The 61,887-nt window shown below is 38.8% G+C and overlaps 1 protein-coding gene and 1 long non-coding RNA gene across 8 annotated transcripts; one reads left to right on the top strand and one right to left on the bottom strand.

Moving 5' to 3' along the window:
• Nucleotides 1-3,879: 3,879 nt before the first annotated feature.
• LOC135249171 (uncharacterized) lies at nt 3,880-20,452 on the top strand. The gene is made up of 4 exons (XR_010328604.1): nt 3,880-4,015; nt 4,401-4,478; nt 8,182-8,286; nt 19,695-20,452. It is a non-coding gene; the product is annotated as an uncharacterized LOC135249171 (long non-coding RNA).
• A 675-nt stretch (nt 20,453-21,127) lies between these two features.
• cd37 (CD37 molecule) lies at nt 21,128-61,282 on the bottom strand. Of its 7 annotated transcripts, XM_064324507.1 has the most exons (11): nt 60,845-61,043; nt 54,348-54,415; nt 54,019-54,082; nt 52,512-52,642; nt 50,310-50,384; nt 49,365-49,472; nt 37,909-38,094; nt 37,715-37,798; nt 34,858-34,961; nt 27,734-27,759; nt 26,879-27,268 (listed from the first exon to the last, which is right to left on the bottom strand). In XM_064324507.1, exons 2-11 carry the CDS (start codon nt 54,411-54,413, stop codon nt 27,234-27,236), a joined length of 879 nt encoding a protein of 292 aa, XP_064180577.1. In that variant the 5' UTR covers nt 54,414-54,415; nt 60,845-61,043; the 3' UTR covers nt 26,879-27,233. The 7 variants fall into 7 exon arrangements, with proteins under 7 accessions (XP_064180576.1, XP_064180575.1, XP_064180571.1 ...); XM_064324504.1 differs by having other exon boundaries at nt 26,879-27,759; XM_064324505.1 differs by lacking the exons at nt 26,879-27,268; nt 27,734-27,759; nt 34,858-34,961; nt 60,845-61,043 and adding exons at nt 21,137-21,940; nt 53,772-53,854 and having other exon boundaries at nt 54,348-54,363.
• Between the last annotated feature and the right edge of the window lie 605 nt (nt 61,283-61,887).

Genomic DNA, 61,887 nt, shown 5'->3' with positions numbered 1-61,887 from the left:
GTACAAACAACATCTAACTCTGGAAATCAGATTTTTCAAAAATAATTTTAATTCACTTATCTGTACAATCAAATGCAAGGAATGAAGGCCATCATCTCTGGTGTTAACCCTCCTACAAAAGGGGAAATCACAAGTTCAGTCACCTTCTGTCTCTGTGCTATAATAACTGACTTAGAGATATGTGCAAAGCAATGGACATCAGTTTTATTGACAACTTTATCAACTTCTGGCAGCGCCCAGGATGGCACAAAAGGGATGGTCTTCACCCAAGCAAAAGAGGATCCTGCATATTGGGTGCAGCACGGCTAGTTTGCTAATGAAGCACAGCGAGGTGCGATAAAAGTTCTGGTGCTAACTTTTGAAATTTAGCCAACATATCGAATGTGCTCCTAGCCAGCTCAGGTTTGCATTAAAGGGATGGTGCCGAATACAAATACCCTATTCAGCAACACTTGAATAATGTTGCCAAATCTGAATTCGGCAAGGTAGCTAGCATCCTGTAATGTATCTGGTCTAATTTTGCCCAAATGGGGACAGGTCAAATTATTGATACTCCTAATTCATCGAGGAAAGTTGCCATGACCTCTTTTAGACTATTAGACACTGAGTCCTTGAGTAATGTTGTCTCACTGAAACCCTCTACATGCTCTCTTGACCATATCTCCACTAGCTTTTTAGAGATGTGTTCCATCGTCTTTCAGAAAGTGTCCTAAATATTAGCAACTGCTCTTTGTCAAATGGATACTTCCCTACCGCTCTTAAGTCTGCCGTAGTGAAACTGCTAAAAAAAAAATGGATTGTTCAAACTAATTTTAGATCTCTAATCTCCCCTTCTGAAGCAAATACTAGAGAAGGTAGCTTTTAAGCAATTAAATTATTTTTTAAATTACAACTCCATATTTGAGAAGTTTCAGTCAGGCTCCCATGCTGACCATAGCACAGAAACAGCTTTGGTCAAAGTAGTGAATGACCTTTGATTTAGCATAGACGCTCACAGTGTGGCCATTCTTTACTGGGTCTTAAAGCTGCATACACCACACATTACTAACTAACTGGCTAGAAGAATGGACTGGTCTTTCCAGCACTGTCCTTAGTTGGTTTCATACCTATTTAACAAGGTGACTGTTTTTTGTCTGTCTAGGTAGTCATTTTTCTGGAGGAAAAATACACTACATGGCCAAAAGTATGTGGACACCTGACATCCAACATCTTATCTAAAAAATGGAGTTGGTCCACCCTTTGCTGCTATAACAACCTCCATTCTTCTGGGAAGGCTTTATACCAGATGTTTGAGCATTGCTGCAGGGATTTGCTTCCATTCAGACAGAAGATAAGTGAGGCCATGCACTGATTGGGTGATTAGGCCTGGCAGTCAGTTGGCTTTCCAATTGTTCCCAAAGGTGTTGGATGGGGTTGAGGTCTGGGCTCTGTGCAGGCCAGTCAAGTTCTTCCATACAATTCTTGACAAAAGCATTTCTATATGGACCTCGCTGTGTGCCCAGGGGAATTTTCATGCTGAAAAGTAAAGGGCCTTCCCCAATCTGTTGGGAAAGCACAGAATCATCTGGAATGTCATTGTATGCGGTGGCATTAAGATTTGCCTTCACTGGAAATAAGGCGCCTTGCCCAAACCATAAAAAACAGCCCCAGACCAAGGCATATTTTCAGTCATATGGTATATTTCCCAGAGAGTTTCACAAGGATTGATTCTTGGTACACTTCTATTCGCATTATATATGCTCCCACTATGTAAAATATGTGATCATGGTGTAAACTTTCTTAGTTATGCAGATTATATACAGTTATATATCTCTGTAGAGCCTGATAATACTTATTCTCTCAATTTACTGGTTAGCTGCCTCTTTAGCATCACGACCTGGATAACCAACAAATGTTTTTAAAACACAAGGAAAAAACAGACGTCCTACTAATTGTTGCAAACTCATTTTTTGCAATAGAATTTCTTTTTTAGCTCATCTACAGGAGTGAGGCCATTCCCCAAATTGCATGATGCAAAATTTGTAATTCATGGATTTGTTTATAGCTGCTTAAATTATTGTAATGCACTTTTCACTGGGCTGCCTAAAAAGACAACTGACTGACTTCAACAGGTTCAAAATGCTGCTGCCAGAATTTTGACCAAAACAAGTGAGAGAGAGAGAGCACATTTCACCTATTCTGGACACATTATACTGGCTCCCTGTTTCTTTTATAATTGATTTTAAGATTCTATAACTGGTTTTTAAAGCTCTTAATAAATCAGCACCTGCATATATCAGAGATTGCTTATCTGAATATGTTCCTAGCCAAGCTCTCCAATCCGCGAAGGCCTGCTTACTCAGTATACTCAAGTAAAACACAAAAAGTGGAAAAGCATCGTCTTATGTTTATGCTAAAATCTTTATGACATATTCTTAATGTTCTTTTAAAATTGTTTTTCTGTAGCTGTTGCTTTACTTCACACATGCCGTTACTTATTATCTGGTGTTATTTTATACCAATTTTTCTAATTTTATTTATTTATTTTAACTATGTCTATTGTGTTTTTAATATAATTTTAAACTGTTTTATCATTCTCTATGTTTTCTTCTTTCTAGCCATTTAGAGTTATCATAGTGTCATTTTACGTATGATTTGTTTGTCTACTGTAAACCACTGCTGCAATCCCTGGATTAAAATGTGCTATACAAATACATTTATTATTATTATTATTATTATTATTATTATTATTACTATTATTATAATAACATTAATACCCTAAAATGGAGGTGGGTGGGGGGGTCTGTGTATAAAATGTCCTGTAATTTCCACATGGAGAAAGTGAACAAAAAATACCCTTTAAGAAAATCTGAGAATTTAACTGCAAATTGTGACCCAAACATTATAAAGCTCACTATACACCGATCAGCTACATTAAAACCACCTACCTAATATTGTGTAGGTCCCCCTCGTGCCGCCAAAACAGCTTTGACCTGTCGAGGCATGGACTCCACCTCTGATGGGGTCCTCTGGTATATTTGGATTTCTGTTTATATTTGTATCTACTGTATATTTGTATCTACTGTAAATGTGTTACTTTGTTGTCTTTGATGCTGCAACAGTACAAAGTCCCCCCAGGGATCAATAAAGTTCACTACTACTACTACTACTACTTATTACATTATTGGTTTTTATTACATAAAATTATTTAAATGGATTACATTATTGGGAGTTATTACACTATTGGTAGTTTATTGCATTATTAGTTGCTACAGGGCTATAAAAAGCTAAGATATTGTTAGAGGGTGAATTATTTCCACATGATTTTAAAAACTCTTGATGGGTCAGAGCTGTTTTGGCGGCAGGAGGGGGACCTACACAATATTAGGCAGGTGGTTTTAATGTTGTGGCTGATCAGTGTATATACACACACTTCACAAGAACTTTTTTTTTTACATGCAATCCATTTACACAATCCTGTATATAACTGGGTATTTACTGAAACAGCTCAACACACATTTCAATGGCAGTTGAAACCAGACTTGAACCTATAACCTCAAAGCTACAAGTCTAGCTCATTAAACATTATGCAACACAACCATCCATGTCTCGGTAATATTCTGGCAATGTGACATATTTTCAGTGACGTAAAATAAAAGTAATATATTTTAAGCTCCCATGGTTAAGTATTGTGGCCACATCTGGTTTTCATACTGAAATATCTGTTAAGTAAGGATAATGTATTTCAGAAGAAAATACAACATAATAAAGACATGAAAGATTAAGATAAAGTAGGTTTTTAAAGATTGAAAGAGGCAAAATATCTTTGCATCTTAAATTCCTACACTGACCCAGGACTAGAGGCTGTTCCCTTTTCATGGTATTGCATGAGGTTGCTGAAGGAGGCCAATGGTGCCATGTGATACTCGTGAGTAAGCTGTTGTTATAATGAACCACTGGGTATAAGATTTCCTATATAAAAGACTCTGATCCTTACTGTCAAGTAATACTCAACATAAACACACCTGCTAGAAAGGTAAGAGTTACAAATCATAATATTTGTGACTTTTCTAAACAAGGACAAAATGGCCTAAATGTATTTGTAGCCAACATTTCACTTTTAGCCTGTAGCTTGCATTAATATTTTTTGGAACTGTATGTATTTTAAATGAGATGATGACATGTAAGGAAATACAGTGGCACTGCAGCCATAACTCGTTTCATTTTGGTCTGAAAACCTGCAAACTGAACTATAATGTATGCAATTTTAGAACAATGAAAGTGCTAACTAATACAATGATATTATTATTTTAACGGTTGATGTAGCCCAGGATATATTAGTTCGAGGTGCATTCAAGGACTGAACCAAACCACATCGGTAACAATGTTTTCCATGCTTTTCATGTTTTTCACTTGTTTAGTTGAGCTCTCTGTAAGCAAGGACTGAACCATGGGATCCCTTAAGCTTACCCTCTCTGTGCTTGTGCTTGCCTGCTACGGTGAGTAGACAGAAAAATTTTGTTGCTGTTATTTACCAGTTTACCGATGTAAATGCACAAAGAAATACGTATATATGGATATTATCTGTTACTAATGGAATCATCAAAAGTGTATTCGTGTAGTTATACTTGATCAGGTTCTGAGCACAATTACCCCGCCCGTCGCAAACACAAACGCACGCACACGAAAAATATCCAGGCTCCCGTCAGTATTCCGTTAAATTAAACGGGTGAATTTCTACTACAGGTCCCTGTTTCACGTAAATTGCAGTTAACCAGATTAGTTTGTTGACTTTTTGAAAGCGAAGCAGGTACACAATTTAGACAGACATGTTACCGGGGGATCCGATCCGTATGAATATAAAATAATACATAAGCCTAATTTATAACGATTTAACATCATTTTTGCGTTTTACCCATTTATTTAGTATTTCTTGCTACCTGATAGTTCAGTGCGCTCAGTAAGCTCGAAAATTTGCCTGTGTGCTGTAGGGGCGTTTCTAGGATTCAAAGACATCAGGGACTTAATTAGCCCCAAGGGGAGTTTTAGTTTGGCACGCGCGCAAAAAGGTTTTTGGGTCCCGCAGATTTTTGGGGGCCACATTTATATTATTACACATACAGACCTTACTGTACATTACAAATAGGCTAATAGTGACAGTGCTATAGAATATGGCTCGTATAGGGATATAATGTTGAATTAATGTAATATGTATGTATGTGGCTATATTGCAAAGCAGAATGCAGACAGCTAGATGTAGTTACATAGTTAATGTAACTGGTTATGTTACAGTAGAGAAACAGACTAACTACCTAGCTGCTTATCCTATGCAGCTGTGAGTGATGATATGTAGGCCTAATGGCTTCTTTTTTTTTTTTTAAACTCTTTCAAACTAGCATGTAAACTGGCAAGGCACTGGGCAGACATGCTAAAAAGAATACATAGCTAACAACATTAGCTGGCTTACTACCCATTTCTTCTACTTGTAGCGGCCTATAAGCGGCTTCCGTCAAAAATAGATTAGGCGCATATTTTTAGCGGAGCGGAGAGCCGCTTCTGAAACGCGCTGCGGCGCATCTGGTGGAATCACAAGCATTGTCTGGAGTTGCCGCGATCAGCTCCGGCGGCCACGCATCGCAGCCGGAACGCGACGCAGCCGCACCCGGTGGGAATCGGGGGTTAGGATCAGCCCAGGTGCTTAAAGGTGTGCTGCTCTCCACAGTTCTTTCACAGTGACCTCTCCGAGACCGGGAGCTCACACCGAGAGAGAGTTTATTTATTTGAGTTTTTTTTTTTTTTTAATAAGACGGGGAACAATGAACCCCTACTTAAAAGTCAGAGGTGGTCTCCTGGAAAGCAGTCCAGCGGCAGAGCGGGGAACTAAAATAGTTGTTGCTCTGTTTTACTTTCTTTTGTCTTTGTTACTTTATTTTGTTGTTTTAGTTCATTACTTTTGCCTGGAACCCGTGAGGGGAAAGGGTGAAGGTGTCCGTTTATTTTGTTTCATGTTTGTGGGTTCGCTCACTCTCTCTCCCTGCGGCAACCTACGGTGTTCCCCGGCACTGCCGCATCTCCCTCCCAGGGGTGTCACGCTGGCGTGTGACAATAGGCATGCAATGTATTGATATCAGTTGATTGGGATGTCCTAGGACTTGGATCAAATATTAGACCATATCACACATCTCATCAGAATTTTGTTGCCCATACCAAAATGATAGTCTTACTCTACAAATATGTTTCATCTTCATTAATAGAACTTCTACAGAGATTCTCATTTATAGTCACCCCCTATCCACATTTTTGAGAAATCAGACAGTAGATTCCCTAACTAATATTGACAACAGAGTTAAAACAATGTTTGGCTGCCAATATGAATATAAGCTATTTATGAAAAGATAAGTAGAAATGTCTGAAAAAGCAGTCTGTTGTGAGGAGGAATCCAGTACACAGCCAGACATACCTCTGGCTCCCCTGCAATAATAAAAACATAGTTCCACACCATGGTTCCACAGACAATAAAGGCAAAAGGAGGAATGTGCACAAACATATATAAAGCTGGCCCACCGAAACATGTCCTCCTATAAGTTAACAGTAAAGATATTAATTTTTTTGACCAAGTTTTTTGGACATACATACTGACATATCAATGATGCTGAATATTAACTAAGGGACCAATTTTAAATGAATTAAATTAATACTGGTAAGAGTGGGAAAACAAAAGTGATAATGATAATTTGGAACCAAAGATAATACTAACTATAATAATGAAGGTGATGATAATAATTCAAACAAAAAGGTAATACAGTAACTTAGTCAGTTTGGGTAATCAGTTGTACACCCTGTATATACTTATTATGTAATAATTTGTTCTTAATCTTTCTTCACCCGATGAAGACATAAGTAGTGGTCATCAGTATTATCATTGCAGAGGTATCATAGGTATTATCATTACTATGGTACAACAAGGGCGGCATGGTGGTGCAGCGCAGTATCGGCTCACAGGTCCTGGGTTCGAATCTGGCCTGGGCCTTTCTGTGCAGAGTTTTCACAGTCCAAAGACATGCAGGTAGGCTAATTGGAGACTCTAAATTGCCCATAGGTATGAGTGAGTGAATGGTGTGTGCTCTGTGATGTATTGGCGGCCTGTCCAGGGTGCCCAATGCACGCTGGGATAGGCTCCCCGCGATCCTGCCCAGGGTAAGCAGGTATAGATGATGGATGAATGGTACAACAAATCAATTTAAAAAAACTGTAATGGTGCACTGTGCAAAGATAATACTATATTCTTATATTAATATATGTCACAATTTCTATTTTGTGGCAACAATGTCTGTCAAAAACTCAGATACAATACAAATTCAAGTGGATTTGATAACTGAATATAGTTCTGGACCTGGACAGGAAATAAAAAAGGGAGAGCAGATCTGCCCTTCTTTCATATATATATACACTCACCGGCCACTTCATTAGGTACACCTGTTCAACTGCTCGTTAACGCAAATATCTAATCAGCCAATCATGTGGCAGCAACTCAATGCATTTAGGCATGTAGACATGGTCAAGACAATTTGCTGAAGTTCAAACCTAGCAGCAGAATGGGGAAGGAAGGTGATTTAAGTGACTTTGAACGTGGTTGGTTGTTGGTGCCAGACTGGCTAGTTTGAGTATTTCAGAAACTGCTGGGATTTTCATGCACAACCATCTCTAGGGTTTACAGAGAATGGTCAGAAAAAGAGAAAATATCCAGTGAGCAGCAGTTCTCTGGCCAAAAACGCCTTGTTGATGGCAGAGGTCAGAGAAGAATGGGCAGACTGGTTTGAGCTGATAGAAAGGCAACAGTAACTCAAATAAACACTCGTTACAATGAGGTATGCAGAAGGGCATCTCTGAATGCACAACACATTGAACCTTGAAGCAGATGGGCTACAGCAGCAGAAGACCACACCCGGTACTAGCAAGTACCTAATGAAGTGGCCTGTGAGTGTATTTTATTTTATTTTATTTTATTTATTCAGACGGGGAAACAGAGAGCAAAATATAAAAAGAATCACATTACAGAATGTCCCACTGCAGGGATTCAAACCCCCAAGCGCATTGAAAATCGGCCATTCAATGGACCGTGCCACATGTCTCACCCAAGGAAAAGAAAATGGTAGTCATGGTGATGTTAATAGTAAAATTATGATTACTGTTCTGTCTCAGTTGCACAGGCATTGAAGTGTAACATCTGCCTATACAACTCTGCCTGTGGGGATCCTAGAGAGTGCACCTCTGTGGAAGACAAGTGTATAAAGATTGTCATGAATGGTGAGTGGACAACCATCTCCTGCACAACCCCAGCAATACATCCCATTTCCATTCATCATCTCATAATGTTCTCATCGTCCATAATTTCCCTCTCCTATACTGCATATTTCTTCTACCATTCAAAAATACATATCTAGTTCTGTTTTAGCTGTACCGCTCTACACTTCTTCATTTTGCACTCACATTCCCTGCTCTTTTCTGGATTGGGGTGGCAGTGTAGTATAATGGGTTGCGGAGCTGGTCTTGTAACCTAAAGGTCACAGGCTCAAATCCCGGGTAGGACCCTGCCATTGTACCCTTGAGCAAGGTATTGTATAAATTGATGCAATGTAAAATGCTATGTAAAAAGTTGTGTAAGTCACTTTGAATAAGAGCGTCTGTTAAGTGCTTGCAATGTATTGTGCTGGCATAGCGATAGGCCTAGGGATTATTGCTGTATAAATTCAAATAATGATTCCTTGTTTGTTTTTTGTTCACTTACTAGTCATTGAGTGGACCAATGACAAACAAGGGATCACAATTTAAGTGTATATAGCAAGTCATCAGTGTTGTGACTAATGTGGTGCCAGGAAGGGAGTTGGGGTGCTCTCCGCCAGGGGGCAGCACCGGCCCTAAATACGGAAATAGCCACAGCTGTGAAGCATTGCAGTCATCACAGCTCTGGCCCATCACCTAATTGTTGGGCATAATAAAAGGCCTGTTTGGCAGGCCTAAGGGAGATGGGTTTTGGGGGCATTGTTTGATGTAAAACTGGTAGTCTTTTGGTCTTGGACAGCTAGGTTTTATGTTTTTATGTTCAGAACTTTTGACCCCAGGTAGTTCCAGAATTAAAACCCACTTATGTCTGCAACAGGGTTAATGTTATGTTATCCAAAGATCCAGAGACAGATCCACACTTTTTTTTTAAAATTGGCTGTAAATTTACAGTAAATTACTGACAGCTAGTTGAAGTACTTTTACAATTGGCTTCACAGTAATTTACTGTTAACCTGTCCACAGTAATTTACTGTAATGTAAGACAGTACATTACAATTAAATGGTGCTATATACTGTGATTTAAATACACAGTAAACAAGACCATGCTACTGTAGAATTACAATAATCAGCTGTTTTAAATTAGCGTAATCACCTGTATTTTCACATATCAACTGTAAAAGTAATACAACTCAGTAGTCAGTTATTTACTTTTAAATTACAGTTGATATTGTTAAATACTGTATATTTGACAAGTTAACATTATTATTATTATTATTATTATTATTATTATTAATAATAATAATAATAATAATAATAATAATAATAAATCATTGCATTTATATAGCCCTTTTCTCACACTCAAAGTGCTTTACAGTGATGAGGGAGAAACTCACCTCCACCACCACCAATGTGTTGCACCCACCTGATGCATGGAAGCCATTTTTGCACACACCAAACATCAGCTAAGGTGGAGAGGGAGAGAACAATTTAGCCAATTAAATAAGGGGATGATTAGGTATCAGGTTGAAAGACCCAGGTTGGGAATTTATCTATGACTCCGGGGAACCCCCTAGTCTTTGTGATGAATGCCATGGGGTCTTTAATGGCCACAGTGAGTCAGGACCTCAGTTTAATGTTTCATCTGAATGACTGTGTCACTCATCCAAAGACAATATTCATTTTACATATTATGTAGTTTTTTAAGTTACCAAAATGCATTCGCATAAGACTTGGAACACCATGAAGAATTTATCAGAAAGCTTATACAATGAAAAGTGCACACATAAAAATTAGTTTCCTTTTGTTATATTTTCATTTTGCAAAATGATGTAAACACCTGTTTTAAATGTAAATGTATGAGTGCAATAGCACTAAAACCTTCGTGTAGGACTTTCAACAACAATTTAAAAACAATGGAAAAACATCATTTTAAAACTTCTGATGAATGAATGAATGAGTCATTGCATTTATATAGCTCTTTTCCAGATGGTCAAAGTGTTATACAGTGAAGGGGGAACTCACATCGACCACCACCAATGTGTAGCACCTACCTGGGTGATGCACGGCAACCATTTTGTGCCAGAACACTCACCACACATCAGCTTAGGTGGAGGTGGCTATACAACTTCCAGTGTAAACACAGTATACAGTCCAGTCAGAAAATTATGTCTACACTGACATCCACTCAAAATCAGCTAGTTTTCACTTTCAAAAAAGGCTAAGAAAGGCCTGAGGTACATGCAATAATGCCTCTTTCAAACACTGAATGCAACAGCAAAAATTACTGAAAGCCAGTGAGATAGATTCCATTTTGTCATTTATTTAATCACACCAAAACACAACCTGATAAACATGGCTCATCAGAAGCATTGCTGTTGTAAAATGCTCAATTAAACTGAAACTGATGAATACATTCAGTATAAAATAACACAGACATGTCCCACTTTACCAATTAGGTTAGTGCCTTAATATCAGATATCAGTTGCGTACAAAGAAAAGGATAAATTAGACCCAAAAGATCATTAATTTGCTCATCTATTCATTGATTTATAATTGTAGATAGCTAGGCTAACGTGAAGTTAACAGTTACCTGCACAATCTGACACAACATACTTCACCTACAAAGCCTACGAATGAACGTAAAACCGTCATAGTTACAAGATTTTAAAATATAGCTACTGTATATACAATGAGCACCATGCAGTATGTTTGGGACAACTATATACAATGGTGGGTTGTGGAGAGTCTCAATAGTTCCAAACATTGCAGCAGCACTGTAGAGTAGCAGTGTTTTTGACTGTCTGTGATGCTGTTTTCAAAGGTAAAGAAGGTGAAATCAACAGCATTTGTGGTAGTTAGAGCACATTCAAATCAATTAACAATGAGTTAAAGCACGTTAGCTCAATATTTTCCTCCAACTTAGTAGATTTAGCTAATGTAAACAAATAATGTTAGCTAGAATAACATAATAACAATTAATAGGCCTATTGGTTGTAACTTGTTACGTTCTCTTAATGTCATTTCATATTGTTACTAAATAAGAGACAAAGGCTTACAAACATGTGTTTAGGGGGAAAAGGTATTAATAAAATTAATTTGTAGTCTGGTGGGTGGTGTTAACTTATCCATTTCCTCAAATGGGAGAGTTCATACGTTAATTTTATGTTATCATTTTAGTTGTCGTCCATCATTGGCCCGACGGCAGTTTGTCAGGCCAACGGGCCAATCAGCCTAACATTGGTTAAATGTCAGCAAATTGACCTCTGGCATAGGTTGGTTTTAAGTTGAGCTGTTTGAACTCTTTGCCAATGGTCCAATGTCGTTTTATAACCAATACCAACATTTTCCATTTAGTTGACATATCTATTAATAAGCTATAACCCAACGTTTCTGTTTGCTGTGCACAATGCATAGCCTAACTAAACAACATGTTACCAATGTAAAAGAAGCAGATGTGTGGTTCATTTAAGAAGTTTATGTGAGGCTTGCAGGATGATGGCGCTTCTGGAAAGCAATTTCCAGGGGGAATTCATCTGCCACCATTTCCGACTGGTTGAGCACCTCAAGAGCAAGATTTTTGATCTTGAGGGCCAGCTTGCTGGGGGGGAACCTGAGAAGGCAGAGAGTGATAGTTGGGTGACAGTAGGGTGCAAACACAGAAAAGGGTGTGCACCCCACACAGGTGGTGTCCAACGGGTTCCAGCCCTTGCAGGAATTTGATCCGGCTCTTGACTCTGAGAGTGGGAGGACTGATGAGCCACTGTGCATCCAGATGACATAACATTACATTTATTTGGCAGATGCTTTTATCCAAAGCAATGTACAATAAGAGCATATGGACACATCCTCCTCGAAAAAGGGAGTTGGCGATAGTGGGGGACTAGACAGCATAGTCTGTTTGCACAAAAAGGAATTCCATACAGTGTTCTGCCTGCCTGGTGGCCACGTAAGAGATCTCCTGGAGTGCACGGACAAGCTCCTGGCAAGAGCAGGGAGGGATCCAGTAGTCATGGTTCACATAGGAACGAATGACATAGGTAATGGTAGGTTTGAGGTTCTGGAGGACAAATTTGTGAAGCTAGCAGTAAAGATTGAGAGCACAACTTCCATGCTATAGCCTTTTCTGTAGTACTACCCTTACCACATGCAAGCAGAGGGAAGCAAAGTTTTATTTGGAGGTTTAACATGTGGCCACAAACCTGGTGTAGGAAAGGGGTACAGGGTTATGGGGCACTGGACCTCCTTTTGGGACAGGGGTGGCCAATACAAGAATGATGGGATGCACCTGACCTGGAGGGGTACTGATGCACTGGGCCAGTGTATGCTTAGGGTAACACAGGATTATTTAAACTAGGGTCTTGGTGGGCAGGGAGGTCAGAGTGAAAATGTTGGGAGGTGTAGACTGCCTGCATAGAAGCTGTCAAGGCTTCCTATAATAGTGTGAACACCAACAAAATCTTTCTAAAGCAAAACTGTAGTTAGGGTGACTTTGAACTACAGGGGGTGAGGGAATGGGAGAGGGTGTGTAGAAGTAATAATCTGAAATGTCTTAGTTTAAATGCTAGAAGTATAAAAATGCATTTTTGTTACTTGAGGCTGCTATGAATAGTGGGGGTGATGACATAGTTTGGATTACAGAGACATGGCTTGGGGAGGAGGACGGGGATGAATATAATACAGAGGGGTACAAACTCATGAGGAAGGGTAGATCCATTAAGAGAGATGGGGGTGTAGCCCTCTATGTAAAAGAAAGTTTTAATGTGGACAAAATTCCAGAAATTGACCAGCTCATGCCTAGTGAGGATATTTGGATTAAGCTCATATGGGAACATGAAAAGGGCCTTACAGTATGCATGTGATACCGACCGCCAGCTTCAGACAGTAGTGTGAATTCAATGCTCTTTGGAAACATAAAATAAGCTTGTCAGGAATGTGAGACTATTATTATGAGTGACTTCAATTACCCTGATATTATTTGGGAATTGATGACAGGACAAGGAAAAAGTGAGGAAGAATTTTTTAGATGTTATACATGACCTTTTTTGGCACAGTACGTCAGTCAGCTTACAAGAGGGAAATCAATTGTGGATCTGGTGCTGTGTAATGATCCATACAGAATGTGTAGCATAGATGTAATCAAGCCACTTGGGACTAGCAATCATTCTGCAGTTAGTTTTGATGTATTTTGGCATCAAACCTAACTGCAGAATGAATGCAGAAGGCCTCCTCTATGGCCAGAATTTAACATTTTAAACAAGCCAATTTTAACAAGATGCAAGCAAATTTAAATAATACTGACTGGGTGCAACTTTGTGACTGCAAGACTGTGAATGAACAGAGGGGTAGGTTAAAAAGCTTTATTCTTGAGAAACAATGTACATTTAGTTCAAAGGTAAGGAAAAGTAAGTTGAAGAAGCAGTCTTCCTAATGGTTGAACAAAGCTATACAGGAGAGTTTGAGAAAAATTGTGTAAGATGTATAAAAATGACAGCAATGAAAGTAATAAGGCTGAATATTGTTAAAAAAGAACTATGGGAAGCCAAGGTTCTTTGAAAGGGAAATTGCCCAAGATGCAAAAAGTAATCCTAAATTTTTCTTTCAATACTGTGGTAGGACAAGGAAAGTGAAGGAGGATATCAGGTGCAGTAGGAATGACGGAGCATTACTTTATAAGAATAAATATATTGCTGCTGCCTTAGATAGTTATTTTGTTGAGAGTTTTACTAGAGAAGAGGTTACTAATAGACTGGAAGGCATATTAAGTACTCAGAATGTCTTATCAGATATTGAGATAAGAAATAATGGATTAATTACTTAAAGTAAAGACAAATAAGGCAGCCGGCCCTGACGGCATATACCCCAGGGTACTCAAAGAGTTAGATACAGTATGATCATCTTTAAACCACTGGCATGTATTTTTAGCCAGTCTTTAGAAACTGGAGAAATACCTGAGAACTGGAAGCAAGGTAATATAATACCAATATATAAGAAATGGGACTGTACTGATCCAGGAAACTACAGGCCTGTGAGTTTAACTTGCATAATATGTAAAATACTGGAATCTATCATTAGAGACAAGTTGGAAGTATTTCTTGAAAAAAGCATTAAGGGACAGCCAGCATGGTTTTCATAAGGGAAGGTCATGGCTGACAAACCTTCTGTTATTCTTTGAGGAAGCTACCAAGTGTTTTGATTACAGCAAGGCATATGGTATTATCTACTTAGATTTTCTAAAGGCATTTGATAAGGTACCACATGAGAGACTTGTTAGTAAAATGAAGACAGTAGGAATCAGAGGATGTATTTCAGACTGGATTCGGAACTGGCTACAGGGTGGAACACAAAGGGTAGCCTAGTAGTAGGAGGGAAATTATCTGAGCAGAGAGCTGTTAGAAGTGGAGTTCCACAAGGATCAGTGCTGGGACCACTGCTCTTTCTTATTTATATCAATGACTTCGACAGGGACATAGAAAGTACACTAGTCAAATATGCAGATGATACAAAACTGGGAGGCCCAGCTAATAGTCTGGAAGCTACTAAAGTAATCCAAGAAGATTTAAATAAAATCCAGAAGTGGGCGGAAAACTGGCAAATAAAATTTAATATAGCCAAATGTAAAGTTCTGCATGTGGGAAATAAAAATATTAGGGAGGATTACTTTATGGGAGGAACAAAATTGGAATGTGCTCTGTTTGAAAAAGACTTGGGAGTAACGGTTGATCAAAGCTTTTCTGGTACTAGGCACTGCGCTGTCCCAGTAAAAAAGAGGCCAACAGGATGCTGGGATATATAGCCAAAAGGCTATGTAAGTCCAAGGACCTTATCTTATACAATACATTGGTTAGACCACACTTGGAGTACTGTGTGCAGTTCTGGGGACCATACTACAAGAAAGATATAGAGAGTCTGGAAAAGGTTAAAATAATTTTACAGCTCACTCTAGCTGCTGACAGCTGTTATTAGCTGATGTTCGCATGTTTTATAGCAGCTAATCACAACCTTGTGGCTAACGTCAAGTGAAACAATGACGAAAATGAATACTGTTTCAAAATACTTTTCGCTATCCTTATGACCACTTTACCTTTAACTTTATATTGAATTTAAATATCTTCACCTCAAAAAACTAACTTAGCAAACTGGGTTAGCTGTTACTTAGCTGACATTGATTTACCTCTGAACCAAGTTACAGTCAAGTTCTGATGAGCGATAACGTTAACATTTTCTTGAATTTGGTGAACATGAACAGACAATGTAGAAAATCAATGTGTTTACCTATATCCATACCAAATTAACTCTCTGTGTAAATTGAACATTATTCAGAGTGTTACGTCCTGTAACTCACCTGCATTTAATAACCAGGTGTACGCTACCAGACATACAGTAACACTAAGCCACCTCAATATTAACCACAACCCGAAAGAAGACCCAGTTAAGCATGAAGTGATATGGAAATATGCAAGGAGTTTATTTACAGCAAAGCATAGAGTTAAGAGCTGTTTGTCCTAAAGGAGTTATAAGCAGGTATATACTGTACATGTACATCACAGGTAGCAGGATCTCACCGAGCAGGTACATGTAACTCAGCAAGATGGTCCTCTGGCTTAAAGGTCCATCCTCCAGTTCCTTACAGATGTTTCGAGTTAGAAACTGGGGTATCATTGACTATCACTACAATATGCACTTTCTATAACTAAGAAGTTACACAAAGGCTACTATTAGCAATTTAACACGTTATAGAATATGTCTTTAACAAGTTGTAGAGAACAGACAATATGGACTGTAGGCAGTAGGCTAACTAAGACTAAGACCAAGGGCCTCATTTATAAAAATGTTCTTAGATTTATACTTAAACTTAGTCTTAAGATAATTTCCAACAGTGTGCTTACGTTCGATTCATAACAGATACTGAGCATAAAAAACCTTGCTTGCAGGTTCTAAGAAGCCCATTTGTAACTTATGCACCTGTGATCTATAAATCTCAAATTAACTTAAAATTGACGGCACCTGAATGAGCCTTACAATCAGCGATTTCCCCTTATATAATGCTAGCACAAATGAGGGTTTAGTCAGGAATAATCATGGACCAAAAGAGAAAAGCAAACTTTTTGGAAGATCATCATGCGCAAAAAAGTCATTCCGGTCTCTGAAAACTCTCTTCCGTCTAAAAACACGGTTTTCAATGTCCTCCAAGAACAGCCATGGTTACTTTTTTCTCATTTGACACACTATTTATAGAACATCGCATCCTGTTTTTAATTCAAAACACCTTGCGTCTGGCAGTTAATTCCTCACACCTTTAATTGATAATTCGTATCAAATTGTTCATAAAGCTAATGCAAAGCTCACCACAGGCTTGGACGCATATGCTTCCCAAACTGCAATACCCCTACATAACCAGCAGGAAAACCACTTACGTCAAGTCTAGACTTTGCATAGAGATAAGATCATTTCCATGTCAAAGTAAGGTTTTATAAATAACCATTTATACGTGGTTTTCTGCGTAAGTCATACTGAAGATCAAAATTGATCGTAAGTCCTTTCTATAAATGAGGCCCCAAGACTAACTTAGAAAGATACACATCATAAATATATAGTCCTGCATCTTTCTAATATTGCTGCTCCGCGATGGTCCTGGCCTCATCACAACAGGCATCCTATGTCCTGGGGGCGACATAGCTCAGGAGGTAAGACCGATTGTCTGGCAGTCGGAGGGTTGCCGGTTCAAACCCCGCCCTGGGCATGTCGAAGTGTCCTTGAGCAAGACACCTAACCCCTAACTGCTCTGGCGAATGAGAGGCATCAATTGTAAAGCGCTTTGGATAAAAGCGCTATATAAATGCAGTCCATTTACCATTTGGTTTCCAAGTAATGGCGTGCATCATCTCTCAGGTGAATCTTCGGATCCGTCAGTAGGGGAGCCACAAACAACACGGCAGCAACAACATGACCAGGAGTGACTGCCGCAGTTGAGAGTAGGATGTACCACTGGCATGAAATTATTAATCCCTTTGAAAATTTGCATCAATATTGCTCCAAAAAGAGAAAATAACACTGATAAAGTTAAAAGTATGCTTAAAGGCTAAACAATCTTTGATTTTCTTTAAAAACAGGCTATATATACAAATAATTGTGATTGGCAAAATCATTTTCAGACTGTGGCTAGCTGCTATTTAATTGAAAAATTGAGCAAGCATAGAAAAGCACAAATGTTTAATCGGAGTTGTTTTATTTTATTTTTAAGAATGCCAGCGCAAACCCGATGTTGAACCAACAGTGAATATTCAGTTGCTACAGTCATACTAAAGTAGAATTCCAGGAGAATTCCATTGCCAACAATGCCAACCAGTACCGACGTTGGCCCAACGTATGCTTGCTATCCGGGCAGTTCAAACCACTCTGTCCTTTATAGAACCAGATTGCATGTAGGCTTACAGTAGTCTATCTGGGTGATATTATTAAATCGTTATTAAGTGTAATTAATGATAGTACATGACCTCTCTTTGTCTCCAATGAACAGCTGGGGATTTCCATTAATATTTCAGGAGATATTGCTATATAAAAGTCTGTTTTGGCTATACAAGTGATTTATTTACCGGAAATATTTTTCGAATGCTGTATTGTTTGTGTATGTCAAGGAATCCAAATGTATTTAATCATAAAGAGACATTTAGTGACCAACAGATTAAATAGTTCTGATATAGCATACTAGCTTACTGGAAATGCTAGCCAGTCAAAATTACACACAAACCCCAAGCAGGTTAAACCTAAGGCAGAGTTTCATGCCGCCAATAATAGAATGCAGCCTACTAATAGTTACAGAGTGTCCTACAATTAAGTTGTATGCTGCCAATGACAGAATATAGTAGGAGTGTTTTTAATTCCTCTTCCTCCTCCTAAACTGGAGTGTTTTTAATTAACTCCATCATGACATTTCTTAAACTACATACAATGCAGTGCACAAAATAGCATACAGTAACAAAATATAAAGACAAAACGCACAGCAACAGAATGCAGAATAGATAGCTGGAAAAAAAAACAGTCGTCTGTATGTGTGCTGAAAATAAAAAATAAAAAGAGAACCACTGACGGGTCTCCTGGGAAGTCTTTGATATGTTGGAAATAAATATAAAGCCTAGAAGAAGTTAGTTGTGAATAGACTTTTGATTAACCAATTGATTGGATTTGTTCGACTCAGCCCTGATCTTCGTAAATGCTGTATATGTAATTTAACATAAATAAAAAATAGCTAATCCTATCTTTACGTGGTGACGTGACATTGACTGATAAAGCTGTTTGGATCAAAAAGACACTTGACGCGAACTGGAGAATAATGTACAGTTTTGTGATAAGTTCACCAATATAGCCTAGATAGGGTATGCTGAACAGGCGCCTCGACCAACCAGTATGAATCACTAATGCAATGATCAGGACTCGTACCCTCACCGGCTTCCCACCCGCGAACACTGCCAATTGTGTTTGTAGGAACGTCTGACCAAGCCGGAAGTACCGCTGCTGGGGATTGAACACAGTCTCTGCGGTGGTAGGCGAGTGCTTATACCTCTACACTACCCAGACAGCCCCTATTTCCCAGAATTTCATTATGGTATGCAATCATAGTTAAGGGATGTAGGTTGTTTAAAAAGATTAATCTAGTTCTAGTAATATTTTCAGAATTGAGCCAAATACAAAAACTGTTATTTTCCCGAGCTCCCCAACACTAATAGCAGCATACTGGCAAGAGATAGCCAGAGATTTGAGACTGTTGGCTAACATAGCTGAATATATTAGTCCTGATTATTTTCTCTTTCGGTGGATGAACTCGAAAACATCGTTTGACAAAGCATCCACCGAAAGAATAAATAATCAGGAATAACATTTTCAACCATGTTAGCCAAGAGACAGGTGTCAAAGACAGAAAGACCTGTTTTCAGTATTTTGTGCATGCTCCCTTCACAAAGACACTACTAAGCCATCTTCTATAGTGGTTTATGAGATGGGTGAATGGATATCTTGGGCAGGGAACTTTGACCATTCATCCACATAGAAACTTTAAATATCTTCCAGGTCCTTCTATCTTCATTGTGGACTATCCTCTTCTGTTCAAACCACTCATGTTCATGTCTGGAAACTTAGTTGACCATTAAGAAATAATTTTGTGGCCAGTTAACCATTTCTTGGCTGATTTTGAGGTACGTTCTGAGGTAATCATTGTCTAGCTGGGTCACTAAAAAGGACAAATATTATTCAGAATGCATAGTTTATTTTAAACAAGGTTTACTTAAATGAGGTTAAAGTTTTGTGAGTATTCAATCCAGACAAATGATTAAAATTCAGTCTCTCATCCTATGGCTCACAGGACATGTAACTGAGGACCTTGGTGGCAAAAAAAACACTGTAATGTTAGTGACATGCATGTGTGTGTGTGTCCTCAGATACAATTATCATTCGACGCTGTGCCAAATCAAATGAATGCCCACAGGAGAAAAAACTGGAGGGCTTGGTGACAAAAACCTGCTGCGACACTGACTTCTGCAACTGAGCTGAGAAGATTGCCACCTGCAGGCACAGATGTGTTGTCTGAATGTGATTCTTGCAATATTCCTCATTCAAAAATACATTGTTTAGTAAATGTATTTGTGTTGATAATTGTAGCTTTTGATTGTTCATGTCAGCAAACAGATTTTTGCAAATGTATGAATAAAATATAGGTCAATACAGTCCAACTATGCAAAAGCTAGAATAAAGCACACCTTTGCAAAATCTATTAAACACATACTTTGTGTTTGTGCACATCAAGGAATGGTGTGTAACTACAGTTGGGTTCAATACAATTATTTTAATTCACACATAATGCTTAATCAATTGGGACACTAGGGCAGTTAGCTCTCCTGCAGAGCTTGATCGAACCTGCCTTCAGTCAGTTATCACATTGCATCTCCCCAGTAATCTAATAAATTTCCACTAATTAAGCACATGATTGAAAGCAATGTTCCCACATTGTCATGTGCTGCTTCCAATGTGTAGGACTGCAGACATGTGTAAAAGATGTTCATAGTGTAGGGTGGTAATTTTTCACAAAAATTGTTAACATTACTTATAATAGTGAAATAGCTTGCTGCTGTGTTGGCTTCTAAAAAATTAAATACTAAAACATATGATTATGAAATAAAAATGTGATTTTGTGATCAAATTTGGTCATGGTCAATTGTTTAACAGACTCCTCTGTTATTCTTTTGTGGTATTTGTGGAACTTAGTGTAAACAGGTGAGTTAACTGTGTAATCAACTTCTTAAATTGGTCAATTAAGTGCCAAGTAACAACAAAAATCGGCAAACTTTGCGACTTTCCAGGACCAGGAACGAATATCACTGCCAAAGCAAATGATGCATCTTTCTGCAGAAGCAGATTTAGATGGAATCCTTTTGCCTTCTGCACAATATTTGGAACAATTTTTTCACCTCTGTCCAATAACTCATATTCAACATTGGTTAATTATGTAAATAGTTTTGCCATGATCTCATTTATCTCAGCTGGGGCCTTTTTGAGTGGAGTTAGCATGTTCTCCCCATGTCCCGTGGGTGTCCTCCAGGTACTCCGGTTTCCCCCCAACAGACCAAAGGCATGCAAGCAGGCTATTTGGAGACTCTAAATTGCCCATAGGTATGAGTGTTTGAGTGAATTGTGTGTGTGTGCCCTGTGATAGATAGGCAACCTGTCCGAGGTGTATTCCTGCCTCTCGCCCAACACACACTGGAATAGGCTCCAGCACCCCCTGTGTCCCTCATCAGGAATAAGCAGGGATAGACAATGGATGATCTCATTTGAAAGATTATATTTTAGTCAGTTTGGTATATCACCAATGCATTCATTTATTTCATTACATTTATTTGGCAGATGCTTTTATCCAAAGCAACGTACAATAAGTACATACCAAAGGTCATTGGAACAAAAACACAGGTCCGGTAAGGTACTATATTCACTATATTCATTTTGTAACAGTTATTCATAGCCATGAACACTTTAAGTCAACAGTAAGCATAGGCTAGGTCAGAGAGTAATGTTAAGTCAAACTAGGAGGCAAGACAGTGAGATACAGGATAAAGATAACAATACGAGTGCAATATAAGTGCTGAATGGAGGTACATGTGTAACATGGAAGTGCTAGAGGAACAAAGTGGAAAGATAGAAGGACTGGTAGCCTATGGAGTGATCTCAGCAGAGGAGTGACATGAGAGAACTTGGGAAGGCCGCAGACAAGTCCAGCAGCTGCATTCTGAATCATTTGTAATGGCTGTATGGCACAGGCTGGCAGACTTGCTCAGAGGGAGTTGCAGTAATCAAGACGGGCGGTCAACATAGCCTGGACAAGGAGCTGGGTGGAGTACGTGGTCAGGTATGGTTGAGTCCTCCTGATGTTGTACACAAGAAATATGCAGGACCATGATGTTGCCTTGATGTGCTCCTTGAAGTCCAGCTGGTCATCCAGGACCACTCCCAGGCTCACTGCAGAATGAGAGGCAGTCACCGGGGTGCCATCGACAGTGATTGAGAGCTTCTGTAATAGGGAGGTCTTATAGGAGATGAACAGCAGATTGGTCTTGTTGAGGTTGAGCTTCAAGTGATGCCTGGTCATCCAAATTGAGATGACAGCCAGGCAGGCAGATATTCTCTTATTGACCTGTATGGCAAAGGGAGGGAAAAAGAAGAAGACTTGTGTATCATCAGCATAACAGTGATAAGAGAAGCTGTGTAAACTAATAACTGAACCAAGAGCTTTGGTGTAAATAAAGAACAGCAGAGGACCCAGTACAAATCCCTGTGGGAGTCCTGTCACAAGGAGATGAGGTGCAGAGACAGACCCCATCCAGGTGACCTGTTGGGACCTATGTGCACGATAGAAAGCAAACCAAGAAGGCAGCCCCAGAAATTCCAATCTCAGCCAAAGTGGAGATGAGTAGTTTTTCAAAATGTAAAAATTCTGCAGACAGGTCTAGAAGGATCAGGACAGAGGAGAGGGATGAAGCTCTTGCAGTGGAAAGTCTCTGTTGAGTGGCCGTAAGAAAGCCAGACTGCTGAGTGTCAAACAGGTTGTTCTGATGGAGAAAAGATGATAGTTGTTTTAGCATTGCTTGTTCTAGGGTTTTGGAAAGAAAACATAGAAGTGATACAGGTCAATAGTTCTTGACATCAGAGGGGTCTAATGTAGGTTTCTTAAGGAGTGGGCTAACATAAGCTATCTTAAAGTCAGAGGGAACATTGCCACAGGCAAGGGAGGCATTAATGTTCCAAACTTATTCCATTTAAGAATGATTTAAGCCAAGGTGTTCTTCTGGACATTCAATGCTGCAGAATGTTTTTTGTACCCTTCCCCAGATCTGTCCCTCGACACAATCTTGTCTCGGAGGTCTATGGACAATTCATTAGACTTCATGGCTTGGTTTTTTCTCTGACATGCACTGTCAACTGTGGAACCTTATACAGACAGGTGTGTGCCTTTCCAAATCATGTTCAATCAACTGACTTTACCACAGGTGGACTCCAATCAAGTTGTAGAAACATCTCAAGTATGATCATTGGAAACAGGATGCACCTGAGCTCAATTTTGAGTATCATAGCAAAGGGTCTGAATACTTATGTGACATTTCAGTTTTTTTATTTTTAACAAAAGATGAATAGGCAGTGTGCAGTTATCATTTGATGCTTTTCCTAGGGTTTATAACAGCAATGACAATAATTTTGCCCAAATAATTCGTGAATTGAGATTGTTTCAGTGAATGGATATTAATGCTTTTTCTATTAAAACACAAATATGAGGATTCAGTTATGATACAACAATAAAACATTTTATTATAGAATGTGTCTATTATAGAACTTGCATCACCAGGTATAAATCTAACAGCCAATGCTTGAAGAGGACCGGTTTGCTCACATGAGTACCACACTTATTTTTTCCACTTTGAACACTGCGTTTGACGAAATAAAGTTATTGGTAGCTGAAGATTTGTATATCTGAACAGCATTTGTTTGATATGAATGTAGTGGTTATCTGCAATTGCATAGATCTGAGATGCACAGAAAAAATGACTTTGATATGCCTATTTATCTGGAGGGAGCTTTGGATTGGATAGCACATGTGTAACTGACCAAATTATTGACTAATAGAAACATACTTTCAACATGCCACTTTTGCTTTCAACAAAATTACTGACCGATGAAAGCAAGTATTTTTGACACGCCCCTTGCTTTTGACATGCCCTGTACTCCGGTATCCAGATAATGATACTTAAATCCAGTTTAATGTCCTTTTCAAAACGGTAAGGTTCAGAGAAGCACCAAGATGTCAAGCATAACATCACTACCCAGGCTACTTAAACAGAGAAGTCCGTTGCAAGATTTAATCAGTGGTTGCAGAAGTGGCGTGCTAATGCTAGTTCTGCTGCAGCTGCAGAGATATTTGGCTTTAAATGAAAGCAGCTTAAATGAAAGCAGCGCTGAACTTCTTTAACCCAGAGAGGTGATTAGTCAATAATGTTAAGCCAGCGACACTGAAGTGGAGACTGATAAGGAACAACTGTAGCTGTTTGAGAAACAAGGGAAATGAAGTTAGCCATAAAACTGATTAGCTGCTACTTATGATAGATATTACTTGCCAGATAGCTGACTAATCAAATTTTCATGCCATTTTTTAGGAGTTGAGTGAACTTTTGGATATTTTTATTCAAACAAAATCAATAATATCGGCTGCTTTGCTGTAGTGATGGGCAAAGCAGTTCTTTTCAGTGTACTGAATCATTAGAATCAGTTCATTAAAAAGATCTGTCCAAAAGATTCGTTCACCGAATCATTCAGTGCTTGACCGGAGCTCTGACTGCGTAGTCCCAGAAGTCTGACAGAATGACTGAAAATTTAGGACAGTATACTCCCATTTTATGTTCATCTTGTTATGTGTTTGCAATCCCAGAATTTCACAGTGAGAAGCTATTCATTTTTCTAACTTAGATAATGATCACTACACTACATACTTGATTGACTAAGATATGTAGTGCTTAGATTATGGTTTTATAGGGGGAGACAGTGAATCTGATACAATGTCATATTGTTTCTAAGAATGTGGCCTGGCCTCCCCATCACAAGCATCAAAGCAAATGTGATTGGGACAATTTAAAATCCACTGATACCCTAATCTAGGAAGACAATCTATGGGTCTCAACTCCTGCAGAGTTTGTCCCAGAAGAGACAAACCAGAAGACCCAGGACACCATACCGGAGGTTGGAAACCCTGCATGGCTAACATTTCCCTAACTTTAAGTTTTAATGCAATCTTTAGGTAGGTCAGTCATAAATTAGTCTGACCCCCCTTCCCTTCTCTCAAACACCTTAACTCAGCATCACCCAAGACATTAAAAATTGAAAACAAATCATGAGGAAGGAGGATTATTTAGAAATACTGAAGCAACACCTCACGACATCAGCTAGAAAGTTAAAACTTGGTTGCAACTGGGTCTTCCAGTAGGACAATGACCCTAAGCATACCTCCAAAATTGTAACAAAATGGCTTAAAGACAATAAAGTGAAAGTATTGGAGTGGCCATCACAAAGCCCTGACCTGAATCCCATAGAATATTTGTGGACTGAACTGAAAAAGTGTGTCCAAGTAAGGAGGCCTTCAAACCTGACTGAGTTACAGCAGTTCTGTCAGGAGGAACGGGCAAAAATTCCGGCAAAGTATTGGGAGAAGCTTGTAGGAGGCTACCCGAAGAGTTTGAGATTCAAGTTAAGCAATTAAAAGGCAATGCCACCAAATACTAACAAAGTGTATGCAAACATTTGACCCACTGAAAATCTGATATGGTACATAAAAGCTGAAATAAATTTGTCTCTTAGCTATTATTTTGAAATGACCTCTTATGGAAATAAAGTAGATACCCTAATTGACTAACAGAAAATGTATGGTAACATGAAATGGGTGGAGTTGTGAAAAATTGAGTTTGAATGTTTGTAGCCTAGGTATATGTAAACTTTTGGCCTCAACTGTATGTCTGCCACAGGTTCTGGTTCACTAGTCTTCATTGATAACGTAACTACTGATAGCAGCTGCAGAATGAAATCTGAAATGTACAGAAATATCTGCTCAAGTTCAAGCAAATGTCGCAAAACTCATTGGACAGCAACTAATCCTACGGCAAGATAATGATCCCAGACCAGTGGTGGCAATACAGCTGCAATAGGGCCCGTAGTCTGAGAGGGCTTGTGATCCCATCATGGAGAGCAGGCACTCCACCAAAAAGTCTGTTCTTGTACGGGCCCTTGCATGAGACTCTCAATAAGCATCAGAGAAAGTGTACATTTATAGGCATTGTGCCATCTGTTATATATATCTTTCAATAAAGAAACTAATCTCCATCATGGTTATTAAGCTTTCTTTGTAAAATGGACTGATAATGTCAAACTTAGCCTGTATGCCCATTCTACAGAAAACATTGTTTAAACTATTCAATTAAATACTCTCTGGTCATTTCTTTGATATTAGTGTTATTTTTTGATACACAAAGATTGCTGGGAAATATGTGTGTATGTTTTTGTCCAATGTCAAGTGTCTATTTTTCATCATATGATGATGCAGAATTACATAACTGTTAGCTAGTTTTGGTGGTGAAACTTTAAGGTCAGCTAATTAGCTGAGGAAGAGGGCAGGAGAGCTGTAGCTGAGTAGCTGAGGAAGAGTAAGAAAATAAAGATGCCTTATAACCACAAAAGTGGATCTTAGAAGACAAAAGCGAAAACCGTCCAGGAGAAAAAGGTAGCCAAGTTGCCAGAGTTGGATTGTTTTTTAATAAGCAGCCACCAACCCCCTGCAATGTTGTTGTTGATGACATTGCCAGTCACAGTCACAACAACAGAGCACTCATTTTTTTAAATTAAAATTAATCTAGAAATACCGGAGGAGCAGCACAGGACAGGAGAGACTGAATGGACTGGCTATACTTTCTATCGAGAGCGTCAGAGCTCAGGAGCTACATTTGATGGAAATTGCTGATGATTTTGTACAATGTAAGGTTTGTTGGATGCTCCATCAAATGAGTCCTTTAAAATGGGATTTGTGTGGGGTTTCTGATGGGCCTGTTATAATTAGAATTGGACTGCTACCATGTGTCTCAACAATTGTTTTTGTTTTTGCATGAGCAAAGCCACAGTGCTAAACAGTAAATGATGACCATGAAATTTTGGATAAGGACAACCGTAATCCACATGCGTTTCTTAAAGTGAAAGCACCAGATAAATTGAAGATCCAAAACAATAGGGTGGGTGAGGATGTTTTAATGAAATAACCTTTTTGATTCTACAGTGATTTTTAAATGATCCCCAAATTATAGCAATCTTGGGAATTATAGTCTGTCATCTTGGTGTAGGTAATTGGGGGGTATTGATGGGGAATTACCCTAGAATTGTCCTAGCAGTCTGGAAGAAACAATAGACTCAGATGGCCATGAGGAATTTGTGGTTTTCCTGTACATCTCAGCCAAAGATTTTGTTCACTTACAACCTGGAACAGAAAAATATATGTTTTAAGTCCAAGGTTTCGGTGAAGACCTCAGTGAAAAGTCAGTATTAAAAATAATTTTGTAAACAATTTTATTGAATGACTTAAAAAGCAATTACACACACAATACAGGTGTACATCAAATATGTGCTCACAGAATATTACATAAGATAGACATACAGTAAACTATACCTATATGATGTAAACAGACATTATACGTTTGAAGTACAAGACAGAACTCATTTAACGGAATGAATAAAACACAAACAATACTGTCAAGGAAAAATATCAACAATTAATTACAATCATAGTCAATCATTTTCAGTTTGAGTCCATTGTAGCCAGACAAAGATGAAACGATGCGACGTGTCCCACTCTCACTCCTGACTAGGAATAGCGAGTCAGTGCACTGTAATCCAAATTCATCTTCCTATACAGAGACATCGAAAGGACCATACCACAGAGCTAAAGAGAAAGAAAAAAGGGAGGTCATTTGTATATACCATTCACTTGGCATAATAGACAAAAGCCATATTATTTGTGCTATAATCAAATTCTTACCAGAATTACCATTATATAATGGGAATTGTAAACTAATAGTTTCCCTATGATTTTACTTTCCCCCCCTTATTTTTCTTTTCCGCCATACCTCATGAACAAAAAAAATAATTGGTGTCCTGTCAAAATTGTTAATCTATGTAAGGAAACTGTTTCTGAGTCATTGAAAATATTTTGATTACCAAGCTTTACCAAGAATTTTTCTTTTTAAAAAAAAAAACAAAAAAAAAAAACAGAAAACTCCTGACACATCTTGGCACCTGAAATAGCAAAACATATCAGGAGGTATCATATGTGAGACAGGATGACAGAAAGCTGATGGAAGAAAGCTCACAGAATTGTTTACATTGAATGGCTCAATGAAAAGTCTACCTTGCCAATACTCCATGTAAAAATCTCTGTATGGGATTCAGAAACAAGAAATGTCAGTCACTATGAAATTACATACACAGTCCATGCACACACACTATAGAAGACCACACCCAGATAAACACAAGGTACTTAAAACAACACACAAGCATAGTGAACACTTAAAAACAATATACAGAACTCAAGCACCTTGTAAATCACTTGTACCTTACATACTTGTACCATGTTTTCTGTGTTGATGGACACATTTTTTCATCACAGGTGCACAGTATGTAAGTTTTTTTTAGAACCCTTTTTTCATAATTGGTAACATTTTCTTCACATTGCGACAAATATCAATAAATTATAAGCTCTAAGAAAAAAAACTTGTCTCTCTGACTGCCCCAACCTCTGAAATCAGCCACTCTAAATTTTACTGCACCTAAATTTTACTAGCTGTTTATAGGATTTTTAACCCCTTCACGCAATGCCCCTAGTGGTTGGCACGCCGGCATGCCGAGATTGCTGAACTCAGACATTCAGTGCTACTGCAACCAAACTGTGAGAGGAAACGACAAACTTTGTGTTCTAGCTTTATTAGTAGACTATACACGACAACTATTCTGAATACGGGGTTTGTGAGTGTCACCATTGTCATGTATATCGTCCATTTAACAAGCACCCCCCCCCCCCTTGCTGTCTCATCTGCAACTATATTAGCCAGACGCAATACTAACACAGCGGGAAGAATGCTGCTCACTGAATAGTGAAATAAACCAGATTAATTCTAGTGTAATTATCTGATGCCATATAACTATGAATATCAGGGACTAAATGTGGAATAAGTATACAATCATATAATTGGTTTTACGCTTAGAGATGTCCCTTTAAATATTCGGTGGTCATTTATTGTCTTGGATGATCCGTTTATGAAATATAAACTCATTTTGAATGCCTGTATACTATCTGAGAAAGCTGCTGTTAATTTCACTGTGGTCCTTTAGAATAAATTCTGGTTTGATTAACACTTGTTTCATCCAGTAGCAGACAGTCCAAGCTTTCCAACGATGTATGACGTGGCTATTTTCACATTCGAAAACAGAAATAAAAATTCCTGCGTAACAGGAATTTGTGTGGCATCGTCTTGGGTTTGCGCATTCAGCCTCAAACTGAATTTTCGTTTTCCAAAGTTGAGCATGGCTAAAGCATATCCCAGCCCAGAGGATATTGATTTCTGGAGCCATTTAGAAGAGGAGCGCAAGGGGTGCTCTATTCGACAACACTGATTGTCTACTGGAGGAAGCATATGAACTTGGCAAAGATGTGCTCCTCGACATGTACGTATTACTTTCCGCAGTATTTCAGTTATATACTTTTTCTTCACTTTACCTTAGCCTTTTTTTTTTTAACCTTTTTTATGCCTCTAGCCATATTTTTGATATAGCTAGTCTCGTCTTAGTAGACAACTGTTCGCCTTTGCTAATAATGCTGAGCATATTTGCATTGGGGTTCTAACTAATGGCTGTCATAATCGTGTAGTTAGTGCAGTGGCTTGTTGTGGTCAGCTCTGCCAGAATTCATACTACGCACAATGAAATAGACTTTTTCAAGAGGTTAACGCTATTCTCTAATGAGTATATTTGATGTGCCGATTTGTTGTGAAGCTGGAACATTGACAGAATTTTCCAGATGGTGGAATTTTATCTTTTTATTGTACGTATGGTAAACAATTTGGTAGTAGTGTCTCCGTGGGCTATACTTGTCCCTTGGGGCATGGGAAATACTTTCAAATATGTACTCGATGAATGTAAAGTTGACTGATTATAGATAGCAATGTTTGTGAAACACACAGAGAAATCCCAGGGTGTGCAACAAAAGATTACACACTGAGTACTGAAAAAAAGTGTTATTGAGTTGCATGAGTGTGATTACATGTATTGTTGTGTGTATCAAAGTGTGTTATAATGCTTTTGCATTGCGTCATTTGTTTATTTTTCAAAAATTTCACTATTTCTGCGGGGATGGAGATGCTGGACCCTCCACCGCTGCAGCTCGGGCAGTGCCCTCCGCTGCTCCTCCCTCTGCTGCTCCTCAGGCCCACAGGACTGGCGCTGCCGCCACTGTTTCAGCTTCTGCTGCTGCTCCAGCTCCAGTGTTGTCTCCTTCTGTCATTCGAGCCTGCAGGGCTGCCTCTGCTGCTACTGCTCCAGCTCCTGTGTTGTCTCCACCTGTTACTCAAGTTCGCAGGGCTGCCTCTGCTGCCGCCCCTGCTGCACGCCCCCGTAGAGGTTCAGAGGCTTGATGCTAGTTCTTCCACTCCTGCTCCTGCTCATCCCCACAGGGCTTCAATAGGAACAAGTCAGGCTAAAAGAAGAGCCACAGAGCCCGATTCTAAGGGGGAATGGCAGGACATCAGTGTTGAGGATGAGGAGCCTTTTCAGTTCCCCTTCAGCCCACAGAGGACCCCTGGAGTTCAGCTGGATGTCACAAAGGAATACAGCCCATTGGAACTGTTCCAGCTGTTCTTTAGCAAGGAGGCCATTGAAGTTCTCTGTGACGACACCAATAAGAATGCACAGCACACACAACTTCAGGGGAAACGGAAGCAGTGAGAAGATGCTAACGACATGCTGCACTACCTGTCCATTGTCCTTTACCAGGGTCTGATGAGGGCCCATTCTGCTTGGGATCTGTGGAGGATGGACCAGCCTTGCCTTTCCACAAAGTTTTATGCCAGGCTACAGGTTTGCTGCCATCAGTGCCTGCATTCACATGAGTGATCCAGCACCAGACATCCTCAACGAGCAGCTGAGAGACTAACCTGGTTACGATGGCCCATTCTGGGTAAAGCCACTTCAGGACCAGATCCTGACCGCATGCAGGGCTTTTTACCATCCACATCAGAACCTTGCCATCGTTGAGCGCGTGGTAGCCATGACAGCGCAGCATGAGATGAAGCAGTTTATGAAGGATAAACCAATGAAATGGGGCTTCAAGCTGTTTGTCCTGGCTGACAGCAAGACTGGCTACACATGTGATTTCAACATCTACCAGGGAAGAGCACTCACCCCTAGTGGAAATGGGCTGAGTTATGACACTGTCATGAGCCTGATTTGGGTGCTATACCTTGGAATGGGTTACCACATCTATGTGGATAACGTCTACACTAGTGCAGCACTCTTCAGGCAGCTCTAACGGATCCACTATGGGGCCTGTGGAACCATCAGGCAGAACAGGATTGGGTTTTCCAGGACCATGGTGAATGTTCTACCCAAGACAGCTGTGCGAGGGGACATGTGCTGGATCAGGGATGGATCCTTGCTGTATGTGAAGTGGAGGGATTGTAGGGATGTCACTATGTGTTCCTCCATTCACAAGGCGTACAGTGGGAGGACAACACAGCGGCGTGTGAAGAGCCCTGATGGCACCTGGTCACGGCAGGCTGTTCCAGTCCCAGATCCAGTCCTTGACTACAACAGGTACATGGGGGGTGTTGACCTGTCAGACGCTCTCATCCAGTACCACGGCATCTCACAGAAGACCACACGCTGGTACCGGAAGTTGTTCCTCCACTTTGTTGACATTGCGGTGGTGAACAGCATCATAATTCACAAAGAGCTGGCTCAGTAGAAACAGCACACTCCCCTGACCCAGAAGAAGTTCAGGGAGGTCCTCTCTGCACAGCTAGTTAACGTGGGCAAGGGTGGCAGCACAGAGCACAGGGAAGAAGAGGAGGTGGTGAGACAGCAGTGGAGAGAAGGTCACTGGGCTGTTTCCCTGTACCAGTCACAGATGTGACCTCCTCTGATGTCCGTGACAAGGTCACAAAGGGGAGGAGGCACTGCGTACTCTGCCACAGCAGGAATCTGTACAACAGGACGATGTTGTGCCGGTCTTGTGATGCACCCCTCTGCATTGTGGCAGACTACATCTGCTTCACAAAGTGGCATGAGCCCCAGCGGAGTCAGGCACTGTGCATGGAGCCCCGGTGTCTTGTGTACATAGTTTTCACCATTTGAGTTTTTACCTTTCACCATTCATTTTCTATGCCTCCTAAAGTGCAACCCCTTGTCCACGTCGTTGGAGGTGGTAACAGCACATTGTCGTCTTTCAGGTAGCAGCATTCATTTTTGTTATCCTTGGAAATGCCAGCTTTGTTGAGTTACTGTGCTGGCTAATGGGGCTCTGGTGAAAAATAGACAAATTTCAATGCTTTATAATGGACAAAAAAATTTTTATTCATTTTTGAAGAGGTTTTGGATAGGTTTTTTGACCCCAAGATATCCATCCCCTACAGTTGAGGCCAAAAGTTTACTACAAAATGAGTATCATATCTGTGTTTTGTAGTTGTCCATGACCATGCACTTTTGTACGTCGTTTTGGATAAAAGCGTCTGCCAAATAAATGTAATGTAATGTAATGTAACATACATAACAGAATCCAAGTGGTCTATTCCGCTTATACAACAGTTACCAGCAACGACAATATATTAGTTACTTTTATCTTTATTTATTTTTATTGATTTAATCAGCTGAAATTGAAACATTCTTCATCCCTTTTGGGCATATTGTTTTATCATTGTCTAGCACAACTATGATTGATAGTTTCATTTAGACTGTTGTTATGCAAAACTCTGGTTTACTATTTGGACCTCTGCTTGTTAATTCTATGAAACAATGATTCTATCAGGAAAAAATTATTTCTTCTCATTTTTATACCATACATTTAGTACCAATTTTGGTCATTTTGTCATTACATTATTTAAGGGAATTGCTTGAAACCATAACTCAATCAAATTTATCTCCCTAGCTCTGTCTTGCTTTTTGTAATGGTTTGGTCACACAGTATGGACAAATTGTCTTTCTAGTCTCTCTGAAAATGGGTTAGAATGCAAGCTACAATAGCTTTATGCTAGGTTTGCCATTGTGCAGGTTACCTAGCTAATATAATTTTAGGTTAAAAGAGTCTCATGGCATGCTTGTTATCCCGGCTAGCTAGCTAGCCAACTATTGAATTATTTTCAAAACTGCAGTTAAACTATGAACACAGTTTTTCACAAAGATAAGGAACAAAATCTGTCCCATATGAGTTATAGCTGTATGGAACGTCCCTTCTACTGTCCAAATAAGGCACGATTTCGTATTTTGCAGGATAGTTGGTAATCTGCAATCAAGCTGTAGGCTGCAGTAACTGTAACAGTGATTCAACGTTGTTAATTGTGAAATTGGACTTTAAAAAGTGGAGGGGAAGTAACGTTAATTCAAAATCGAAAGAAGGACATTGCTTTTCAACTGCTTTAGAATGTTGGAATTTGTTACACATTGATTTTAGAATTGTTGATTTTACAGAAGGCTGAGTTGTCCTGTTATTGAAACTGAATGCACATGCTTGGACCTATCAGAACTGATTATTCAGCCAAGCTGTTGTATAACAATAAATAACATTATTCAAAGGTACATAACCATATTATCTGTTTCTAACATGGAATGTCTGATTTAAATTCCTAAAATATTATGTTTTTCTGATTACTATTTCTGTGATGCAACTCATGGATTTAATGCCTATTAATGAAAAGATTGCTTTTGCATGCTGTTGCCCTTGAATTTAAAGGGGAATTTCACTTTATAACACTTCTGGAGTCATTTTCACACCTACCCAGGCTTTTGTTGTGCACCCCAGACAGGGTTTAGGTTGCTTGCTTCAATATTTAGATATTTAGATATACCCTTGTAAGCACCCCGCCCCCCATCCAATATAAGCCCATTCAACATCAAACTCCACATTAGACTCATTGTAAATGCACGAATGCACGTCCCTGCTTCTCATGACTGATACTGTCCTTCAATGAATGTTACCCTTAATTTTTCGATTTTTAGTTATTTAATTAGGTTAATATTTTACGCTGTCTTGTTGCTTTCCTCCAAATGCAGGAAGTAGACCCAGGCAGTTTAGTGTCAAACTTGAGGATGCATATCATTGCGCGACTTCTGATGTGGGCGTACCTGCAGACAATAACATTAGGTTGGTCGTAGAAATAGTGTTGTATTACTCCTAGCTAGCAAAACTGAAAATGTCTGAGGACGAAATAAATGGATGGTGGCAACCCTATAACAACAGACAGCAAGCTGTCTAACTGTACCGTAGACATCCTATGTATCACAGACAGACGCGTGTTACTCAGCCCGCTTAGTACCTACCTCGAGCGATTCGACCAACGATGGGAAAACGGTGGGTACAGCTCCAGGCTTCAGATGGTCGCCTTGGTAGTCGGTGGCTTAAAAGTGGTCGCTGCGTACCCTTAGTCCGCGTTTGCGAACTTTTTCGACTGTTATGTTGGGGTGTCTGATTACATCCAGCCATGTCTGGCACAAAGTTGCATCGTGTGGAAAACTATGAAAATGTGCTTTCAAGGCACTTAACAGGGGCATTATAACCACCGGGTACAATGCACCTCATTATTACACCGATATCACATCAAACAAAAGCTAGCAGACGTTAGTTTGTTCGATTTCAACGCTAAGTTAACGGAATGTTTTGCTTCGCTTATTCTTGATTTTGCTGCAAAACGAAATCGAAGAAGAAAAAACCGGAAACCATACTACTATGTGGACTAAAAAAAATAGGTTTTTGTTTCTAACGTTAGAAATTTAAAATGAAATAACTAATCGAAAAATGAAGGCCGACACATTCATTAGAAGGACGATATCAGTCCTGAGAAACAGGGAGTGTGTTTACAATGAGTCTAACGTGGAGTTTGATGTTGAATGAGCTTCTATTGGATGGGGGGGGGGGGGGGGGGGGGTGAAATTCCCCTTCAAATCCAAGTTAAATACAAAGTAACATACAACATGTAGTGCAGTGAATAAGCTGTTTTCTATAATAAGAAGGTTGCACAGTTCAAGTTATAAAATCCTGATTAAAACTCATGCATTTCATGCTGTTTGAGACATTTCATTTCTAAACACAAGCTAGCCTACATAAAACATAACACACACAACAAAAAGGCATTCAATGTTATTTATATGGTGCATCTCCTTAATTTGCACAGTTAAAGTTAGGATTTTTGCTTAAATATTTAGGATTCCATAATGGTTACATTGAATACCGCCCAATAACATCAAAAAGCATGCATCCACTCCGAAACAGACCTTGAAGGCTGAAAGAGCCTGTCATTTGTCTTTAGTGGCTGGTGACAGCAATGATGACAATGACTGAGACAATAGAACATTGTGAGACCGATGCACTGGATGAACTACAGAGAAAGGGAATAAGCATTGAAATTGAAGAGTTAGACTTATGCTTACATAAGTGGTCCAGAATCCCAAATCAACAGCATGTAAAACAACCACATAATAACTGATGGTGACAGGACTAAGAAATAGAATTATCTGTACCTGTGGTCCTACTTGCAGCTGATCTACCCTAGTCCCACTTTTGGTAATAATAACCATACTACCATAGTGTTCAATGTGTGGCATTTGTAGCAAAGCAGGTCTGCTATAAGATGGGGTATTGCTTATACCCCAAAGTTACTAGCAAGCCTTGACAGTAACTTTTTGTCTCACCTGCCACGGTGGCTAGTGGTTTTTTTCCGAAGCCACTAGCCACTCAGAATTTTCACTGGCCAATATACCTCCCCCCCAAGACCCCCCCCCCCCCCACAAAAAAAACCCCCAAAAAAAGTAATAAATATATTGAGGAATGTAACTCCATACACTTGTATGGACATAACATTAAAAAGCATTTCAGACTGATACACATTTCAGATTTCACTTGACAGTAGATTGAAATGTATGGCCAAAATACCCCAAATTATGTAATATTGAATTCATTTTTTGCCCAATCACTCATTTGTTCACAAACTATGTTCAGACATTCACTGGCAGCGCATACGAAATCTGGCAACATTGGCAGCTAAAAATTATAGGCAAAGCTTATGGGTCTTAACAGGTACACCCATGGACAAAGTTTTATAATTCTAGGATGAACGAGATGGCAGGCAGACCATTTGACTTTGGGACCTCATTACAGTGCCCCCTAAATGACTAACTCATGCCATTACTGTTATCTGGGTTACACGTGGCCTGTACTATCTGTGTGCGAAAATGGACAAAACGTTACCAATATTTGGCCAAATTATTGGACAAAATTAAGGAGAAAATTAATTACAATAGGTTTACAATTACAGTACAATAGGTTTCTCCTGCCTCACAGTGGAACACTAATAATGTGAATTTCAGCACAAGGGCAAAGAACAAAAATCTACTTATGGGCTGACTTTTGAGTACACCTTAACATTTCCATCAAAACATGATCTTACCGGTTTACACTGGGAGTTCTGTTAGCACATTAGGTAAAGCAGTTGCACCAGTACTACTCAATGTTTCAAAAATTATCTAGACCAGGCTTAATATCATGTGCTGACAGATTACAAGTTTACTGATGTGTGTGAAAACACAAATTCGATATGTAAATCCAGATACAGACACTAGTAAAAGGAAAGTCATATGTGCATACAGGTACATATTGTTTTTTGCATTTACTACAGATCTGATTGAAGAATCAGGGTGCTTAATGGTGCTTAAAATAGTATAAAACAACAGGACAGAAAATCTTGAACTGAAGAACTCAATTTATCACAATCTTTCAAAATTCCGAATAGCTAAGTACACTCCAACAGAAATGCAGTCCCATTGGCTTAAATTAGGTGCATATGCAACATGTTTTAACAGCGAGTCTCCTTCAGATGCAAGGATGCATTGTGTGTACATCTATTGTAAGCCTAATGGATTTCTCTTCTGTTGGAGTGTATTTAGCCATTTGGCATTTTAGAACATCATTATAAATTGTTTTGGTCTCTCCTGTTGTTTTATAATCTTTTGCAGTTACAGTGTGATTCATGATTACAAACTGGAACTCACATTTACAAATCACAGTTTACATTTACTGTTCTTTTATACACATACTTTTGACAGCGATTTCATTCCATAGCACATGCCCTAATAAGTTGGTGAACCACTTTGCTAATAGAACTACATTTACATAATAATTTTTCTATTGTGTGAGCTGGATGTATGTCTGTAGTCAGCTATCATTGCAACACCATGGTCATCATCAGTTGTGTCAAACAGTAATAGAGATAAGGAAGAGACAATGATTTACTTATGGAGAGCATGTTGAGGGGATGGGACATTGTGGACAGAAGGGGACAGCAGCAATGATGTCAGTCAAATGCACGCCTCAGAAACTTCTCCAGGAAATGCCCATAACCCATATGACATGGGCTACTTCAGGAAGGTCATTACTCTTCTACGATCTGGATTCTGGATAGTTTCCAACACTCATAGGGACTAATGTGCATAGGGAGAATGCTTTCTTAGTCACTACCTGTTGATTTGTGCTGATGCTAACTCCTTGCCTTACTATTTATTCTTACATGTGTTATTTAATGTATAGCCATAAAGTATGTATGAGCCATTGTAAGTTATATCTCATGCATTGTTTGTCGAGTGTGTGTATATATATATATATATATATACACATACATATATACATATATAGTATCATCTCAAATTTGTGATTTCTAGCGAATAGAATGTGCCTGCGATGTCACCGCTGTTTCAATGTTCTAAGCCCTTGAGTTTAGTGTGTTTAATGTTCATGTATTAATTTTTTTATTATTAATTAGTATTGTCAGCACTGTTCATGATGGTCATGTAGTATCCATTTTATGTATTAGTTCAAGTAAATCTGTAATTCTGCGTTTAATCATTTATATGTAATATTGTTATCAAGGATTTCCCCTTTATTTTCTATAGGTTTACAGAACCACTCACATCCCCTGCCACAGTGTAAGGAAGCTGTATTGAAGACAAAAATGTCTTCAGTGCAATTTTAGCAAATGCCCTATAGTGGCTACACTGACACCAAAAAACTGGACTTATTCTTTAAAATTGTAATTTTACACCCAAAGAAAATGTAACCTCAGCTGTGTTTCTCACTCACCTCAACTAGCACCACAGCAAACAACACGCCCAGAATGATTACCACGTTTTCTTCAAGCCACTCCTTAATACCTTCTCTGCAGCCCTGAGAAAGAGAGGTACACTTATGTTTGGAAAAATAGCACAATCCACAGAGAGGTAAAAACAGGGAAATTATAATTAACAGCGGTCATTTCTAGTATTACAAGGACTCACTTGATTATAAATGTTGCAGGTGTTGTTTTGAGGGACCGTGGAATGGCAAGGGCAAAGCTTTTGAGAACCATTATTCATCCCTTGGTTTATATGTTCAAAAACAGTGCTGTTGGGAAGCTGGTAACAACTGCAAGGCACCATATCATCTCCCCAGTCCATCGGTCCGTTCCAACCACAGCAGTTTACCTGAGTGATCACAAGAAAGCAAGGGAAAATGAGAAACAGAGAAGGAAAGATGGAGAAAGATTATGTTTGTTGAAAAAATTAATGCAAAGATGGATTACACTAGTATAGTAACGTGTAATGTCACATTGATTTTTCATGATATGATGTCATGCTTTCCAAATGGAACCCAACTTTCCCTTATCAAAATGAAAAAACTATGAGACTTTTGGTTTGATTTAGAAAGGAGTTTTCTGAATGCCCCCCCCAATAATACAATAAACAGTGATCTCCAAAGTTATTAGCTAGTTCAGATTAAATTAATTGCCAAAGGTAATGTTTATTAGTAGTTGTGCATACTTCTAAATTCATACCAGTGTTGTAAAATATGAACTAGAAATTGATGTGAAAATGTTCATACAAGCTCTAAACCATACAAACTATACCTTGTCTAAATTGTCAAAAATAAAGAACACGTCCATTTAGAAAAGCTACTGAGGGTGGCATTATGGCACAATGAGTAGCACTGTTGCCACACACCAAGAAGGTACCATGTTTGAATCCTGGCCGAGGGCCTTTCTGTGTGGAGTTTGGGTATTCTCCTCATGTCTGCGTAGGTTTCCTCCAGGTGCTCTGGTTCCTCCCACAGTCCCAAAACATGCAGGCTAGGCTAATTAGAGAGTCTATATTGGCCACAGGTGGTGGCTTCTGAGCTGGAAATTCCCTTTAAAATGATTATTGGTTGGAGTGTATTTAGCCATTTGGCAAGGAAGAGACAATGATTTACTTGTGGACAGCATGTTGAGGGGATAGGACATTGTGGACAGCAACAATGTCAGTCAAATGCACGCCTCAGAAACTGACATGACATGGGCTACTTCAGGAAGGTTATTACTCTTATAACATCTGGATTCTGGATAGTTTCCATAGGGACTAATGTGCATTTGGAGAATGCTTCCTCGGTCACTGCCTGTTGACTTGTGCTGATGTGAACTCCTTGCCCCGTTACTATTTATTCGTATGTGTTATTTGATAAGCGACTTAGACTGACACCAAAATTGCAATGAGCTGCACAAAAGTTGCAGTGCACTGCTTGATCGTGACTGACACACCACCAGCAGTGGCTCTCCTCCCAATTTGCCTTAGAGCAAGTCACAGAATTTCCATATGGCTGTGGCACATCAAAATCCATAATGAAAATACCACTTTGCCAGTGCGACGACTTGCAACACGAGTTGCCCTGAGTTGCAAGCTAAATGGCATGCCCTGTTTGAAAGAGGTTAAATCCATGAATCTTCTCATCATATTATTATGATGCTTAGGCCTGTTTTCAACAACTTTAATTGAGTAAATTGTCTACTTTTAGATAGGGCAGTCTGTCATTCCTCGGCATTACCCAGAGCAAGCATCCTCAAGCCCTGCTGATGTAAGGCAATTAAATGCCTATGAACGGCTTTGCAATAAGAAGACATTCTTTAATGCTGTCATTTGCTCATGCTCTTATAGAAAGAAGCCCAGTAAGCCCAATTCAGCTCCGTTTTTATTCCATATGGCTTGGCTGTATCCTAGCCAGCTAGACATTACGACCAAATTAGCCGGTTAACTGAGCGGCTAGATGATATGTCATAATAGAGTCTATATATTTCGGTGAAAGAGCGGCTAGATTTGGTCCACAAGGATCCAAAAGAATTGTAAAAGCAATAGTTTAAAAGTAATAGACCCTGTGTCTCAACGGTCCGAAGGCAACAACGTTATCAGTGAGCCACCAACAATGTAGCTGAACTAGACCAGAGTTTTCTTGGTCAGAAATATGTATGTTCATTTTGTGTGTGTATGCGATGTTTTGATTGGCTGGTGTTGCTAAATATCCAATGGGGAGACATATTGTTTGTGGGCTTGGAGCATTGTGATGATGTAATCAGGCAGAAAAAAGAAGAAGAAGAAAAAAACACAATGTGCGGATGTGTACAGTTGTTTGAGAATTCAGTCTGTTGAAATGGGGTCAGAAGGTAAGGACTGAGGCGTTTCTGGATGTAACAGCCTGGGTTTAAATTCCCCCCTCGGACTCAACCAATTGTTTAACTCATTACCCTTACTTGCTGGCTAAACACAAATAAAACATTTAAACTATTGTTCTTGCTTCTGTATAATATTTTTGAGATATTCATTTATATTTCTGAAATCCAAATAAAATAGACCCACACTTTAGACAGTTCCACTTTTGGCATTTTGACCGAGTTTAATGTTAGCTACCTTGCTAACGAGACAACAGACCGAGTGTATAATGTTAGTACATACGGCTCAGAAATTAAGCACCAAAACCCGTATTGCGAGTCAGTCCGGTAGGTAACATAACCGGTCGTATAGAAACTGGATCAAGATAACAAATACTTCATGGCTGGTATATCGATTTTATTTAACTTAAAATGGCCAAATTCTCACCTGTACTGGTAACCACTTTTTAACTAGGCTACTATAGCTACCCTGCAACACATTTATAAATTCATGTTAGCTAGCCCTATAGATCCCACAATTAGAAGGTACCCCGTTAAAAACACTTCCTTTTACAATTATGACAAATACGTTCATTTATTTGTCATTCATGGTAAAAGAAAATAATTGAATCCAAGCCTATGTGTTTCTTCCAGCTACAATTTAAGCTATGTGAGTTTTCATGCATTTATGTGTATGCATGTCTCTCATAGCCTACATTTATATGCAGTACTATTATCACTAACTAATAAGAAACTCAGTACAAAAAGAAATTATATCTGATGAGAAATACATTTTCAACATACGAAAATGCCAAGTTACTCACACATACAAAGCACTGTCTAAGTTTGTGGCATTCAGTCCACCGAAGAAGCAGATTGGTCTCGGTTGCGCCGGCTGGTGGAGAGAGCACATGCACCTGGGTTGTGTTAACTAATCAGCACAGGCGCTTAAAGGAGTAACATGGTAGTTTTCACACTTTCTCGGTTTTATGTGCTATTTGCACAAGAGGCATTGAAGAAACACGATGAGTAAAGTATTAAATATGTCCGTTCTTCATTTTTGGAGAAATATTCATTTTAAATTTATCGTCCTGTTTTCAACCGGTTGAGAATGTTATCGACTTAGTGCATCACAAGTACAGTAACCACTCCCCTTTCCACACCCCGTAAAGAAATCTGACTGGACCAGAGACTGTAAAAAATAGGGCTGGAAACACCGTCCTGCTACAAGTGTGTTTGGAAGTTCAGGTAGCAAACAACTAGGCTGAATCCTTCTGACATTATTTACATAGAAATTATATGTTCAGATTGCCTAGTTTCACTCCCTGTGGCCAAGTGGAATTGATAACCTTTCAGAAAATATATAACTTTAAAAGGTTTAATTCAATCTTCTACTGGGACTTTTGCCATTTATTGAGGGTGTGAATGAAAATTTCGGTGCCGCTGACTAATCGAACGTTTTTCAGATTTACCGTTCGATTGAGCAAGTATCATTCAAAATACATTATTGTGGGTTAGTGCTGTCCGATTATGCTAGCTACTTCACATTAACCTTGTACTGCAAACAGTAAAGGCTAACAGCACAGCACCACTTAATTATTGTCACTTCTATCACCACTGTAATGAACTAAAAAAGGCGACAAACTACCTTTTCTGTGAGAAATATATTGTCGAGCTCATGCGCATACACTGCTGGCAACATTCTAAAGCTCCGTTTTGCCCTCCCTACTGTCAGTCAGATTGCTGTGATAGCTCATTCTAAATCAAATTTGGCGACCCATGGATAACTTGTGGCTTACAGGCAAGACAATGCAAATATTTGACTAACGTTAGGTTCACTTATTAGAGTGCCTTTTAAGGACTATTAGACTATCTCTGGTTGGTTATATTCATTTATAGCTAGCTAGCTAATGTTAGCTAGCTATGTAGTTTGCTTTCATAATGTAATGTTATCAATAGCGTTAGCTAGCCAGTTTGCTTTCATAAGGACGTTATAGTTGTGGTTTTATCTTAACTTGGCTAGCTAGCTAGCAAAAATTATTATTGGATATAAGTCAAAGTTCTAAGCTATCGATACTTGATATACTAAGTTAGCTAGCTTGTGAAAATTCAGTCTCCCAAGATGAGCGCGTATCATGGAGGTAGCTATAGTAACGGGGCATCATCATAGCTAACTGACAGTTCTCATTACCACACCCAGACAGTTTGGGGGAACTTTTATAGTGGGAAATTTAGGCTTAGAAAAATACGTTTTAAAATACATTTAAATGACTGAATAATAAAAAAATTATGCACATTTATTTTGTTGTTGCCTAAAGACAACTGTCAAGTGTCCCATTCAACTACCATGTTACTCCTTTAAAGGTGTGCTGCTCTGCACAGTTTGGGGCCAAGACCAGGAGCTCACACAAAAGTGTGTTTCTTTAATTTGTTTCTTTGTTTAGTGTTTGTTTAAAGGAGTACCATGGTGATTTTCACACTTTCTCGGTTTTATGTGCTATTTGCACAAGAGGCATTGAAGAAACACAATGAGCAAAGTATTAAATATGTCCGTTCTGTATTTTTGGAGAAATATGCGTTTTAAATTCATCGTCCTATTTTCAACCGGTTGAGAAAGTTGTCATTTTGCTACGTCACTAATACAGTAACTACTCCCATTTCCACGCCCCGTAAAGAAATCTGACAGCACACACCGTCCTGCTGTTCAGACAATGCAAATATTTGACTAACGTTAGGTTCACTTAAATTAGAGTACCTTTAGATTATTTCTGGTTATATTCATTTAGCTAGCTAGCTAAAGTTAGCTAGCTAGGAGGTTTGCTTTCATAAGACAATGTTATCGATAACGTTAGCTTGCTAGTTTGCTTTTATGAGGACGTTATAGTTGTGCTTTTATCTTAACTTGGCTAGCTAGATATCAAAAATTATAATTGGATATAAGTCAACGTCCTTACCTTAGCTATCTACCGATACTTGATATACTAGCCCTACTAAGCTAGCTAGCTTGTGAAAATTCAGTCTCCCAAAGAGAGCGCGTATCATGGGGGTAGCTATGGAAACGGGACACGGTCTGTCAATCATAGCTAACTGACAGTTCTCATTACCACGCCCAGACGGTTCGGGTGAATTTTTATCGTGGGAAATTTAGGCTTAGAAAAATACTTTTAAAGTGCATTGAAATGACTGAAGAATTAAAAAATTATGCACATTTGTTTTGTTGTTGCCTGAAGACAACTGGGAAGTGTCACGTTCAACCACCATGGTACTCCTTTAACAGTGTTTAAAAGAGCACAAAACAAAAGTAAACCACCACTACAAACTAGAAAGAGCTGGTCCGGCTGGAAAAAGGGCCAGCTACAGGTGGCGCACTGGAAAGTGGTCGTTCTGTTTTACTACTATTTTAGCTTGTTGTTTTAGTTTATTGTTTTTGCCTGGAACCCGTGAGGGAGAAGGGTGAAGATGTTCTTTTATTTTATTTTGGGTTTGTGTGGGTGCGCTGTCTCTCTCTCTATGCAGTAACCAGTGGTGAACTGCCGCATCTCCCTCCCAGGGGTGTCACACTGGCGTAACTTTGCATAATTTTGATATAATACTTTTACTAGCAGGCCTAGATTTTGCCAGTATGGATTAATGATATACAGACAGAGCAGAGCTTTGTATGTGTGAATAACTTGCCATTTTTGTATGTTGAAAACATGTTTTTCATCAGATGGCCAATGTAGCACCATGACAAAATAACCACGTCAGAACTGCTTCGATATAGGGAAATGACGTGGGAAATCCTGTGGGAAAAGACGTAACTATCAAATTGCTCACAGAAGCATAAGCAAATAATCAGATCAACTCCAGGCACTTACGAGGTGTAGGTTAGCACAGAGTTCATTGAAATACTGTATGGGCTTTATAAACTGCATAAGCTGCATCCAACATAAACATAATGTGACATTATCCATGGTAAGGGATAATAAATTAGCATCATTTGCACTAACAAATCCACTGAGATAACTTACACAGTAACCCGATATTTTAGAGACAATATCCGAAGCGTTATCTTATTTAGTTACTGTAGCATCAATATGACGCTTCTCTACAATAAAATTTGAAACACTTTGGTTTTGCACTTTTTGGTTTTCGTTTTGGAATCTATTGCTGTGTCTCCACATTGTATTGCAAGCCCGGCGGCCCGCCGGGACTAAGTTGAGCCCCCGCCGGGTCTAAGCATCAGGGAATTTTTTTTTTTTAAATATATTTTTAAGATGTTTTTTTAAACTACAGTTACAGTGGGGCGGCTCCTTTGGGAAGCTCACCAGCGACATCTGTTGGTTAAAACGTGAACGCACCATAAGGAAACAGAAGGTCTCAGATCAGTGTTCTTTACCCTCATTGTGCGTAGTAGGGATGAGTGAGTACACCATTATCTGTATCTGTATCTTTTCAACCAACAAAATTATCTGTACTCGTATCCGTACTCGGAACGGGTGGGGCTTAAACCGGAAATGCACAGGGAATAACCGGAAGTTGGTATTTTAACCTCCTAGCGCAAAACCCCTAGTGGTCGGGGCGTGCCGACATTACTGAACTCAGACATTCAGTGCTACTGCAACCAAAGTATGAGTTAGAAACAGAAATGCGTTGTTTTAGTTCCATTAGTAGACCATACATGACAACTATGCCGAATACGGAGTTTTGCCGTGCCACCATTGTCGCTCTGGTTGTTCATTTAACATGCACCCCCTCCCTGTAGTCTCATCTGCAACTACACCCCCCACCCATGACATAATGGACAATATTGTCTATCTGGGCATTCATAAAAATATTCTTTCACCACTCAAAAATCGTATTCCGTCATAGCAACAAGATAAACCCGACAATAGCCCTAAGATATGCCAATACAGCAGTGAAAACGCTGCTCACTGAATAACGAAATAAACGAGACAAAGTTTTAAAAAATGATACCATGTCATTCTACAGTCAATATCTGGGACTAAATATTGAATAAATACATAACCTTACCATTGGTTTTATGCATAGAGATGTCCCTTTTGAGGCTGAGTGGTCATATATTGCCTTGGACAATCCGTATTAAATATTGTCCATTAGCTGGGTGGGAGGGTGTAGTTGCAGATGAGACTGCAGGGAGGGGGTGACGCATGTTAAATGAACGACCAGAGTGACAATGGTGGCGCTGCGAAACTCCGTATTCGGCATAGTTGTCATGTATAGTCTACCAATGAAACTAAAACAAGGCGTTTCTGTTATTAACTCATACTTTGGTTGCAGTAGCACTGAATGTCTGAGTTCAGTAATGTCGGCACGCCGGCATGTCAACCACTGGGGGCTTTGCGCTGGTAAGAGGTTAAAATACCAACTTCCGGGTAGATCCTGCCCACTTCCGGTGTAATCCCCGCCCATTCCGAGTACGGATACAGATACAGATAATTTAGTTGGTTGAACAGATACAGATACGTATATATATATATATATTAGGGTCGCTCATCCCTAATATATATATATATAAATTTGACAAGATGGACTATTGGGCCAGGCTCTACGCTAACACTAAACAAGGGGCACACGTGCTCCTGTGTTGAAAAATTTAGGAGCACACTAATGCCTCCCAATTAGTAGATGTGCTCCTAAATTATTTTTCCTGTTGGCACACATACATTTTCAGGAGCAAATGCTCCTAAAATAGGAGCACTGTAGAGCCCTATTGGGTCCATCTTGTCAAAGTTCCCTTCAGTGTAAAACTGGCTATTCAAGTAGTAGGATAATAGGAAAGCACCCAAATTCCCAAATTCCCCTCCTCAGACAATGAGAATTCTTTTAAGAGCCCCAATTCTATAAACAAAATCCACAATGCATTATGCTATATCCTACGCTTGTTTAGACTTTAGTGGATATGCCTAGGCCCACTTTGTATTTCAGTCAATCATATGTACATATTGCCTCTTAGAGTTCCTGTCAGTTTCCCCGCAAGATCCATCCCGACCAGTACAAATTGTTCAGACACCTGAGCAATTCCAAAAGATTTAGGAGTGGACAATGGCATATTGGGAACTTCATATACATACAAGAGGCGTGAATACATGATGCTTACTTAAACTGGGATGTATTTTTGGGTTGTCTGATGTTCTTCTGGCACTGAGGGGAGTTCAGGAAAATTTTAAATAGTAACTTTTTTCCCGACCGTGAAAACTGCCTGCTTGTTTACATTTTGGACAGATGTGGCTCCTGAGTAAAACTATCGTTGTTTCCATCGCAGCATTTTCGACACAAGTAATATCGGAAAAATCCTAAAATTTCTTCTTACAGTGAAAAGTGCCTGACCGGCAACCGTAGAAATGTGTTAACACAGCGGCAAAATTAGGCTATATCTAGAAATACCATCTTTGGGGAAAAAACGCTACGGTTGAGGGTCAGGCACTCTTCACAATAAGAAGAAATTTCAGGATTTTTTTGATATTGCTTGTGTCGAAAGTGCTGCAACGGAAACAATGATAGATTTACTCAGGAGCCACATCTGTCCAAAATGTAAAAACACGCAGTTTTCATGGTCTGGAAAAATCTTATGACAACGTGGTAATTTAGCTAACGTAGCTAGCTAGCTAGCCAAACAGTCAGTAACACAGATACTTCCTCGTGACATTTAGGGATAATGTCATGGAGGAAAGGTAAAAGCCAAAAAACCTTAGACAGTTTTTTAAATATTTAAATGTGCCCAGCATTCCAAGGCTTGTTGTAAGATTCAGTAGCCAATCAGGACTTGAATACAAGTTTTTTGTAGAGTGCAAAAACTTTGATATTATTTATTTTATTTTAATTTAATTTCTTTTGTTGTTGTTGAAATGTGCCCAGCATTCCAAGGCTGTAAGATTCAGTAGCCAATCAGGACTTTTTTCAAGTTTTTTGTGCAAAAACTTTGATATTATTTAATTTAATTTAATTTAATTTAATTTAATTTAATTTAATTTAATTTAATTTAATTTATTTTGTTGTTGTTGAAAACACAGGATTCCAAGACTGTACATTGTTGTCAGATTCTTTGTAAGACTCTGCTATGCTGTAAATAGTTGTTGATTTTTTAAATGTGTGTTGAATAAATGACTTATTTATAACAACATTCACATTACGTAGGCTTATTTTCAAATCTCCAGTCAGCTTTTAGCACTGACTTAATGTAGGGCCCTATGGAATCTGTGTTATAGCTTTTTTAAATTCTCAATTCCACGATTCCGTCCGTGATTCTGTTATCACAGAAACTATAGGGCCCTACCTTAATGCTGCCATCAGTCTGTCACTGGCCCGCACCGGGCCCCTGTTAAAAAAGACACTTGGCCGCCGGCCGCTGACTCCTGTCAAAAGATACTTGCCACCGGGCCTAACAACTTTTCTGGGGGAAACCCTGGTCTCTCAACATGAGGACCAAGAACCATAAAAGACCACTGTAGTGGATGACTCAGTACTTACAATTGTCAATTGTCAATTGTTGAAACAGATGAAGAAAACTCCACAAGATGTAGGCATATATGTGTCAAAGACCATAAAGAGAAGACCACACCAGAATAACCTCAGAGGGCTCACCACAAGATGCAAAACACTAAAAATACATTTAGTTCTACAACAAAGTCTTATAGACAGATGAGATGAGTATTAGTCTTTAAGAAAGTGAAGGAAAGTGGAGTGTGGGGGAACTACAGTTAAGGCCAAAGGTTTATATACACCTAGGCTAAAGACAATCAAAATCAATTTTTCACAACTCCACATATTTCATGTTACCATACATGTCCTGTGTTAAGTCAATTAGGGTATCTACCTTATTTCAATAAGAGGTCATTTCAAAATAATAGCTAAGAAATATATATTTCAGCTTTTAAGTACTATATCAGATTTTCAGTGGGTCAAAAGTTTTCACTTTGTTAGTATTTGGTGGCATTGCCTTTTAATTGCTTAACTTGAATCAAATGCTTGGGGTAGCGTTTCACAAGCTTCTCACAATACTTTTCCAGAATTTTTGCCCATTCCTCCTGACAGAACTGGTGTAACTCAGCCAGGTTTGTGGGCCTCCTTGCTCGGACATGCTTTTTCAGTTCAGTCCACAAATTTTCTATGGGATTCAGGTCAGGCCTTTGTGATCGCCACTTCATTACTTTCACTGTTGTCTTTAAGCCATTTTGCTACAACACTGGATGTATGCTTAGGATCATTGTCCTGCTGGAAGACCCAGTTGCGACCAAGTTTGAACTTTTAGATAATCCTCCTTCCTCATGATGCCATCTATTTTATGAAGTGCACCCGTCCCTTTTCTAGCAAAACACCTCCACAACATGATGCTGTCACCCCCAGGCTTCACAGTTGGGATGGTGTTCTTTGGATTAAAAGCCTCAACCTTCTTCCTCCATACATAGCGCTGATCATTATGGCCAAACAGTTAAACTTTTGTTTCATCTGATCAGAGAACACTCCTCCAAAAGGCTAGGTCTTTATGCTGGTGATCACCTGCACACTTCATTCTGGCTTTTTTTATGCCTGTCTTGGAGTAGGGGCTTCCTTACACGACAGCCTTTCAGGCCATGGCGGATTCTCATAATGGTAGATGTAGATACTTTGATACCTGATGCCTCCAATTCCTTCACCAGTTCCTTTATTGTTGTTTTGGGGTTCAGCTGAACCTTTTGGACATAAGTTCTTTCAGCCCTGGGAGTTAATTTGTGTCTCCTTCCTGAACCTGTGCCTCCAGTGTCTGTGTGATAAAGATTTTTATATTTGCATACAATTGTTTGTATAGATGCTCGTGGTAGCTTTAGTTGTTTGGACATTGGAGGAACCCTACTTGTGGAAGTCCACAATTCTTTTTCTGAGGTCTTAGTCGAGTAGTTTGGATTTTCCCATAGTGTCAAGGGCAAGAACACAGTGGCTCTAAAGGTAGGCCCTTAAATACAGCCACAGGTACCAATTAACTCCCAATTGACTCCTAATTATGACAGTTGGCCAATCAGAAACTTCTAAAAGCCATTACATCAATTTCTGGAATCTTCCAGACTGTCTGGAAGATTCAGTCAACTTGGCGTATGTAAACTTTTGACCCACTAGAATTCTGATATAGTGATTTAAAGCTGAAATAAATTTGTCTCCAATAAAATTACCTCTGATGTGAAGTAGCTGCCCTAATACACTTGCAAAAAGAAATGTATGGTAACATGAACTGTGCGGAGTGAAAAACTGAGTTTGAATATCTTTAGCCTAGGTGTATGTTTTTTTTAATTTTTGGCCTCAACTGTATACAGTAATGTACCTTACCTCTCTCTGTATGTACTCCAGAGTCTTCTCAAAATGGTTCAGACTGGAGTTATTCTTTCTGATTGATGTGATGATTTGGAGCACATGCTCTTTTACTTTGTTTTCAAACTAAAACAAGACAAAGACAGTTTGGATGGTAATACTATTGTTAATCAATCTGCATTCATAAATTTTGTTTTATCAATCAACCTCTCTGCCAAGTGTCTCCAAATTGAAATGGTAAGTAAATTTTCAGAAATATTTTACACATTTATTTGTAAGTCCTGCAATAAAGTATTGTTTTTTAATTGTTTGTTTATTATTTTACAATATAAAGCACAATTGTTATTTAAAACATTTTGAGTACATGACAATATAAATGACATGCTATGTATGTTTAGTAATATAGCTACAAAACATGATTTTTATGTTTATATTTGTTAATAAATACTATAAAATGAATGTTCATATCTATATGTTCTCCTCTTTTTCTTCCATATCTGGAATCTCCAATTGTACATATATAATTCAGCACTCATTGCTGCAAACTCCATTATCCATTTGAGAGAGAGCAGACAAGTATGTTAAGTTGCCGCCACTTCTTATCACACTGCAGTTCACCTATACAGACATGAGTCAGAGGAGGATATCTCATGTATGGCTCAACACGTGGACTTGTGGGTGCCTGATCATTCGGAGGGGGTTGCACTGAGCGATGAGTTGTATTCCTGGCTGGGTGAAACCTGCCCATCCCAGGGTAACACTAGAGCCGATTGTGTGTCCCAATGGGGCTGCCAGTCACAGTCGGCACTAGGCACGTCCAGATTCAAAATTAAACTGTGGACCCCAGTCATGCACTAGAACAGTGTTATAACAGGATAAGCCACCCAGCAGTCAATCTTAACTTGACACTGTAGCATTCACAATGGCACAAAGAGTGATGATAACAACAAACAAATGCCTTACCGCAGTCTTTTGTGTGAAGAAAATAACTCCTCCTACAATCTGAGCTGCCAGCAGGACTGTGAGCAGGAAGAAATACTGCAGGAAGACAAGATGGATCAAGTCCAGTACATGCTCTAGCCTAACATCAAATGAGGAATTTCAGGCAATTTTTCTCTTACAGGGTTAAGAAGAAAATCAAGGAAACTACAGCAATTGTGTTTTGAATTTTGACTGAGGGCAGCTTGACTGCCTCCCTTCCTTATTTTATTTTTCAAGCTCTTGTTAATCCCTTCAGGCAAGCCCCTAGTAGCCAGGATGCCGGCTTCCTCAGATTGCTCAACTCAGACATTCAGTGCTCCTGCAACCAAACTCTGAATGGCAACAACAAACTCAGTATTCTAGCTTTATTAGTAGAAAATACTCTTGAAATGAGCATCCGCTTTGATGTTGACCAAACTTGTCCTTTATCCCAATGGGATCCAACGCGATACAAGACCACTTGGCTCCGATCCCACCATTCGCCCGAAGACTCCCGGAAAAGATAGGCATCTCATAACACTCTCCATTAGGCATTTTACAGAAGAGGAAGTGCTTGATGCATTACTAGCTATGGCCACGAAAAGTTATGGGGGATGAGCCTTTTACAGCTCTCAAACCAATTTAACTCTAATTTCTGGCACTGTCCCTAAGCTGGGGACACATTACACTGTTTTTTAGCCCTATTTGGCAAGAATATCAGGTAGACTCTGCACTAGTCCAGGGTAGTCACACTGTGTAGTCAAAGCTGTAATTGTTATGTGTGGGAGAGTGAAAGACTCAAATCAATCATACAATCCCAGTCCTCAGCACTACAATTAAATCAAACATGATTTTATCAGGGCTAGCCCTTGCACAATCCTGTGGTTTGCGCTTTTCAAAGACTTCAGTCGCAACAGGAATTTTCAATAGTAAATGAAAATTAAAAATTTGCTACAGAGGAAGGAAGAGGGGGAACATACGGAAGTAAACACAAGATCCAACATGCGTAATGGCTGAGTCGAATAAACATGTTTTCTGGCGTGTCAAAAATGATGAGCGACTCATGGATTTGCAGCAGACTTATGAGAGTCTGTATAATGACAATTCTAATGTCAGTTTTTTCTATGCATATCACCACACAAACCACAATTGTTACAAGCTGCATGGGTTCCATGTTTGTTTTGGTTTCAAAATATTGTGGAAAAAATGTATTCTCATGAGTACAGGTGTACCACAAAAAATAACATTCTCGCGAGAGAACTGTGCCTGTCTATTCTGTCTTTACATTGTGCTCTTCAAAGACAGCCATCATTATGTGTGTGCATCAAATATGACAGAAAATCTGCAAATGTCAGTTGTTAAATGTGCACTTCTCAGTAGCTTACAATTGTAAAAATAATGCAAAGTGTCCCCAACTTTAGGTGTGGAAAGCAATATATCCTGCCTGTACACAAAGGTGGAGACATTAGTGACCTCAAAAACTACCGCGACAGAACAGGTTTCAAAAAGCTATTCCCCCAAAGAGAATAACCACCAAGTCTCTAAGAGAGACACAGGGATATAGGAGAAAAAATAGAAAAGAAAATGGCTTCACTCCACGGGAGACTATCCCAAATAAATAAGGCAATCCGCTAAGGAGTAAACGAAAGCCTATAGAAAACAAACAGAAAACAAATGCACCTGAAGGTGAACTAAGCGACAGTTCCACTCACAGGAACTGAAACTAAGAGACCTCAAGACAGCTAACATAAGCTAGGGCGAAACTACACCCGCAATTCTCTCTCAAAGAATACCTCCTGAGACCAACCCAGATATACGGAGTTTGTTCAGTACCAGTACCGGCTCTCGTGTATAGGCGACACTAAAGCGTTGTTTCTCTGTGAACACAGACCTTAAGTAAGGTTCGACAGGTGCAACTGCGAATGCACTAAACACGCCTGTAGACCTCTAACCAATGAGCGCAGGAGGACTTGCAGGCAGAGTGAAATCTGCACGCCTAAAACCCATTTAGCTAAATTGATGTGGCACACTCGAATTAGTGAAGCAGGACGGGAAAGGAATGGAGCTGGGTGATACATCCACCCAAAACCATGACACAGTGCTCTCCTGTAAAAAAGACTCTAGTCTCAGTGAGACCTCCCTGATAAATAAATAGATAAATAAATAAAATAACTAATTAATGAATGAATTAATAAAGCAACTCACCATTCCCAGCATGCATCTGACCTCCTTCAGTGCACCCACACATCCAAAAAAGCCCACTGCCATAGTGACAGTGCCCCCAATGGCCAGAAAATATGAGAGTACAGAGAGAGAAAGGGAAGAGGGGGCTGGCACTGAAAGAGAAGATAAAACAACAGTCACTGTAACAGTGATAAATTTGTATTTTCTTTAGTTGCAGATGTAAGAGAGCGTTGAATTTTTATTGTCAATAAATGTCTGTGGAATTATAAACTTATGAACATTAACCATGCTTTTACAATGAAAAATAATTTTTTTATGGAAAAGTATGGTTTGAATGAAGGAAAGTTATTCTTAAGACGTTTTTTGTAGTTTTACAATGGAAAAATCCAAGGTTGAAATCCTTAGCTGTAATTAAGGGGAACATCCATGTGCATGTGAGTAAAAAAAACTGCAGAGAGGTTATGCACTCCAATCACAGTGTTCATGCACTGATTGGAAATAGTAATGTCCCGTTAAAAGGAATGAAAAATGATTTGCTTGTTTTCCTTTTAAATCAGTGTTCCATTTTTAAATGTTAAGAAGACACTTGTTGATGCCGAGTGCTCCTTCCGTTACAGTAATGCTGTCAGCGACAACAGGTGTTCCAAAGACTCAAACCTTGCAATGTGGGTTACAATATGATATAACAAAACAAACTTCAATAAGAAATAAAAATGGACACACAGCAATCGTGTTTTATTATTTTAGTAATGCAATTTATGCATGCTTTGTTTCTAACAACGTTCTATTACAGGCAAAAAGGCATACTATATGTTTCCATGATGGACCGATTTGATGAAATCCACCAGCCTATCAATGTATTTGTTCCCTGTGGCAACTGCCCGCTGTTTTTTTTAAACTTCAAGCACTTGTTACTTTTGCAGTTGTTTTGCAGTACATGTTATTTCTATCGTTTCCCACTGCATGAGACCTATTAATTAATGTCACGTACCACAGACCTCTACCTGGAGAGTAAGGACTAGGACCAGTTTTTACTGTATATAAGCTATCTTTTGCCCAGTTGTGTCATGCTGAATTACACGCCAAATTTCTCAGTGATAGCTGGCTGGCCAATGAAGTACAGTGTCTGGTTAGCTTCACTATTCTTGCAGCTGGAGAGCATAGCTGCATCCTGAGGATTACTAGCTCTTGAGAGTAGATTTGGCTGCTCTGGAAACCCAAAAAGATGTCACTTGGGCAGATTTTTCTAGAATGGGAGATGGGAGATTATTTTATTTTTACCGAATGTCCCGTGTAGTCCCTTGTAGTATTTCAGCATAGTAGAGTACATTGTCTTGGAGATTAAGACCAGAGACTCGTGTCCCCTACAGGAGCCAAAAATGAATTGCCGAATTTTAGGAGGATGCCCATTAATATGTTCACATCTGAAAGGAATAAAGTACTAATGCTAATCCTAAATTGATTATTGTGTTGTTGTGTCGGTAGTCTATTATGGTAAAGTACTCAAAACACAAAATATAACACTCACTGAAGAAGCTCACTTCATCAAACACAATCCATAATCCAAGAGAGAGCAGGAGCAATCCCAGGGTCTAGAAGGCAGGTAGGAAAACCAAATTAATATATGCACTGACTCATTTAATATCACACTTTATACCATACTGTAAATACAAGCAAATTAAAAACTAAAAACCTTTGATTCTTTTTTGATTCAAGAAAATGAGAGCAGAATTCTATATGGTGGACTACATGTACAGCATTCTAAGTGGAAAAAAATAATAAAAATACATGCTACTATTAGCTATAGGTTTGTGTGTGTGTGTGTGTGTGTGTGTGCGCGTGTGTAACAGTACTTACAAAAAAGAACAGATTAAACAGGAACAGGAAGTATTTGATGAGACTGAGGCAGCCTTGTGATACCATATCTGAAAAGAGCAACAATCATTAAAACCAACCAAGTAAAAATATGCATAATAAAATAAAAATAATTCTGTCAATAAATACAAGCAGCACAACACCAACTAGGGGACAGGCATAAAGTGACAATGTTATAAAACAGTCACAAGTGGTGTTATCAGTGTGATTAGTAAACAATCCCTTAGGTTAATTTAAACACAGTTACCCAGGTTCAGGGCATATGTGATTCAATTAAAGCAAACTCAACTCTGGAATGAATTATTCAGGAAATAGGAAAATGTCATGCCTGGGCTGGAGGTAGGAGGGTTTTTTTATATAGAGCCAATGAGCACATCCTTTTTGTCTCTAACTTCAAAGTCCTCAGTGGTTTATTACAATTAAAATATAATCAAAGAAAGATACACAAGAAAAATAATTGAGTGAAAACAGAAATGTCATCATTCTTGATTGATGAAACATTTTAAGTATAAATATTAAATATCATTGCCTTTTTCCAGTTTTGCCTTTAATATTATGGGCATATGGTATCTGTACATATTATTATGCAATAATGAAGAGACACAACAAACACTGTCATATTTCTTATTGACCAACAAATTGAAAAACTTTTTCTTTCTTTTTTTTTTACATTTTTGCCAAGATTGCATTTTTGGCACTTTATTTCTACATAAATGATGTATATAATCTAATATAGTACTATAAAAGGTATTGGTTTTATTTAAGTTATTTTCCAAGTCTCTGTGATGTTCAAATCAGGATTTATAAAGCCTTTATTTATATCGCCCCCTAAATGGGTGAGGATTGCCCAGATTTGACATTCGCACGCAAGGGTTGATGCAGGTACATTAGGCTGTGTTGCTACAGATTACAACACTATTATAGCCAAAGAAATGTGAATGCTTTAGGACATCCAATCTTGCATTTTTATGACTGTTTTAGACAAATTATTATATTGCTTTTCACTTAGTTATGAATGTAGACAGAAGAATGCAGTAAATTAATATCAGTTGGAGAACAGTGACATTTGCAACATATTTGTCAGGCTTTTCCCAAAGCCTGTCGTCTATAATGTAGGCCTAAATTGAACACAGCATCAATAATGCATGAAATAATGATGGAGAATGACAATTTAAGAAACAACGTTCTTTATCTACAGAAAAGGGATCCTACACTATGATAAGAAAACGTATAGCAGTGTACTACTACTGCATAGTTGCATATTTCAGCACAGATGAATGAAGCATTATCTACAGTATAGGCCCAAGAGTTCTCTTGCCAGTCCCAATTAAGTTTTGTGAGTATACAGCAGATAGGTTAAGGGTTCCATGATTTTGTTATAACACCAAAATTCAGCCAATTTTGTCAAAGCATGTGCTTAAAATGAGATTAAAATTGTATTTATATTTTTGGAATCTGTGTGCATGTGTGCATGTCTGTCGTGTCTGAGTGCACATCTCTGTGATCTAATTTGGAACAGCATGCTGAAAAACAGGAAGCTGATGCAAATGAAAAGTTTTTAGCAGGTGGAGTTACTTCCTCATTTTGTCCGTCTGTGGGGACTGTGCGACTCCTTATCATTGTGACTCACAATGTTCAGTTTTCAGTTTACAATTAAAAGTGGCATTGATGGAGAATGTGGCAGAAGTTGAACAATCTACAGTTGACATTGGGCAGGAAAATGAGGAAAAATTATCGCCACTCCCCAACACACACAACAAATAATCTTTTTATATTAGCTATACCTTTATATGGCCAAAGTCTTAGCAAAATACATGCAGTACATTCCAGTCTTAAATTGGGTGTCAATTTTCAACCTTGCTTCTGACAAGAAAGCATCCATATATCCATTATCTATACACCTGCTTATCCTGACCAGGGTCGCAGGGGTTGCTGGAGCCTATCCCTGTGTGCATTGGGCGAGAGGCAGGATTACACCCAGGACAGGTCTATCGCAGGGCAAACACACCATTCACTCACACACTCATACCTATGGGCAATTTAGAATCTTCAATTAGCCCATCTGTATGTCTTTGGACTGTGGGAGGAACATGGAGTACCCGGAGGAAACCCACACTGGCACGGGGAGAACATGGAAACATTTATGACACTTGGGCTGGCATCAACCTTCATGGCTGTCATATCAAATATTCAAAGTTCACAACACGTAAACTTTGAATATCCTTAAATTGCTGATTTATATATACTTGCAACAAATTAAATGAGGAATCCAATAGTGCCAAAAAGTATAAACACAATACAAAAAGTTGTGGGATGAGACTGACTAGTGCCATGATGCTACACATCAATACTATATTTTGTAACCAGCTAGCGAGCTACACAGCTAAGAATAATAAGCAAAGCAAGCAACGTGAGATGGGACTACGAGGGGAAGAACAACCACTAATTCTTGAGTGGATTTCCTGTTCTCAGAAGTTACACGTATTAACCCTCCTCCACAGTCACAAAGACTCCTACAGAAAACCCTTTTCTGCATGAGACGACATATTGTATGCTTCCGTGAGCAAGAATTTAACTCAATCTAGTTTCTAAGGATTGTGAGGTACATGCTTACATTTTTAGTCTTCTGGTACACTATCACTAATTACACAATAACATATTGTAAAAGTCAAGCCAATATAAAATAAAATTTAACTGTCATGTTCTGGAAAAAAGTGGGTAACAAATGATGCCAAGTGCCTGCACAATAGTATCATGTGTCTGTCTCCAAGGCGATATAACTGAATAGGTTGACACCCACCATGAAATTTTAATATTGAGAGTAAATGAAGCACCCTTTTTTGAAATTAAATACTTCTTTGAAAAAACATTATTACAAAGTAATGGTTGAACATTCACCAGCATAACCGTCATTAAGTAGCCTACATACTATAAAACATGTATCTTGTATGTATCAAATATAGGTTTTATAGTTAATAAACCATGAATTTAAACAGATTTCAAATGTTTGACAGTTGTTTACACTATTTGTTTTTGATGATCAGTGCTATGAATGGAGGAAAAAGGGTGAGGCTTTTAATCTAAAGAACACCATCTCAACCGTAAAGCATGGGGGTGGCAGCATCATGTTGTGGGGGTGTTTTGCTCGAAAAGCAACTGATAATAGATCTCAGATAATAGACAGCATCATGAGGAAGGAGGATTATCTATAAATACTGAAGCAACACCTCAAGACATCGGCTAGAAAGTTAAAACTTGGCCGCAACTGGGTCTTCCAGGAGGCCAATGATCTTAAGCATACCTCCAAAGTTGTAACAAAATGGCTTAAAGACAACAAAGTGAAAGTACTGGAGTGGCCATCATAAAGCCCTGACCTGAATCCCATAGAAAATCTGTGGACTGAACTGAAAAAGCGTGTCTGAGCAAGGAGGCCCACAAACCTGACCAGTTATGTCAGGAGGAATGGGCAAAAATTCCAGCAAAGTAATGTGAGAAGCTTGTGAAAGGCTACCCTAAGCGTTTGATTTAAGTTAAGCAATTAAAAGGCAATGTCACCAAATACTAACAAAGTGTATGTAAACTTTTGACCCACTGAAAATCTGATTGTCACACACTAAGCGTGGCACTCTGGGGAGGAAGATGCGTCAGTACCGGGCAACACCGTTGTCTGTCGCATGGAGAGAGAGAGAGCGCACCCACATAAACATGAAATAAAATAAACGGACACCTTCACCATTCCCCCTCACGGGTTCCGGGCAAAAACAATTAACTAAAAAAACAAGTCAAAATAACAAAGACAAAAGAAAGTAAAACAACTTTTCAGTTCCCTGCTCTGTAGCTGACCCACCTTCCCGGCCAGGTCCAGCTCCTCCAGCATCCCAGCTGAGGATTCCTTCCTTTTTTCAGTGCTCAAAATAAAAGGAACCAAAAATCATAACTGCGTTCTCGGTGTTAGCTCCCAGTCTCGGCCCCGAACTGTGAAGAGCAGCACACCTTTCAATTGTAAAGCGCTTTGGATAAAAGCGCTATATAAATGCAGTCCATTTACCATTTACCATTTACCTTTAAGCACCAGGGCTGATTAGCTAACGCAACCTAGGTATGTATGCGCTCTCCATCAGCTGGTGCAGCCGAGACCAATCCGCCTCTCCAGCGGACCAACTGCTACACTGATATAGTACATAAAAGCTGAAATAAATGTGTCTCTTCGCTATTATTTTGAAATTACCTCTTATGGAAATAAAATAGATACGCTATTTGACTTAGCACATGAAATTTATGGTAAGATGAAATGTGCGGAGTTGTGAAAAATTGAGTTTGAATGTCTATAGCCTAGGTGCATGTAAACTTTTGGCCTCAAATGTAGTGGTTTCATAATATGCCTCGATACATTTTCCTTGGCCTATATAACAAAACCACTATAATTTAGAGATACAAATGTTGAAATTGGTTCAATTGTGTTCTTTATTTTCAAGAAAATAGTTTTGTACTATATTATTAGTTTTGTACTATAGTTTTGTACATATTATGGTTTCGTAATGTCTATGAAATTAGGTTGCTACTGGTGCAGAAGCTGATGCTGTAATGCAGGATACGTCCATACTACCGCTATCAGCATAGTGGTAGTACATAGTAAAAAATGCAGCCTTAAAACATTACAGACACAAGTTGATGGCTAATGACACAGCCAGCACTGGCTCATGTGGCTCTAAAATATTTGACCTGCTCCCCAACGAGTGCTTCAAGCAGCTTTTCAGTATAGCAAGGAATGTTGTGGCTCCCCATCACTCCAGACTGCTTGCGTCTCATGTGCAGGAGCTTGTCTTTACAAAATACACCTTGGGGAAGTTTTATTAAACCATAATAGCTGAAGATGTATTCCATCTAGGGAAGCTTTTCAATTTTTTCTTTAATTACTTAAGCTTATGCAAATCAAACATACAGGTAAAGTGGGGCTTCAACAAAAATGGAAGAAAAAGTATTTATAAACAAAAAAAAAAAAAAAACATTTAGCCTTACATTCCATAGTTCTTTTATTTCATTTGGGGTTCATTGCAAACAGTAGTTCATAATGAAGATGACTAACCATTTTTTTAATTATAAAAGCATTCTTTCAGTTTATAATTGACTTCAGTGTCCCTCAGGTAGGGGTTGTGGTGGAGTTCATGCAGTTTGTACTATTCAGTTCAGAGTAAGTGTGAGTAACTATCTTTTGATTTATAAAAACATTTTGCCTATGTTTGAAACTTGATTTGACAATTTGTTTACTTCAGTGTTATAAAAGCCAGTTATGGCTATATAACATATAGGTCATTGCTTGTTAAACACAGCTTTAAAAAGAAAATTACATGTGGCTAAACTGGATTATTGTTGATGTCATTGTAAAACCGTGACTTTAATACTTTAATATCTGAACAATAGCAGTGCCAGTGATTATAATGGTAAACAGGGATTTTGGTCATATAGTGTATCTGGTCGTCAAATCTAGCATCAACTTTGCATAATTTGTAATGAGGAAATTGTAAAATTTTCTGTCTGATTAAGAGCATAATAAGCAGTCTAATTTGACAGGTATGGGAGACAGCATGCGCAACATCAGCAAGAAAGGAAAATTAAAGGGAAAGTATAAAACATCCACATTCACATTGTAAAAATACAAAAACAGATTTTCATCTGTGCTAGAGTTTGCAACTGCCATCTGCACTTGGATCCTTATAAAGCAGCACTTCTTGTTTAGTGTTCCGACAAAGGAAAATATTCATAAACGCATCTGTGCTCTACATGATTTTTATGGTCTAATAAAATCAGCCCCGTGACAAGATCAGCAAGCAAATATTATACAGGAAATACAAGATCTGAGAGAGAATTAACTATGCAAAACAATTTTAGAATTACACATATGTGCAGGAGTGTGCACGTGTGTAGGCTTTACATGTTTCCATGCATGTGTGTGCACGATAATGAAGGTGATATAGATATCATATAATAATAATAATAACAATAATAATAATAATAATAATTATTATTATTATTATTATTATTAATATTGAAAGCACGACCATAAGTAATCCTCATAGATAACAGTCATGGCATATTTCACATGCAGGCTCCTTGTTTCAGCTTTAATGTCCATATTTAATGGTCTATAATCTAAAAGTATTTTTAGCGTCATTAAACTTTACTAATTACGCGCAAGACACATCACATTTGGTAGCAAAATGAGAATTGTAAAATTTTAATCTTTTTACTTGGATTTCTTAAACACGATGAGGCTGAGAAAATAAACCGTTCTAACAAGAAACAAATAATGTATCCGTAATTGTCTGCTTAATTAGGCTAAGAAATTTGGTACCGAATGAATTTGCGATGTCACGCCAAACCGACACTACCCCGAGTAATGTTACAATATTAAAGGCCTTTAATACATTATACTACATTAAGTCAGATCTAACTTCAACAAAGATATATAGATCACTTACCTTCTGCTGTGTTCTGAGAAGTAACTCAAATTAGTGTATGCACACGATGCACACGTTGGAATGAACGCAATACGTTTTCCAGATCAATAACCTAAAGGTCAGACAAGTGCTCTGGAACTAGCTTGATATTTAGAAAACCAGCGATACGTAGGCTCTTTCAGTACACTAAAACTTTCCGTGGTTGAAACAACTTTCTGTAACAAACCTTCCGTGTTGTATTTGCGTCACCTTCAGTATGACGTGTATTACGCTGTCGGAAGAGACATTGCTTGCTCCACGCTTGTCCAAGTAACACTTCGATCATCTATGTACCATCGCGCTTCTAGTGTTACCCTATCTTGACGGGTTTAAGGCTTGCCCATACAGTAGCCTAGATATTGCACGTTTCCTTCGCTTTACAGTTCTTGGACTGCATTTGTACCTTGTTTGTGTCGGGGTGAATTCGTTCGGACTACACAGAGTGCTAGGTAAAAAGACTGCGCTTGGCAGAACATTACGCATTGAAAACATAGAATGAAATGTATGGAGGACTAAACGTGCCAATATGATATTAGGCTAAATAATTAAATAAATACATAAATAAATAAATTGGTCAATGATTAAGTAAATACTTCATTTTATTTTGAAATAATTAAATAATTGACACCTCATGATTGTCATTTTCACAATAACATGATTATATTTTCTTTCATAATAACATGTTGTATTTCCGGATGGCTTTTTTCATTTCATAATGGCACTTTTCCGAATGACTTATTTCCGAATGCCATTTTTATTTCCGAACTCCCTTTTTCATTTCATAATGAGACTTTTCAAAGTTGAAAGACCTCCTGTCAATCAACACGAGCAGGGCGTGATCACGGTCACTGGTTGATCACGCATTCAGGCAAAAGCAGCAGCACCGCAAATATAGATCTGTATGTTAAAATTAAAAATAGTAAGCCCTAGTGCTTTAGCTATTAATGTACAAGTCGCTGCACCCACATCCATTCCCAACATAGGGTGCAATCAACATACAATGCATCCACAAATTCATTGAATCA

The sequence above is a fragment of the Anguilla rostrata genome, chromosome 2 (assembly GCF_018555375.3).
Source record: "Anguilla rostrata isolate EN2019 chromosome 2, ASM1855537v3, whole genome shotgun sequence".
Taxonomy (NCBI): Eukaryota; Metazoa; Chordata; class Actinopteri; order Anguilliformes; family Anguillidae; genus Anguilla; species Anguilla rostrata.
The sequence above is the reverse complement of the archived record's forward strand: the minus strand, read 5'-3'. Positions and strand labels throughout refer to the sequence as shown.

What these genes read in the sequence shown, in the direction of transcription:
- cd37 (XM_064324501.1), bottom strand. Translation starts at nt 54,413, where the DNA reads ATGGTATCACAAGGCTGCCTCAGTCTCATCAAATACTTCCTGTTCCTG. An exon ending in TGTTTAATCTGTTCTTTTTT is followed by an intron (nt 54,083 to 54,347) that starts GTAAGTACTGTT and finishes CCTGCCTTCTAG; the next exon opens with ACCCTGGGATTGCTCCTGCT. An exon ending in TGGAGTACATACAGAGAGAG is followed by an intron (nt 38,095 to 49,364) that starts GTAAGGTACATT and finishes GTGATCACTCAG; the next exon opens with GTAAACTGCTGTGGTTGGAA.